Below are 72089 nucleotides of genomic sequence, written 5' to 3' on the forward strand. Positions count from 1 at the left end.
CACACAAAAAATCACCCCAATCCAATACCATCCATGCCATAAATGATGTTTAAATTCAAAACACCCACCGAAAGACTTGGTCCATGCACCACTGACTACCCCTGGGCATAATGGATGAAAGCAAGGCATACTGGGTGCAGCAGGCCTATGGCACAAAGCACACTGCCTGGCTTCAAAATTGCCCCTTGACCCCCACCCAAATGGCCAGGCCCTGCCTAGACCAGGCCTCAAAATGGCCCCCACCCACAAGGCCAGGCCCCAACAACACCACAAAAAAGTGAAAAACACACAAAAAAACACCCCGATCCAATGCCATCCATGCCATAAATTATGTTTAAATCCAAAACACCCCACAGAAAGACTTGGTCCATGCACCACTGACTACCCCTGGTCATAATAGATGTGGAGAAGTGTGGCTCACTGGTTAGAGCAGGCAGACACTGAAGCAGAGGTCAGACCCGGGACCAGGGTTTAATTCCCGACGCGGCAGGGTCTTGAGCTCAAATGTCCATGGACTCGATAATTCTCGCTTCGGTGCCTGACCTAATCATGGGTTCACACTCTGCAACTCTGGGCATTAAGCTTGATTAATCTCCACAACAGCCCCCCCGCGGCGGGATGCCTGGCTTTCACCTTGGGGATGCCCTGTAGGGGCTATCTCACAGGGAAAAGCCAGGACGGGTTCCCAAGGCAAGCGCGGAGATACCCCTTTGGGGGTCGATTCAGGCGCTATATAAGAAATATAATAATGATAATAATAATAATAATAGATGAAAGCAAGGCATACTGGGTGCAGCAGGCCTATGGCACAAAGCACACTGCTTGGCTTCAAAATGGCCCCTTGACCCCACCCACATGGCCAGGCCCAGCCTGGACCAGGCCTCAAATCGGTCGCCACTCACATTGCCAGGCCCCAACAACACCACAAAAAAGTGAAAAACACACAAAAAAACCCCAATCCATTGTAATCCATGCCCTAAATGATGTTTAAATTCAAGACACCCCACAGAAAGATTTGGTCCATGCACCACTGACCACCCCTGGGCATAATGGATGAAAGCAAGGCATACTGGGTACAGCAGGCCTATGGCACAAAGCACACTGCCTGGCTTCAAAATGGACCCTTCCCTGACCCCCACCCACATGGCAAGACCCTGCCTGGAGGGACCAGGCCTCAAAATGGCCCCACCCACATGGCCAGACCCCAACACCCCAAAAAATAAAAAAAATACACAAAAAATCACCCCAATCCAATGCCATCCATGCCATAAATGATGTTTCAATTCAAAACACCCCACCGAAAGACTTGGTCCATGCACCACTGACTACCCCTGGGCATAATGGATGAAAGTAAGGCATACTGGGTGCAGCAGGCCTATGGCACAAAGCACACTGCGTGGCTTCAAAATGGCCCCTTGACCCCACCCACATAGCGAGACCCTGCCTGGACCAGGCCTCAAATCGGTCCCCAGCCACATGGCCAGGCCCCAACAACACCACAAAAAAAGTAAAAAACACACAAAAAAACACCCCAATCCAATGCAATCCATGCCCTAAATGATGTTTAAATTCAAGACACCCCACAGAAAGACTTGGTCCATGCATCACTGACTACCCCTGTGCATAATGGATGAAAGCAAGGCATACTGGGTCCAGCAGGCTTATGGTACAAAGCACACTGCCTGGCTTCAAAATGGACCCTTCCTTGACTCCCACCCACATGGCCAGGCCCTGCCTGGACCAGGCCTCAAAATGGCCCCAACCCACATGGCCAGGCCCCAACAACACCCCAAAAAAGCACAAAACACACAAAAATCACCACAATCCAATGCCATCCATGCCATAAATGATGTATACATTCAAGGCACCCCACAGAAAGACTTGGTCCATGCATCACTGACTACACCTGGACATAATGGATGAAAGCAAGGCATACTGGGTACAGCAGGCCTATGGCACAAAGCACACTGCCTGGCTTCAAAATGTCCCCTCGACCCCCACCGACATGGCCAGGCCCTGCCTCGACCAGGTTTCAACATGGCCCCCACCCACATGGCCAGGCCCCAACAACACCACAAAAAAAGCAAAAAACACATTAAAAAACACCCCGATCCAATGCCATCCATGCCATAAATTATGCTTAAATTCAAAACACCCCACAGAAAGACTTGGTCTATGCACCACTGACTGCCCCTGGGCATAATAGATAAAAGCAAGGCATACTGGGTGCAGCAGGCCTATGGCAGAAAGCACACTGAGTGGCTTCAAAATGGCCCCTTGACCCCACCCACATGGCCAGACCCTGCCTGGACTAGGCCTCAAATCGGTCCCCAGCCACATGGCCAGGCCCCAACAACACCACAAAAAAGTGAAAAAGACACAAATAAACACCCCAATCCAATGCAATCCATGCCCTAAATGATGTTTAAATTCAAGACACCCCACAGAAAGACTTGGTCTATGCACCACTGACTACCCCTGGGCGTTAATGGAGGAAAGCAAGGCATACTGGGTACAGCAGGCCTATGGTACAAAGCACACTGCCTGGCTTCAAAATGGACCCTTCCTTGACCCCCACCCACATGGCCAGGCCCTGCCTGAACCAGGCCTCAAATTGCCCCCCACCCACATGGCCAGGCCCCAACAACACCCCAAAAAGCACAAAACACACAAAAATCACCACAATCCAATGCCATCCATGCCATAAATGATGTATAAATTTAAGACACCCCACAGAAAGACTTGGTCCATGCACCACACTAAGTACCCTTGGGCATAATTGATGAAAGCAGGCCAGACTGGGTGCAGGCCTATGGCACAAAGCACACTGCCTGGCTACAAAATGGCCCCTTGACCCCCACCCACATGGCCTGGCCCTACCTGGACCAGGCCTCAAAATGGCCCCCACCCATATGGCCAGGCCCCAACACCACCCCAAAAAATTGAAAAACACACAAAAATCACCACAATTAAGTGCCATCCATGCCCTACATGATGTTTAAATTCAGGAGACCCCACAGAAAGCCTTGGTCCATGCACCACACTGAGTACCCCTGGGCATAATTGATGAAAGCAGGCCAGACTGGGTGCAGGCCTATGGCACAAAGCACACTGCCTGGCTACAAAAGGGCCCCTTGACCCCCACCCACATGGCCAGGCCCTGCCTGGACCAGTCCTCAAAATGGTCCCCACCCACATGGCTAGGCCCCAACACCACCCCAAAAAATCAAAAAACACACACAAATTACCACAATCCAATTCCATTCATGCCCTACATGATGTTTAAATTCAAGAGACCCCACAGAAAGCCTTGGTCCATGCACCACTGAGTGCCCCTGGGCCTACTGGCTAGTGTGGCTTTACACGCAAACCAAAAACACAACAAAATCCACATATAACAGTGAGCTATTCAATTTCATGACATAAATGATATTTAAATTCAACAAAACTCACAGAAACAGTTGTATCATGCACCCATGACTAACCCTGGGCCTACTGGATACAGTGCCTACCCACAATATATATTTTTTAAAGTTGTAAATACGTTTAAAAATTGTAGTTGCAGCAACTGCAATGCCCCAAACAAACAACACCAACTTACTTGTAGAATCTCAAATCCAAAAGTGATCCAAACAAAAAGTCCTCAAATACAAATATCCAGCAGCAGCCGCAAAAAGTAATCCTTCCAGCTCCAGATCCAAATGAAAAGTGACCAGGACATGGACAAAGCACTGGGAGGAGCCTGCTGGACAGGAAAGGGAAGTGGGAGTCTCTGGGGCACTTCCTTCCTCCCACCCCCCCCAAAAACGGACACCTGCACAAAAAAGAGCAGCCAAATGTCAATCTGAGGAATTATTCTGATCCAAATCATCATTTTCAGAAGGTTTATGCTGCCTGCGGTAGATTTCTTGTGCAGAATTGCAATTTTTGCAAACTCGGGAAAGCGAGCTGTTTAAATTACCCGCCGGAAGTTAGCTGCACGTCGCATCTACATGTTCGCAATTGTTTACTCCCGTGATGCGTGATCGCGGGTCCTTATGACGTAGTCACGTTCTCAAACTCTCGCAGTGCAAAATGGCGGGCGGCTATGACATACTCGCGGGCTGAAAGCCGTGCACGATCATGCAGCAAGATCCAAAATAGCGTTGTGCAAGCAAACCGGGGAGGAAAAACAACTCAGCGAATTCAGAATCACGGTAAGTCAACGCCGCGCGCGCGATATTGTATTTTTGAAGCGCGACCAAGCAAAAAAATCCGCCAGCTTGCGAATTGCAGATTTTTGGTCAAATTTGCGCGATTCGCAGACCGCAAATTTGCCAAAAATCCACAAATTCCTTGAACGGAACGAATTTTCAGCCCATAGTTAGTTAAAGTGGCACCAATTGATGCCTTTGGTGAAATCCTATTTGAATCTCTAACACCCTGACCTCATAATTGCGCACTGTGGTGGCCATGACCTAGGCACTTTAACTGGGGTAGGTCTGGAAATGCTTATGGAGGACACCTTTGGAGAATTGATGTCAATTTTCCCCCAAACTGCCTTTGTCTATTCTAACATATGCAAAAGGCAGAAACGGAACTGGTCCAATCAATTTTTTCCACAAATTGAGAAAGCTAGGAAACATGTGAATAAATCTTTTTCTGCTTTTCTCCGAGACTATAGAATGGGATCCATATACCACAACTATCTGCGTTTCAATATGGAGGGCAGAGAGATGGTGTACATTTTACAGATGAAAATAACAGAGTCTTTCTCTTGAACTTTAGACTCTGCATCGGTACTTACTTGTAGGTACTAAAACCCCTCAATAAACACAAGGGCTCTTTTTAGAGCCACCTAACAAATAAACTTATAAGCTTGAAGTATATCTGAAAAATATTATTTGTTTTTTACTTGGAGTCGCGCACCCAACACAACACAGTCATGCAGCTAACACGTACAAGTCGTGCACCACAGGCACTGGAGTCGCGTACCCTACGGGTTAGACACCGTGCATCCAATGCGTGCACACCATGGGCCGCACTGAGCGCCGCACTGGGTGCGCGACTCCTAATTTTACGGTAAAAAATATTTGCCCCATCAGTAATTTTTATTATCCCTGGGAACCCCATCCCCGGGGCTTAGATAATACATTGGGGACTGTGGGGGGGGGGGGGGGCCAATGCCTCAAAAGTCCCAGCCGGCTCCCTGCGTCCTTTGGGAGCCGGCATTGCTTTTCCTCAGGGAGAGCAGCTACCATGCTGCTCCCCCTGAGGAAAAGCAATCTGCTTTCCTATTTGGAAGAGAGAGCAGGTTTCCTGCTCTCTCTTCCAAATAGAAAAGCAGTTTGCAAACAGCAGTGTCCCGGGGGTGGGCACCCCGGGACACTGCAGGAGCCGGCCCTCGGGGGTGGCGGTGCCCAGGGCCTAGACAAGGCTCCAGGAGGGGGGCTACATGGCCCCCCTCCCACACTTTAGAGAAGCCCCAGGGGGTTGCGGTACTCATGGCTAAGGGGGCCTCAGAGCCCCCTCAAAAAATGTTTTGAAGCCCCAGGGGTGGTGGTCGCCGGAGCGGGGGGGCCCCAAGCGCCCCCCACATATATTAAGTTACAGCCCCGGGGGTGGTGGTCCCTGGGTAATGTGTGGGAATGGGGACCCCCACACCATTTTTTTATAAATGACCCTGGGATTCGGCCCCCCCGGGGGCTAATACCCTTTAAAGTGCGGTAGCCCACGCTCTGCTTTTTGTGGCCCTGGGGGTCCTTGTGGGACCCCCTGAGCAGGCCTAGGGGTCAGGGTGTGTCTACCCTGCCCCCTTTTCACCTTTTCCACATATATTTCACTGACTTCTTCAGCCTCGCTTCTACTGAGGCATAAAATGGGTGCCAACAGTTTCTTGTTTTGAATGCTGACAACCACTTGACAGCCAATAAGCATTCAGCGTGTGATCAGGAGAGTGCGCTTATGGTGCGCTCATGGTACGCGTAGGGTGCGCGCAGGGTGCGCGGATCCACCGCGCCCATAGATATATATTTACTTTTAAATGTCATTTTCTCAGAAACTACTAAACAGATTTACACCAAATAAGCACAAGGCATGAGTCTGAACCAAGGACTACCTCTTTGCCAAATTTGTTGTAATTCCGTTCAGCAGTTCGGGCTGTAGACGCGGCTAAAGGTCCTATGGGAAATTGCATGGGGAAAATGTTTTTTGGAACCCCCTTTTTTCTCAGCCCCCGCTTGATGAATCATCGTGGAACTTTCAGGATAGGAGAAGACCGGAGCTGGGCAAACGTTTGGAAAATCTCACGCAGATTCTTCAATCGGTGCCAAAGTTATTCCAAATAGAATGTTGTGGATTTCCTATGGATAATAGGTCCTAACTATAACTACCTACTGGCGACCGCCAGTGTGTGTGTGTGTATATGTATGTTGGAAAGTGGATTATGCATCTACCACTGGCAGTAAGGCCACTAACAAGGTCTAGCGCTTAGACTAGGTAAATATTTCCAATACTCAAGCCTTGGTAGCTTGGCTGCAAGCAGGCAGGCTTAACTTAGAAGATAGGTATGTAAAGCACTTAAAAATGCCAATTCAGTAAATTATAAAGACACTACATACAATACAAATCCCACATCAGTGTTAAAAATAGGAAATATTTTAATTTTTCAAATAACACCAAAACAACAAAAATCCAATGTTGGGAACCAGAGGCATGACTTTTTAAAGATTAAAACCTTTCTAACACTTAGAAACCTATAGCACCACTCTGAAACATCTGGTCGTGCTTGAGCAGGACACATTCAAACTTTCCTGCTGGCCGCAATTGAGCCCTGTGTGGATACACTTACACTGAGTTGAAGACACAGGTAAAAACTTTACATTCAACTTAATAACTTTCTGGAGCTTTTTCAGCAGGGGTCTCACAATGCTCTTCACCAGTCTGGATTCAGTGAGTGTTCGCCAGCTTGACTTCCAGGCAGTTCCCAGTTGAATTCTAGAGGTCAAACCTCTGTTTCTCTTTATCAAGACGAACCTGGAATCCAGGCTGAGTCGCAGTTTAAGATGGAGGGCTTGGCTCTTGGGAATGAATCGGTAACCATATGGAGCTTATTTTTAAAGTTGCTCCAAATTTCTAGAATTTCTTCCTGAAGCTCCTCTTGAGGGTCCAAAGTGTCCAAAACACAATCCAAAGGTCTGAAAGCTCTAATATGGTCCTTGAATGTTTGGGACCACAATTCCCACAATGCACCCAAACAAAACCCTTAAAAGTCAAATGGACGCACTCCAGACAATAGGCTCATGGTGGTGATGATGCAGGGGAGCTATGTTAACCTGTAGCTGTGAAAGAGACCACTCTGTGTTCCTTTAGAAGCAAGGTACATCCACAGGGCTGTAGTTCCGGATATTACAGCATTCACAGTCAATCAGAATGCAGGCCCTGGTGGTGAAAATCAATGTTCCAGCATTGCAATCCTTCTTCTTCGCTTAGTTTCAAGCAGCAGGTCTGGGAGGCTCGGCACCTCTCACATGTGTATTCAGTGTTCTCTGGGGTCAAGCAGGAGAGCACTCCTGTCAAATGTGGTGCAAGGAAACACCCCAGAGCATGACCACTTCCTCCAAAGGGTGGCGGCATAATCCTCTCCCACATAGGATTATTACTCTAAAATTCAACATGGCTAAAATATCAGCACAGGAGTAATATCTAGTAACCCCAACCTCCAGTATGGCTCATTTCCATGACACTCCTCCCCTAAAATCTAAAGATTTCTTCCTTAAACCTGCTATCTGGCTGGGTCAGAGGGGATAGTGGTAGGCAGACCTGGCACTCCTTGCCTGCCCTATTCCTCCCTCAAAGCCTTTTGCTTCATGGCCTCTACCTATTTCTCTGGCATTTGTGTAGCAGAGCTCTCTTCAACAGATAGCCTCTCCCCTAGTGAGCCCTTATCATCTCCTGAAAACAGCAGCCAGGCTGATCCTGATAACTATGACCAATCTGGGAAGTTTGAAGGCTGAATTTTGGCCTATAGACATGAAGGTCTTATAACCTATTTTCTGTACATTGTGGGTTAAATCCAACAATGGCATATTGTTGGATTTATAAATGCCATTTTCCTGAGTCTTTGCATTTTATTTATTTAATTCATAGCAATAGTTATGTGTTCATAAACTATTGCAATGTTATCCTATGTGGCTTGGGAAATACAATAGGGAAAATTGAATGTGCAATTTCTCCAACACCAGGGCATATAAAACATATTTTCTAAGGGCCCTGATTCTAGTTAAATGACTCCCCACCCATGGGACATGTAGGGGAGACCTTGGGGTTCTGAATATGCTACGACGATGTAGATCAACACTCCACAGTGCTCCTAGCACAAAGTTGATTTTAGGAGGCACTATTCTACAATTGGGAAAGTGAAATGTGCAATTACTCTCTTACCATGGCATATGACACATCTTTTATAAGGGCCTTCCTTATAATTACATGAACCACCACTCCTGGGACACCTAAGGCAGACCCTGCGGGTACTTAATATGCCACAATATTGTACATTATCACCTTTTAAGTACCCCTACCACCAAAGTCGAATTTGCAGTGAATTTACAGTGCTGCAACAGAAGGCTGCTTTTAAAATTAGCCCTGGCATTCAGCAGTGCAAACATGCATGTGCAGAAAGGACTGCTGGCCTTTAAACTGCCTTGCCCTGTTATTTACTAGGGAGTTATAGGTAGTCTTAATGGATAGACTCCAGCTGTCTAAAATCAACCCTATAGTCCTCCGCTTGGTGGCCTAGTGAACTGGGCTTCACTCCTGTCCCCAAATCCAAGGTGGAAAAAACTAGGCTTCATGCTCTACTCCTCCCTATTCTTTGATCACCAGGTTTCTGCCACTGTTGCATATTTTTGCTATAAAATTCTCAATCAGAGGGGCCCACACTTTTTCTCCTCTGATAAATTCTACCTACCAAACAAACATCTCATGTCCTCTGGGATTGTGATGACTGTGTTCCTCAGGGACAACAGACTTCTGGTAGATTCTGGAACTCCATACCCTTAGATCTGATAATGGAACCATTGGAGGTCCGTTTCCAAAACAAATTAAAGACCTGGCTAGTCAGGCAAAACTGATTGGCATGGTAGACGTCAGGTAGGTTTTAATAAAGCTCAGAACAGTATAAACAGGCCTCTAATGGTTGGAAACCTAGTGCAGGGACACTCCATTTTGAGTAGCCAAGAGCTCTACAAACTCACTAACGTAACATAACAATCCCCCTGTCCTATTATCTTCTAGGGCCTTATAGGGTAGGTCATACCAATTGTGAGTGTACCCTAATATATAGTTGCTATTTTCACTTGTGTTTTCAGCATAGCAGTGGCCCTGGGCCAGGCTAGACAGAGGCCTGTAAGAGTCAGTTATCACCAGTACCAATCAGAAAAAATGGGCACACAGGATGACTCTGCACTTTGCAACAGTAGTATATAAATATAGAAATTGCGGTACAATGATTCCATAGTAGTTCGTGGCTCCGACAAGGGCGGAAATGTAGTAATCTGGCCACCCAAATGATATCAGGAAGAGGCATCTCGCCAACTATCAGACTGGGATTGTTACAGGATAAGTAATCGTCAAGTAACCAAGACGGTACAAAACCAGCTGTACACTAAGCTGTTAGCATGGAACTCTTAAATCATGATGAATTTAAATTCTTAAAAAATGACTACCCTGTTTTACCAATTATGTATTTATTACCTAAGGTACATAAAGATATTGTATGCCCAACAGGATGACCAATAATTTCAGCCAAGCAGGGCTTGTTGGAAAATATATCTGTGTATACAGACTCATTTTTACAGGAGCATGTGAGAGGCCTCCTATCATTCGTTCAGGATACTACAGACATTTTAAAACACATACAGGAGTTTGAGCGGTGCAGTAATTTTGTGCTTATTGCATTAGATGTATCCAATTTATATACATCAATTCGACATGAGGATGGCAGAAGAGATCTGAGCTACTATCTGGGTAGTATACCCATAGAGTTTTATACACACAAAAAGATGCTCATTAACCTAACAATATTTTGTTTGGAAAACAACTATTTCATGTTTGAACAAAATGTATACCATCAAGTGAGAGGCATAGCTATCGGGGCTAGTTTTTCCCCTAGCTATGCCTGCTTACACATGGAATGGTGGGAAAGAATGGTACTAACAACAGAAATTTCAGAGTACCTTGCAAACAATGTAGTGAAATGGGTCCACTATATTGATGACCTCATTGTGGTATGGCAAGGGGACAAAAATAGTGCAGACGAGTTCATATCTAAATTGAACATCAATGATCTTAACTTACATTTCACTCACGACATCAGTGATAGGTCCATCACATTCTTAGATCTGGAAGTATTTGTTGCAAATGGAAAGCTGAAAACTAGGCTACATCTAAAAGTGACTGCGGGCAACACAATACTCCACTTATCGAGTTTTCATCCGAAGCACACCATCTGCAGCATCCCCTACGGGGAGAAGTTGCGGATTCGGAGAATATGTAGTAGGGATGATGACCTAGAAATTGCCCAACAACAATGTAAGGACAGGTTTCATGAGAGGGGATATGCCAATCATATCATTCATGATGCCATAAAACGCACCAGGGCCAAGTCTCGCACTGATCTTCTAAAGAAACAGCCCAGAGGTAGTATACAAAATCTTCAGGCTATTACCAATACCAAGGAGTGTAGTAACAGCAGCAGTCCGAGGCTCATTCTCACATACAACACACAAAAGGATAGTCTATGTAGAATACTAAATAAAAGCTGGCATTTGATTCAGAGTGACCCCATTTTGGGTGAAAGTATACCACGCTGATCCATGTTACCTACAGAAGGGCTCCCAGCACCAGAGATCTGGCGGTTAACAACAGCCCACTATCAAAATCTAAGAGCAGTTGGCCAGCGAACCGCAAGTGTTTTTCTAAGTGTCAGACATGCATGGCTTGCAAACATGGATTCAATAAAACCTCATACATTTCTCCATTTAAAGACAGGCCATGCATCATTGACAAATGATTGACTTGCAGGTCCGAATATGCGGTCTATGTGCTGGAGTGCTCTTGTGGACTGCAGTATGTTGGTACCACAAAACTGCAGGTCCACAAGAGAGAGCTCCAGCACTTAAGGGCTATTACAAACTCAGATGAGTCCTATCCAGTTGCACAGCATTTTAAGGAGGTACACTCGAATGACCTGCAACAGTTAAAATATTTTGTGATAGACAATATTCCTTCCCCCAGACACGGGGGCAATAGGGAAGCAACTCTCAGGAGTCTGGTGACCAAGTATATCTTGGAACTGGATTATAAAAGTCCAAATGGATTGAACATGACCGATTACTTATATACATGGCTCTGACAATTTCAGCATAGAATAGATGACTGCGTAATGACTATCATGAATTTTCTCACACTTGTACATAGGTTGTTTTTAATGGATTACACAGTGGAAATCTAAATTGATCTGATGTGACCGATTCCCTTAGCTAATAGGGCCACCCTCTCCCATTTGTTGTTTCTGGGTTTCGGCTGCTTAGGATGAGCTGGATCAGTCATCTGAGGCAGGCCGAACATAAATTATTTGCACATGAACCAATGTTTCAGGTAATGTCCAATTGGGGATAATAAACTAGGTTGCACAAAGGCACTTGTGGATTACGTGCAGCAGCTGCACTATTTAATTGTAAAATGTGCACAGATTAATGCGTCCTTTGCACAGTACAGAGGGTATACAAACCGATATCGTATAACAATTTGGCATGATGGGATACGGATATCAGCGTTATTTGCACAGTTAAAGGCAGCATCTGCACAAGTACAGATAGTATTCAGAATTGGTACTATTTGGGTCATTTCATGATGATGAACTGGGGGAGGCCAATTTGGCAGAGTACAGACGGTATTTAAAACCAGTATAAATTCCCATGGTCATATAATGTTGCCCTGACAATCACGTTATTTGCACTGAGAAATGCATTATTTGCACAAGCATGGATGATAATCAGAACTGTTGTTAGATGTCTTGCATTACCTGGGACAGCCGAATTGTTTTAACATTGCACAGATGAATGCGTTATTTGCACAAGTCTCCTTAGTATTTGAAACTGATATCATTTATATCTGTGAATTAGCTTGTACTGTATAGGGCGTGATGTGCACATTACAAAACGGTATTTAACCGGTATGAAACTATGCGTGTAAAATAAGACAAACGTCAAATGCAAATATAACACTGTCATTGCTGTACGAAAACAGACGGATAGTCTGTTTTCAGTTTTTTTGTTTGCACTGTCACTTTAAATGTTGGAGGAAACACTAGTACGTCATGTGATCAAGGCCTCTAGGGGCTGAAACGCGTCATGGCGGAATAGCACATAATTGAATAAACTCACTTGCAAAAAGAAAAACTGGTGACCGTTCCATTTCTAATTCAGGAGTTATGGAGTTGTGAAGATTCAGTATCTGTGTGTATATATATATATATATATTACCTACTGGCGGTCGCCAGTAGGTAGTTATAGTTAGGATTTTTTTCAATGCAAAATCTCAAATTTCTATTTGGAATAACTTTGGCGCCGGTTGACGAATCTGCCTGAAAATTTCCTCAAATTTGTCTCGCGGAGCTCCGGTCCTTCCTTGAAAGTTTGGGGGGGATTCGTAAAGCGGGGGCCGAGATAAAAGGGGGGTCCCAAAACGTGTTTTCCCCATGTTAATTTCCATAGGGCGGTCGAACTCACTTTTAGCCCGAACGGCTGAATGGGTTTACACCAAACTTGGCTAAATTGTAGACTGGTAGCCCGATGTGCCTTTGCTATGTCTCAAGATATGTGCTCCAGTGGATTTTGAGTAATTTAGGTTCAAAAAAATATATATATCAATGGCAGCGCCCCGGTACGCTCAGCGGGGAGCACAGCGGGCGCGACACGCGAGGTGCGCACGGAAAGCTGATTGGCTCTCAGGTGTCTGTAAACATTCGAAACAGTCCGGACCGGCCGCCATCTTGTGTCTCGGTAGGATAGAGACACAAGAGGTGGAAAAAAAAGGGGGAAATGACCATAAGGGGGCAGGGTAGACCCCCCTGATCCCCTAGGTTTGATGTGGGGGCTATAAAGGGGCCCCACTGTGCAAATTAATATTATTTTTTTTTATTTGCGCGGGGGTACGCGCACCGGGGAGCGGACCGGGGAGCGCCCCATGGGGAAAGAAGAATGAGTTATTAAAAAATGTAGCCTTTTTTTAAAAAAAAATTGAGGTAGTTCTAAAAAGAACTGTTTTTTTTCTTCTTTTTGTTGTTTTATATTTTTTATTTGTTTTTGGAACATTTTGTACTTTTTTTGGCTTTTATGAACTTTTTAATATTTTTTTGGGAATTTTTATGGGGATAAACGAAAAAACAGGGAATTGAAAATGGCTCAACCCAAGCAGAAAAAAAAATAAGAAAAAATGAGGGTTTTTTGGGGCATTTGTGATTGTCCCCAGCAAGGACGATGAGCTTTATGCTCAGTTCACCATAGGAGATGGTCTTACCACAATGTATACATGTTATACGGAAATCCGCAAACCGTGGCTGAATGCAAGGGATCGTTTCCCTTGCCTCTGGTCCCGTTGGAGTGGGTTGATTTCTTTGGGAGGTGGAGTTTGAAGATTGGGGAAGGTTACTGGCCAGTTCCCTCATCTCTGCAGCAGAATAGTTGGATGCCTGCGCTGCATGTGGCGAATCATGGTGTTGTTTCCAAAAGAGTATTTCTTATTAGGGTTTCACCTGGAAAGTTCCACGCCACAGATTGGGTAAGTCACCTCCTCCTCCTCCTCCTCTTGTTGACCACCAATGTAATCTTGTGGTGGTCCTCTTGGTGGTTGTGGTGGTGGTGGTGGTGCAGATGCTCCAGCTGCTGCTGCTATTGAAGCCATTTCAAAGTACAAAATATACCTGAAAGATTGCAAAAGAGGTCTTCCTAAGTCAAAGGACAAAGTCAGAATAAGGAAAAAAGGTGGGGTCTTTCATCATTTGGGAAAAAAAAAGGCCTGAACCAATGAGAAGTGTTATTTTCAGGTCACAAGACCAGGGATTTCATCATTATGAAACCAAAACTGTTCTGCACCAATAAAAAGTGTTATTTTCAGGTCACATGACCGACGCGCTTACGCGGCATGCCCCCGGGCGCGTCGCGTAAGCGCGTCACATGTTTACGTTGCGCGATCGTATTAGCTCGAGTGCTTCCGTGTGCGCTTACGCCGTGCGTATCACGTGGACGCAGCTACGCGATACGTCACGATGATGTTTTCGTTAGCGGCAATAGCGCTAACGGGACGCTCTCCAGAGCGCACCCTGGGGCGCTTAAAAAGACTACGCTTTCCGGGGCGCTCACCGGGGAGCGCCCCGGGAGCGCTCCAGGGTAAAAAATAAATAAATAAATAAATATACATTAAAAAAATTGTTTTAAATACAAATAAAATATAGGATTCTTTCTTTTTCAAAAATATTACATTTTATAGCTATAGACATTTGCTATTAACAAAATTTTGAAATTCAAAGAAAAAATATAGGGTTGGGGCCTTATATATAGTTAGGAATTAGCATTTAAAAAACCTATGAAATTCACTGAAAAAACCATAGGTTTCACACCAGTTATAGTTAGGAATTAGCATTTAAAAAACCTATTAAATTCACTGAAAAAACCATAGGTTTCACACCAGTTATAGTTAGCTGGAAATTTTACTGACATAAAACCATTGAACTTCCACGTTATAGTTAGTTGGACTCACTATAACTTGCGCGTGTAATGCACTGCTGATGACGTCACATATTACATCACTCATGACATGGTCAGTGACATCACTCATGACATCACTGATGACACCATCCTTGTGACAGAGTCACTGTAACCCTTGAAACACATATTCAAAAATAGAAACTAAAATTTTCAAAAAAAAGGAGATACCCATACCAGTTACAACAACCAATTCAGTAATTCCACCATTTATATACATATCCACTAATTCACCAACAGTTCTATGTAGTCACTCATACATATACTCACTCATCATATGTAGTGATACACCTATACATCCTGTAACACATCGACAGTCATCCAAAAGTTGCTCACACACATACTCACACATGCAAATAAACTACTGAACATCCATTTATTTGCATATACAGCTATACACACACTACCACCTTACTACTAAGGAAACTTACACATACTTACTCTCTTAAACAATCACTTATCGAAACACATACTTATTTAAACAGGAACTCTTACAATCTCTCACTCTCACATATACTCACTTATATACATCAATACTCACATATACTAGATTAAAACATATGTAGTTACTGATAAAGACACTAGTGAGACAGTCATTCACTCACTAACACACACATATACACACTCATCCATCCATACAGTCCTGCACATAAGCTGTCTTCCAAACACATACAAACAGTGAGTCAGTCATTGATGCATCTATGTGCTAAGTAATACCCCCACCAAACCATACAGACACTCATACTGATACTAAAAAAAACATCTAATAACCCTTATACACACACATGTAGCTACTCACCAAACCATGCAGCCACTTATACACAAAGTGAAACACTGATACAAACATTTAAATATTTAAACAATATTTGCTAATATATGTATTCACTAAAATACACTTAATAAACCAGTTAACCAATCAATTAAAAAAAAAAACATCCATTAAGACACTTATTTAAACATTTATTCTTCCATTGACCTTTACATATATATATATATATATAAAACATATTTATTTTTCAGAAAGGCACACATTCACTGGATGGTGTCATCAGTGATGTCATGAGTGATGTCACTGACCATGTCATGAGTGATGTAATATGTGACGTCATCAGCAGTGCATTACACGTGCAAGTTATAGTGAGTCCAACTAACTATAACGTGGAATTTCAATGGTTTTATGTCAGTAAAATTTCCAGCTAACTATAACTGGTGTGTGAATATATATATATATATATCTATCATGGCACTAATTGAGAGGAAAGACTGCTTCAGCCTAAGCTATGTAGTGTGTCTTTTATGTCAATTTATCACGTGGTTGTGAAAAAATGCCCGGGAAAAACTTTTTGTACTTAAGCCATTGTGAACTTACTGACTAACGATCTGTGAACAAGGGCGGACGCCCGAAACGCGTAAGATCTGGTGGCCTTGAGCGCTTATTAAATCGTTTTTAGCCCATTACGAACGTTGGAGTGGCGTGGCTTTCTTTCCCTTCATTGCTGTGGCGGCTGCTGCGCTGGCTTGGTGAGAGAGCCTCATTTGTGCATTCTACATCGGAAGGAGGTTGCTTCCGAAGCCGCTTCACTCCCCGCAAGATTGGCTGCAGCTGTTCAACCAAACGTGCTGTCTTCTTCCAAGGAAAATATCAAGCTGCAACCCCCGATCTGGCTCTGGATTTCACTTCGCCAAGTGTCCGCGGTAACGGACCTGCATGGTTGTCGTTCAACGCGTGATTGACCCCGGCGGTGAGTGATTGTGAGCTAACAGACGGAGGGGAGGAGTTCTCGGGCTTGGGCGGTCAGTGATCGGTAACTAACTACGTTCGACACTGAACTGCATCAAACTGTTCTTTTGCGCAATTTCAAGGCACCGCAATCATGTCAGCCGAAACTTTGAAGGACAGGGAAGCGGCGGCAGACATTCTGTATTCAAATCTCCCGACTATAACTAGCAAACAAAAGGGAGCCAACAAACCTACGACGACTCCTATTGAAAATTCAGATGAAGAGAAAATCAGGACGGCCATGAAACGCTTAGAGAAATGTATGCGGCAGGAACTCACTAAGTGGTGGGAACACAAATCGCTCACCAAGTATCTGGAGGAGGGGCGGGTGCCCCGTGGCCTTCGCATCCTCCTGGCTCCGAGTTATGAAAATCCCAATCCGGAGATGCTAAAGGAATGGGGGCAAATCAACCTTGACTCTTCCAGGAAACTAATACAATTACTTGTCAAATACGCCATAATTGATAGAGATGCCATAATGAAGGAAATAGAATCTATCAATGAATTTCTTGCCACGTTTGAATCCAATGATCTGATTGAAAAATTACGCAAAGAGATCGATGAGCGTCTTAAACAGCAAGAAGAAAAGATCAAAAATCGTAAAATCTACAAATTTGCCCGTGACAAGGAGGACTACGCCCAGGGGCGAATATTTACATTCGCAAAGAAATATGAAAATGCTAAGAAAACGAGATTGGCGCAACAGGCATCTAAAAAGCCTGCAACCTCCGCTGAAAACCCAGCAGCGGCGTCCACCTCAGCTGGCATGGGCACAACGCTGGAAAATAGCGACAACGAATCTCTTACCAGCAGCTCATCATGGGAGAGCAGGAGCGAGCAATCAGATACAACTGAAATGGCGATTTTAAATCTTGGGGAGGAGGTTGATTTTTTATGCTCGGACCGACTGCAAACATTGAGACCCAGGAATCGGAAACAGCAGCCCCAGAACAAAGCAACAAAACAAGGCGCAACAAACGCCGAAGAGAACGCCGCAAAAAACAAAAAATCTCCAAAAAAGCAAAAGAGGCAGTATTGGCGAAAAAAGAAACAGTAAAGAACACGATCATCAATCTTTCCACCGTCGTACTAACTGAGGCTGAAAAACAGCTCTTGAGTTTGGGACTTAGTTATTGTCCTGTATCAGACTTCAGCTATACAAAGACACGTGTGGATATTTTTCTTTACATTCGTAAACTCAAACTTATGAAATTTTTCAACATTAAGGATGGCAATAAGAACAACCCTTCCAAACAGTCTGGATCTGCAGCAAGTTCTCTTGATGTCCCGGCTGGAGACACAAGAGCCTTTCTAACACTGCATCAACTGGCAATGAACGACGTACCGGCTGCTGAGGTGATGGCAACCCAAGATGAACTCCATGCAGCACAAATATCACAGGTAGGAATGAATTTAAGTCCATTCAAACCCAAGTCTACCTTCATTCCAGTTATGCCCCGTGACTCAATAGACACATTTCATGATATGGTCATTGAGGATCTTAAACAACTGTACCATAAAGTAAAACATAAGAAAAGATACAGAAGCAACCAAGAACAAGCTTATACTACATTGGTTAAAAAGCTTAGCAAAGATCAGAGCATTATAGTGACTATGGCTGATAAAGGTGGCAATGTGGTCATCTGGCCACAGAAAGACTATCTTGCCGAAGCCTTGCGACAACTCAATAACGGAACTTGCTATAACAAATCCAACATGAAATCATATATTGAATCTAAAGAAAGCCTCAAAAAAGTTTTGTTCAAATGGAAGAGGGAAAACATGCTCTCCAAAGAGGAATTTGACTTTCTTAATGTTGAGAACCCTGTACTACCCAAACTATACTTATTGCCTAAAGTGCATAAAATGGTGAGCCCTGTCCCTGGGAGGCCAATTATCTCTGCAATCTCCAGTGTGGCTGAGCACATTGGGGAATACATTGATTATTTCCTTCAAAATTTGGTGCAAACACTGCCATCCTATATTAAAGACACCGGTCATTTCCTAAACAGAATTAAAAATGTTCCTTGGAGTGATGATCTATTACTAATCACCCTTGATATAGAATCACTCTATACCAGCATCAACCATCAGGCCGGGCTTAGAGCACTTGAACATTTTTTGGGAACCAGGTCTATTAATTGTTACAATCATAACAAGATGTTAATAGAATTGACAAATTGGTGCTTGCATCACAATTTCTTCATGTTTGGCAAGGAAATATATCTACAACAGAGAGGAGTGGCTATGGGTGCCTGCTTCTCCCCCAGCTATGCGTGTTTACACGTTGGCTGGTGGGAGGAGCGGGTACTCAATGTCACTTATCGTGAAATCATGGCTAACAATATACTGCATTGGATGCGTTTCATCGATGATGTTTTTATTATTTGGAGGGGGGATCGGATTGATGCAGAAAAGTTTGTACAATCAATTAACATCAATGATGAGAACTTGCATTTCACATCACACATTGACGAATTAGAGGCAGAGTTTCTTGATGTTAGGATCTTTGTGAAAAATTCTAAACTATGCACCAAACTGCATCGCAAGAGTACTGCTGGCAACAGCACACTTCATGCCAGCAGCTCCCACCCCCGTCATGTTATTGACAATATCCCCTTTGGAGAACTGTTGAGGCTTAAACGAATCTGCAGCACCGATGAGGACTATCAACTCTGTGCTGCTGAAGCCCTTGACAGATTCAGGGAAAGGGGATACAAAGAATCGGTTCTGAAACAATCCATTGCCAAAGCCAATTGTAGACCCAGGGAGTCTCTTCTATCCAGCTCAGAGTCCAGCTCTGATGCAACTTCAGAATCAAATAGTAGTCCACCCAGATTGATTCTGACTTTCAATAGACAGGAACGCAAAATATGGTCTATCATTAACCAAAGATGGCCAGCCTTAAAAACTGATTTGGTACTGGCCCCCAGAATAGCGGATAGACCTAATATCACTTACAGGAAAGGATTAAGCATGAGGACCCAACTCAGTCGTGATTTTCCAGAACTGACTAAACAAGACAATTGGATGGCTAGGCCTGGCTTCATCCGTTGTTCCAGTTGTAGAGCATGTAAATTTGGGGTAAACACCACCAAATACTCCACACCCTTCAAACCTGACCCTGTGGAAATCAAGGGGAAACATAACTGCAAAACTGATTTTGCAGTATACGTTCTGACATGCACCTGTGGCCTCAGATATGTAGGCAGTACCGGTAAACAGGTGCATGTCAGAATTCTACAACATCTTCGAGCCATCGTGAACAACGACAGCACATACCCTGTGGCCCGTCATTTTAAAGCCATCCACCAGAATAATCTTGACTGTTTAACATACTTTGTCATAGCCTCTGTACCCAAGCCCATCAGGGGGGGAGACAGGGACCTCATGCTTAGGAGATTGGAATCTCAGTTCATTCTTGAACTGGACAGTCGTTTCCCAAATGGTCTTAACACTACGGAAGACCTTCATGTGTTCCTATAATGTCCTTTTGTTGGCCAGTTTATACTTATTTTTAGCTAGTCTGCCAGTACCTATCTTTCTTAGTTCTTTCATAGTTTTCGTTTAGAACCACATTCACTGAATCATTTTTATTGATCATGGTTTACATGTCGAACAGCGATAAGGAGTTTTTACTCCTATCCACATTCGTACATCAACACATTAAAAAAGACACCAAAAAAATCTTTTTATAAAAAAATTAATTTTCCCTTTACTATATTCCCTTTTTTGGGGGGCACACCCACTTCCAATCCTTTCCATCACTTTTATTTAGACACAGACTAAGGGGGCATGATTATAGGCAGTCATCAAACTCTTTCGTATTGCACGATTCAAATCTAGTGACCATGTTATGTGTAACCAATGACAATCAATACATTGAGCATTTATGCTGATATTACATCGGATAAACTTATTATCCGACAAATTTGAGACTGCACTGAGGTCACATATTGGCATTAGATTTTAATGAGTTTACATTATTTTCTTTCTGTACACAGTATGCCATTTATGTATCAATGACCAGCTGTCAACATTATACAATTGCGATATTTGCACAGTGTCTCAAATCACATGTTTTTTTTTTTTTATAAAAATGCATATATATTTTTATAGACTACAACATATTTATTCTTTTAATTATAAGATGAATTGTATTTTGATTGTGATTTCAATAACGCATTTACGCTGTTATTTTATTGATGTATATATCTATCATGGCACTAATTGAGAGGAAAGACTGCTTCAGCCTAAGCTATGTAGTGTGTCTTTTATGTCAATTTATCACGTGGTTGTGAAAAAATGCCCGGGAAAAACTTTTTGTACTTAAGCCATTGTGAACTTACTGACTAACGATCTGTGAACAAGGGCGGACGCCCGAAACGCGTAAGATCTGGTGGCCTTGAGCGCTTATTAAATCGTTTTTAGCCCATTACGAACGTTGGAGTGGCGTGGCTTTCTTTCCCTTCATTGCTGTGGCGGCTGCTGCGCTGGCTTGGTGAGAGAGCCTCATTTGTGCATATATATATATATATATATATATATATATATATATATATATATATATATATATATGCAGAAGATCCTGCGAGTGCGTATTTATTCCTGAGAAGGAGGTGTATTCATATATATATATATAAATATATATATATATATATATATATGAATACACCTCCTTCTCAGGAATAAATACGCACTCGCAGGATCTTCTGTTCTTAAGTTTTAATCATTCGCAATTTCCAGCATCATATAAATACCGACGCATTTCGCCACCAAACTGGCGGCTTGTTCACGGTGGATATTTACTATTACACAAAATCCTCCATTAAGATGTGATCTACAAAACACGTGATTTCTCATGTCACTTCCTGTTGCTAATTGCTAAGAACTATGGGGTTTGTAGTTCAACTGTTACATTCTGTACCCAAAAAACATGTATAAATGTTTACAATTTATGGCAATCGGCATATTTTGTTAGAAGTTCATTACTTATTTCAATAAATGTTAGATTTCTGTATGGCGGACCCACGATGTTTACATTTTTACTGTAGTTGATTTGTACTTTTGATTTATCAAACTTTATCGATGCTTTTTTGTGATTTGGTGTAAATCATTCTGATTTGCCCAAGGAGCTTTTGTCTCTTGAGATAATTTGCTCCCACAGGGGTCAATCTCCCAAAAAAGCGAGCTCTCTAACTGGCTGCCTGCAAAATAAGAATGATTTTGCTGACAGGCAATACAGGACTCATTACAGGGCCCCATAGTCGCTGTGAGGGGATCCACAGATTTTCAGGCGAATGCAGCAAAATACAAAAAAACAAAAGAGCACCCTCCCATTCGTTTAATAATTTGAAGAAGGAGCTTGAGTGGGCCCCTCTTCCTAAGCCCATTTTGGGACCTGGTGACCCAATAATACAGGGCCAAAGATTTGGTAAAATGGGGAAAAAAGAGGCATGGTCTCTATCCCTGAGCCTTTCAAGACCCCAAAGACCCCATCCCTTGTAGATTTTTATTTTTTTTAGGGAGGGGGCAGATGGCCCCCTTTCTGAGCCCTCCAAATGACCCAGAGACCCAATCTCAAAGGAACGCTCTGTTAAAAACCCATTGTAGATTCCAGGGACCCCATCCCCCCAGGACTGAATTTAGGTTGTAAGGGTGGAGCCCCATCACTGTCTCCCGGATCAGTTACTGTGTCCCAGGAAGCCCAACTCACAACATGGGCAGGGAAACGTGTTTGCACCTGCCTGGCAGTAGATTTTTTAAATCTCCAGCCAAACAGGAGCAAACATGCCTTCACTGCATGGGCGTCCGCAGGGGAGGGCAAGGAGGGGCGCTTGCCCTCCCTGGAGCGACCCTCCTTGCTCCCCCTGCGGACGCCCATGAAAACCATGACTTCAAGACGGGGTTCTCACTCTCTTTCCTCTCCTTTCTTTTCTTTGCTTCCCTGTGAAATGGATCCTAAAAAGAAAGACGCTTTTGCTGGAAATGTCGTATTTTTCTGACATTTTAATTCCAAAGTGCCGCATTGGGAATAAAAGGCTATAAATATGAAAAATAGATAAATAACTAAATAAAGTAAGACAGAGTGGTAGCAATCTGGCCAAACTGATTTTATTCACACTGGAATACATTAGCGCCACTTTTACAGAGTTTGCCAGTGATCTGCTATTTTTGTTTTCTTGTCTTTGTTTTCCCTGGACTTGGCACTAGTGCACCAATCCTGGATGTACTGCAATGTGTGGATTGGAAAACAAAATGTGTGCTGCGGCTCTGCGTCCAGGTATGTGGTCTTTTTACCATACTGCTTACATTGTGCGTAATTTAAATTGAGCCGCATCCAGGTGTTTATAGCGGGCAACAATTGGGTCGTAGTTGAAGACAGTGGGAGTTTTTCTCAGTGGGGCAGTACGGTGTTCAGTGGGGGAGAGGATGTGGCACTATGGTCAGAGCTGCTGAATTTGGAACTGGGAACCAGGTTCAGACTTAATAACCAGTCCACCAGACCACTCTCCTGCGAGAGCACAATCACATGCTAGACCTTAGAAGGCTCCGCAAGCCCTTAGAAGTCCTGGTGTCTTCACACCAGCAGGTGGACCCTAGCATGACAAGTGTAGGTTAACCTTCAAGGCTTGTCCACCACTATCCATACTGAAGTTCACCTCCAGTCTTATGGGCAGGCCTATGAAGCAGCACACCCTAGAACAACAGTCAATGAGGTGACAGGGCCCTAGAGAAGGGCTAGCTCAAGGGTGGTGCAACCAGTGTGACCACACCGGGTCTTGACTTTAGGTGGAGGCATCATGTTTGCAAGTATATTATGGTTTTAAAAATGCTTGCTGCCTCCTTCCTGGCCTCCAGCAATTTTCAGCAACAATAAAAATGTCATGATGATGACTCTGGTGACAGGGCCCTAGAGAAGGGCCAGCTCAAGGGCGGTGCAACCAGTGTGACCGCACCGGGTCTTGACTTTAGGTGGAGGCATCATGTTTGCAAGTATATTATGGTTTTAAAAATGCTTGCTGCCTCCTTCCTGGCCTCCAGCAATTTTCAGCAACAATAAAAATGTCATGATGATGACTCTGGTGGTTAATGTTCTTCCTAGAGAGAGATCAGAATTTTGTCCAGTGGAAGTTTTGACTCATGGAAAGGTAGCTCAGAGGGTTAATGTATCGGCTGCAAAGAACATGCGCCATGCAGATCACAAAGTGCACATAATGTAAATAGGGCAGTGGGCTACTGCTTTTGTCAGAGAGATCCTTTTGTTACTTGCAGTTTATAAGTTAAAATCCTAACTTAGAACAGTGAGCTATTAACTGTCATCTAAGAGCTGCATACAAACTGCAAGGTATAAATTAGAGCGTTATGTCCTCCCCCCCCCCAGTCTTTGATTATCCTAATGTCCCAAAAAGTGTTATTTTGGACAGAAATCAATTCTGATTATTAAGGAGAACCCCCAACCATGGTATTGCATTTTAAATTCCGGGTATTGCGTTTCTCCAGACTAATCACCATAAAACTATACGGGCTACTAGTATGGTTGTCATGTGACTCTAACACCTTGTAGTCCTTGATCTTATGTAACATTTTCTATACAGTATTTTACACACATATTGATTGTCTCTGTGTAATGTGTGTGATGTAAAGTGCTCTGACCCCCTACAATGGTATGAGTGGCGCTGTAAATCAATTTAAATGCATCTGAGAGAGAGTGGTTATGGAGACTTGGGGGGCACAGTTAAAGGGTGGTAGTGAGGGAATCCATGGCAGAGGTGGTCATTGGGGGGCACTAACAAACGTTAATGCACAGGACTCCACCAGTGTTATGGCTGGCCCTGCCCTTGAGGCCAGTCTGCCTCACCCATAGGTACTTCCATTGACCTTGTTTCAGCAGTAGTAGCTGCAACTCACCAGGGATTGGCAATGCAGGATTTGCACGCACAGCAAACTAAGTTCGCAAACCTCACAGTCTCCCTGCTTCATTCACAAGCACTTTTAACATGTGGTGCCTGCAGTGGGGCCGCTGGAATTAATTATGCAGCAAAGGATGACAACATTATGCCGTAGTGTTGACTAAATTATGCATTAAAAAAAGGCTGCAGCATAATGCAGTATATTTTCAGATATTTTGATATTTTGACGTGTGTACACATGCTAACAGTCTCTGGAAAGATTTTGCCTTATTAGTACCAGTGTAACATACCAACGCAGCAGAGAGAAAGGTGACCAGTCAACTTTTGCATTAGGCCATCCACTCCGCAGCAACACAAGTCGCTTTTTATATTAACTTTTGATATGTTTGAGCTACAAACAATTTATTAGTTTAAATGGTCAGATCATGAAGCAGATCTTGCATTATGAGGCAAATATGGCAGAGCCATAATTTTAGAGAAAACATTTGCAAACTAGGATATTTTGCCATTCATCTTTGAACTGCTGTTGTGGAAAAAGGGAGAAGTGCTGATGACAGAAACTCCATGGCTCGGAGACAAATGGCTTGTGTTTCCACACTTTATCGTATTTGGTACATTCTGTGATTAGAAGCATTTCCCACTTTGTGAATATATTTTAATGTCAATAACTCATTATAACCTTAAATATTCATGTGTATCCATTGGTTGATTAAACTGGGCAATGAAATGCCAAACAAATACTAAAAATTGGGATGTCTGCGCATTCTGGCCACACATCTGGCTCCACCCACAGATCCAATCTTTGGGTTATTCCCGCCCACTTTGACCACTGTGTGAGACTCAGCATCCCTGGACCTGTGATTTACCGCCGCTGCGGGCGCCGCATGTGCCACACATCAGCGGTGCCGGGCTTCCACATAAGGGAGCTGGCCATTATTGTATCCCTAAACTTGCGCACGTTGTCAGTTTGACATTGACTACACGTAGAGGGACTCTAAGTTTCTTTTCAAAAATATAGCCAACATTTGGACCTATACATTTTATTTTGTATAAATTAATTGAATGTGTGCAAAATTTAGCAATGCCCGGGGAATTCTAGTAAAGGGAGTACCCATTGCCAAATCACTAGCGTGTGTGATTGCTGTATTATTTATTACTAACTTTGACATTGTGCTTTAACTTTGGATAAAAGTTATCATGAATTCTAGCACCAAGAAGCCAATATTGGTAAATATGTTTGCTACAAATAATCCCTAACATACAATGTGCATACAGTATATTTAATCTGGTGCTTTAATCATAGGCTGTTTTAAAGTATTCTGATAAAAATCGAATCGTGCTGAAGACAGCCTTGATTGGTGTTGGATCGAGGACCCGGAAGTCTGCACACTTAGCAGACAGAGATAAAGCAGCTTGTCAGAACGTTTAGCGTTTTCCCTACAGGCGGTGTTTGTTGGCCTGTGGCAGGGTCAGTCACACGTCCTGGATTCCTGGCATTTAATTGAGTCTATCCCAGTTCTGCACCCCAGTGTTTCTTGTGCCCCACCTGGCACACATCATGTCGGAGGATGGTGATGACGTTAACATTTTGCCCCCCCTGGAAAAATGTCTGCGGTCGCCTATGCTTCACTGCGTGCAGTAGTGTGGGAAGGGAAGGCAAATCTTCTCCCAAACGGTGTGAGATTCAAACATGCTCCCACTGACTAGGAGAATTCTGTTCTGTTTCCCTGCATGCGCTCTTGCTGGCGGAGAAGCACAATAGATATTGCTGCCACATGGACGAAGCATGTATTCTTAAGTTTCCGTTCCACCCACATATGTGTTACACTCATATGTATGTATCTCTCCCAGCTCGGTGCTGGGCAGATGCTGTGAACAACCGGAGAATGATTCCAACCTTCCAGTCTATTCACAATAATTACTAACAGTTATTTGCTTGTAATGGCCATGGAGTACTGAGAAATGGCACTGTAACTGCTTGAACCCCTATAAAGACACTTAAAAGAAAATAGAGGGTTAGACCCTTAAAAGAAAACAGAGGGTTAGAGCAATACTGACTCGCCTGGCTGAGGCTCCCCTCATGGCCCCTAGCTGCTGTGATATGGGAGCCCCAGTTGTGCACTGGGTCACCCACCTGTGGCCCTGGCAAATGGGGTACACATGGCCTTCCTCCTTTTTTTATGGATTTTGGCCCTGGAGAATGGTGTGTCTGTGGCCTAATAAGGATCGTGGAGACGGACCATTTCTCTTTTTTCATTGGTTTTGGCTGTGGGGGATGGTGCCTTACAAGGCTCTGTGTGTGAGGCTGGTTGTATCTGGGTGGGGCTGGTTGGAGGGCCTGGTTGAAGGCCAGGCCTTGCAGCCAAATCCCCACCTCGCATGGCCAAACGCCATGCGTAGGGAGGGGTTAGCTTTATGAATGGCAACAAAATATTAGTTTATGCTAAAAAAAACTAGAAAAGGTGCTGTCATTTGAGATGTCATCAGTGATGTCATAAAAGATGTCATAGAACATGAAATGGTGATGTAATATGTGAGGTCATCAACAGTGCATGGTTAAAGACACAAGCTAAAGTTAGCTCTATAACTGGTGAATTTTTATGGTGTTTTTAGTTCCAAAAGTTATTTTGACACTGGCATATTCACCTAACTATAGAATTGCTAGTTTTTTTAATGTAAAGTAAAATGTAATATCAATTTCTAACTATAACATCACTTTAACCTTTGTTTATTCTAATGAATATATATTTATTAATATATACAATATGTATGTAGATGGATAGATAGATTGATAGATAGATAGATATTTTCACTAAAAAAAACAAAGTAGCAGTGTAAAAATGGTTAGCTATGGTAATAACATTCAAATGTATGTGTTTACGTTTTCTGCATTTCTTTCTAGAAAAACAAACTGGACAGAGGTTTGTTTAGACCCTTTGGCACTCTAGACAGTCAATATGCCAACCTGAGATAGAAAACCTGGTAGACTGCAACCCCCTCCCTACCAATTGAGCTTAAGTGAGGTTTAAGTAGAGTGGGTTTGAGATAACCACCAGCCGTGATAGATGGGCATACTTAAGAACATCTGTAAACCAGGAATATACGTTCAAGATTTATTAGAAACAAAATGCAATCCTTGGCAGATAAGCTGGGTGTAGGCTGGATGTGCCTTCCACATAGCCTTTATCAAAAAAAGGTGATTACAGCTCTGTATGGCCCTCAGGCTCTAACCTCGGTACTAAGTACCTTTCTATGTCATTAAACTCTGTGCTAGTTTATGTAGTGTGACTGAACATTGTTGAACATTTTCAGAATAATCAATTAGTAATATAGCTCTTACAGCCTTTCGCATCTCTATATCCTATGAAACCTTACTTATTGTGTTATAGCAATACGTGAGAAGTCACAGTATCAATTTCTAAGAAGCCCTGTTCATTATTCAAATACAATCCCTGCAAAGAAAATTCAAACTGTACAGTAAAATATGAATATATTCAAACAGGCTGAATTATCACATTGCAAAGAACAAAATGAATAAATGTGCATTTATATTGGAAATATGCACCTGAATAAATGAGCATATGCAAATCAAACGTTCGGTACCTAAAAGAGAAAATATATGATAATTATAATAATTATTTAAAAAAAAAAACACTCAGAATTCCCTTAAAAAATACAGTTATAGTGCAGTTATGGTTAAAACTTAAAATTGGAAAAACACTGAAATTCGCAAAATGTGGTTAGAATCACAATTCGTAACTTACACAACCGCTTTGTAAACCACACCTCTTCCACCATATGGAGAACTTATAACATCCCCATTAATGTTACACATGCAATTACATATATTACATATAATTTTAGATTCGAGACGTATGCAACTCTACCATACTTCACCAAAGGCCATACACGGAGGGGGTTGGGAATAGAAGGCCACATGCATCAATGTAATGTTTTGCGATTCCTTATTTGCGAAAAATAGGGAATCGCAAATAAGGAATCGCAAAACGGGATGCATCAATTTATGCGCATAATTGTTGCGATTTGGTAAACATCGCAATTTTTACCGAATCGCAAAAATTATGCGAATTCTAATTTGCGATTTCGCAATTCCCATTGATTCCTATGGGCCAAAGGCCCATAGGAATCAATGGGAATTGCGAATTCGCAAATTGCAATTCGCAAAATGTTAATGCATTCCATGGGTGCAGGGGGGGGGGTCCAAAGGACCCCCCCTGCACCCCTGAAATGTATTTTAAAATGGATGTTTCACACACACATGTCCTAAGGACATGTGTGTCTGTAACATGACAGTGTATAAAATGCTAATTTGAGCATTTTAAACATTTTTTGCAAATTACCACGAGGTTCACCCTTGTGGTAATTTGCCCCCCATAATTGCGAATTCGCATTTTTTAAAACAATCATGCATTGCTTTTAAGGAATCACAAATTTGCGATTCCTTAAAAGCAATCGCATTTTTGGAAATCGCTAAAAATAGCGATTTTTCCAAAAATGCTTGATGCATAGTAAAAAGGTATTTAGGAATCGCAAACGGCCGATTTTACCGAATCGCACCGTTTGCGATTCCTAAATAGCTTGATGCATGTGTCCCAGAGTGTATTATTAAACAAAAATAGGAATTCACTGGAAAGAAACGGTTAAAAGGAGCGTTATGGCTCTGGCTCAAATGCAAACCATTCAAATTCTCCGGTTATGAAATGGAATGCACACACCACATGCTGTAACCTGCAACAACCGGTATGCACAAAACACCCATTTGCAAATTACACACAAAATATTGTAATCAAGAAACAGTTTGACATGGTGGGTACCATAGTTGATGCCTTTATAAGTGGTCGTTTTATAGTCTTCCTAATAGAAAGACCCTACGTGTGTCTGCTCTGACAACCAGCAACCTTGATAGGGGCCTCTTGCTGCCCAGGCATTAAGAAAAATGTGTTCTGATTCTAGAGTCAGCAACCGTGGATTGGAAGTGGGAAAATTCACTTCGTTTTTTTATGAGTGTAAATATGCAGTTTTTATGCAAATGAAGCACATTACGTGAATTACTCTTGGCAGCCATTTAGCTGAAAATTATACATGAGGTTTACCTTCATTTACAAAAATTAAGCTGCATAGCTCCTCAACGTTTTTTTCTTTATAATTTCTAAAGACACTCAGTGAACGCTGCATTCGCAGCACATAGAGCTCTGACACAAAGCCATCTCTACTGGCACCCATGCCTTTCCGGCAGGTCTGAAACTTGAAATGTCATCCCCATATCTATCAGAACTTCCCCAACCCTGTTCCTACTTAGGAAAGAGCTGTAGACGCACCTCTTTAAAGAACACTCATTTACGATGAGGTACTAGTGCACTGTCGCTCGAAGAAGCCATCTACAAGTCCAATCATATGCCAACTGTCTTTGCCTTTGACCTTCTACAGTGCGCTGCTGTCTTTAGCCTACATGTGTGCTACTTAAACTCCACATGTATGCTGTATACTAAAATTACGTGAGTCTCATGTAATCCAATAATCTTGAACTTTGCAGACATATTTTTATGCCCATGCATTACATGAGTGACCTGAACTAAGCAAGAATCAAGGTTTTTGATAGATGACAGCACGAGCTACGATGCTCGCACCCCTGGCATGTAATACACGTACATGTGAAATAAAGCTTGATTCTTGCAGTATATTTCTTCAAGGGAAAAGTTCAAGTTTGGTCACGTTTTGCACCCTGCTGTTGTGAATCTTTAATTTGTCACGCAAATACTGATTTTCCCTAGAATATTGAATCCACTGACAATCCCCAAAATGCAAGAACGTTGGGGCATATTATCAAGGGGGTTTATCTCCGCTTTTTTGGCTTTAAAAGCCAAGAAAGCGGAGATAAAATTATCTCCCTATTACCAAGCTGTCGCTAACACCAGTTTGTGACAGCTAACAGGAGATAGCGACCATCTTGGGCCCCGCTTTGCATGTCAGTGATATTTATCACTAATGACATGCAAAGTGGGCGTGCCAAGATGTTAGCTACTGGAAACAGTCCCTAACATCGCTATCTCCTATTACCAACTTTTGGAGATATTCGCGCTAAGCGCGAATATCTCCAAAAACTAACACCTGCCCTGAGCAGTTCTTAGCCATGTTATCCAATGGGAGGTGGATAACATGGCTAAGAGCATTTGCTCGATAATGCATGAATATCGCGGACTTTTCAGCGATATTCATGCATTGCGGCCGTTTTTTATCGCATTTGCGATAAACCTTGCTAATAGCAAGGTTTATCTGCGATAAAAATCGCCGATGTGCGGCGATAATTTTTGTCTCTAAACAAGTTAGAGACAAAAATTATCGCTAGTTGTTGGTAATATGCCCCGTTGTCTTTTTGTGCTCTTTCCCATATTGATAAACAAAAAAGTGGAACTATGAATGCTAAAAAATAATCGTGTATATTAACTGCAGGAAAAATGTTTGTATCTAAATGATAAAATTATTTTTTATTGTGGCATTTGAATACCGATGAGGAATATTTCAGTGAGATTCTGTTTCCAGCTCCACGTTCAAAGTAATTGGTTAACATTCTTGAGGGAAATAACGGGTTCAGATGATTATTACAAGGAGCAATTGTCAGCGGAGGGCAGCGGAGACTTTATCTTGATTACTACAACCATATGGAATACAAAATACTGGCAGGCACTAAAATACGCACGTGTAAACAAAGCCATTAAATTAGAAAGCAGTTACATGACGCATATCAGCCATTGCTCGAAAATAAGCTACAATATACTGCCAAATAAACAGCCAGCCAATAAAATTCTAAATAAAAGAAGTAGCCGGTGACACGCGCAGGCAGACACACACTAGAATTGTGACAGAACACACACTAGAATTGTGCACTCAGTTAACAAAATAAAAATCCATATGGCCGGGATGCCCGTCACCCCCTCCCAACACAATCCCCAATGATGGGAGACGGACGCAGTTCTGAACTTTTGGAAGGCGGGAGGGAGTTACCCTCCCGGCCGTATTTATTAAAATATGAACCAAAATTAAAACATTAAATAAAAGTTTCATATCATGTACAATTTTCATTTATTACATTTCGATGAAGACATGTTCATTGGCTAACCTTAACAAATCTCTAGTACAAAGGTTTTCCTAGCCGAGTCTAACATCCTGCAAATGCATACTTTCTAAATTAAAATTGTACATCCTAGCATTACGGGCCAACTGCAAGGTCGCAACCGGTGTCAGATCCCTACTACCAAAACTCTCGCCCTCACGGTGTGAGAGGCGCATGGGCAGAGGACTGTACCCTCTGTGCCAACTCCAATTTCCCTTGTCTTGTTGGGGGCCCCACATTTAAACTCGACGCCATCTTAAAGGTCGTCCGAGGACCCGTGTGAGGTGTCTGTAAGAAGGCAGCGTGGACTCCCCCTCCCACCCCACACTGTCTATCACATCTGCCGTCGCGGATATCCAGGCCCCGGGAAATTCGTAGGAGGGGCATATAGCCGCCTCCTCCCCTGGAAGGGGTCTATGGCCGTCTTCCCCTAGGCGACCCATACTTAGTGGGTGCCGCCTCCTCCCCGTGGGAGGGGCCAATGGCCGCCTCCCCCCAGGCGCTCCCATCCATAGTGGGTGGCGCCCCCCTCTAGGGACCTTGAAATTACTGCTCACCGATCATGACCTTACCGCCCGACCAAAAAATAAATACGACATTGATTACCTACTAAGGGAAAAAACATCATCTTGTCTACTTGCATGTTTGTCTATGCTACAAGAAAAACAGTACCTTCAGACAGAAATCATATCATTAAACTAGACCGTCATACATCGCAACACCTGAGGGAAGAAGATGTTTATCAAAGAAAAAAGACTTTATTGCAGAAACAAAAAACATTGACATAAGGGGCTGGTGGGTGGGTCAAAATTGCTCCTTGTTCCGTCGAGGGCTCACGTGCAACGAGTGGGTGCAGCTTCCAAGCACAGGAACAAGAGGATGCTTCTTTGGATTCCCGCTCTCTTTATTCCTCGTCGGGAGGGCGTGAACCCTCCGCTGGTACGCCTACTGGGCGTGGCCATCGGTGTAGGTGTCTAGGACAACCCCTCTTGGGCGGGAAAAGGTGCGCCCCGGCTACGCCGCTTTGGGCATACCAGCCGTGACACGTCCCCCGCCCAAAATGGTTTCCCGGGAGGATCTGGGCCCCCAACCATACGTTCGGGGGGACCGTGTGGTCGCCCCTTTCCATATGGCCGGGATGCCCGTCACCCCCTCCCAACACAATCCCCAATGATGGGAGACAGACGCAGTTCTGAACTTTTGGAAGGCGGGAGAGGGTTACCCTCACGGCCGTATTTATTAAAATATGAAACAAAATTAAAACATTAAATAAAAGTTTCATATCATGTACAATTTTCATTTATTACATTTCGATGAAGACATGTTCATTGGCTAACCTTAACAAATCTCTAGTACAAAGGTTTTCCTAGCCGAGTCTAACATCCTGCAAATGCATACTTTCTAAATTAAAATTGTACATCCTAGCATTACGGGCCAACGGCAAGGTCGCAACCGGTGTCAGATCCCTACTACCAGAACTCTCGCCCTCACGGTGTGAGAGGCGCATGCGCAGAGGACTGTACCCTCTGTGCCAACTCCAATTTCCCTTGTCTTGTTCGGGGCCCCCCATTTAAACTCGACGCCATCTTAAAGGTCGTCCGAGGACCCGTGTGAGGTGTCTGTAAGAAGGCAGCGTGGACTCCCCCTCCAACCCCACACTGTCTATCACATCCGCCGTCGCGGATATCCGGGCCCCGGGAAATTCGTAGGAGGGGCATATAGCCACCTCCTCCCCTGGAAGGGGTCTATGGCCGTCTTCCCCTAGGCGACCCATACTTAGTGGGTGCCACCTCCTCCCCATGGGAGGGGCCAATGGCCGCCTCCCCCAGGCGCTCCCATCCATAGTGGGTGGCGCCCCCCTCTAGGGACCTTGAAATTACTGCTCACCGATCATGACCTTACCGCCACAGGCCGGATAGTTGACCGGCTATCCGGCCCCCCCACAAACTCCTCCTAAAGGTCATGCTTTCTTAAACCCCTTAGCCATGCTTTGAAGTCTCCTATGAGTAAGACATTCCCCTCCCGGGACAAGTGAACCCCATCCTCGAGATACATGTGATCACCCCGAATACACCCATGCGGAATACTGTGCAACTGCGCTGAGCGAAACAACCTACCAATTTTGTTGTTGACCTTCTTTACCGAATGGTTCAGTGCTGACACCGAAAGGCCCCCCCGCCACACTTTCCTGGGAATCATGTGGGACCATGCAATCGTGCACCCCGGGATCCTTTTCGCCAGCCAGCTAACGGTAGACAAAACTCGCTCGAGTAATACTCGCCTACCGAGTGTCACCATGTCGTTGCCCCCCAGGTGTACTATGATTACAGATGGCGGTGACCTCTGCCGCCCTAAGAGTCCCTCGATAAAAGATTCGAACTGGTCAATACAGAGCCCGCCCCTTCCGTGGAAGGTCACTCTGTACCCGTATTCCCGAGCTGCGTGAGTCACGTCACCTGCTTTGAATACGTCCCCGGCCCGCCTCACGTATGAGTGGCCCACGACCCACACCACTCTCTCCTCAGCCGGTGATCTCTGACCGCTGGTCCCCAGGAGCCGGGTCGACTGCAAATTCCGCCCCGCATAACATGCTCGCGAAACTGTAAATCAAACAGAAGACAAGAAGCGTGAGTGCATGTAACTTGACTTCACAACATGTGCAACCGCACATACCTTTTGAAACAATTCGAGGACCATCGTCCCAACAGTTTCACCTCTTCGGCACTCTGACCCCTGGCTGTAGCCTCAGTAGCAGCCCCTATCCTGAAGGAGTGGGTCCCAAAATCGCCCGGGTCCAAGCCCGCCGCTGCGATTGCCAATGTTAGCACCCTCTGACACTGAAACGTCGTTAGTGGGGTGGCATTGATGTGTCTCAGCAGACTCCCACCCCATGTATCCGCCCTCAGCGCCAGATATTCCTCAATGCACTTTACCGGGCACATGGGGGACCCTTGCATGCGCTGGACCACCACACTGTCTCCCATAGCTGTCTGGTCAGTCTTGGACTTAGCTATTGTAACCACCATTGAATCACCCCTAACCAGGATGTGATTCCTACACAGACCTCCCTCCACATCGTTCTTATTCTTTGCTACCAGTTCGCTCACCCGCATAGCCCCATGGAATGCTAATGCAAAAGCGGCCCGGAACAGAACTGCCTCGAATTGGGAGGAACATGTCGTGGGTAGTATCCCCATGAGCAAGGACAACCTCTCTAACCCAATCGGGTGCCTCTCGTCTACTCTCCGACCCTCAAGGCGCTGCCAGCCACGAAGGGCTTTCTTCGCCAAAAAGGAAGATGTCGGGTCCTTGACGCCATGCATCTGCGCCATGAATGAAATGGCCGCCCGGTGCCTATTGGCCGTTGCCACTGATCGGCCTTCCCTATGTAATGCTACCAGAAACCTCAGGAAGCAATCCTCCTGACCCCATGTCTGATCCCCTGCCGGACCCAAAAATGCACAATAGGAACGAAACGCTCCTTCGTATGCCTTCCTTGTCCTGGGGGCTAAGCTTGCTGCCACGAGGTCTTGTAATCCGGGGCACCGAGTAGCCAGAGTACTTCGGGGAATGGTGCCGCCGCTAGGTCCGCAGTAGGTAGATAGCCCCTGAACGCCTGCATATGTGAACGAGAGAGTGCATCAGCAGCATGATTCAGTACCCCCGGCACATGCTTTGCCCTGAATTGTACATTTAGTCTCATGCAAATTAGTACAATTTCTTTCAGCAATCTCAATATCCACTTGCAGCGTGCTGCCTGATTATTTATACATTCAACAACAGTCATATTGTCAGACCAAAATACCACAGAGCGATTTCTGAACTCGTCCGGCCATGCCCTCAGAGCCACAAATATAGGGAATAGCTCGAGGAAACCAATGTTACTTGTGAGACCGCTGGTGTGCCACCATGTCGGCCATGTTTGCGCCGACCATCGATTGCCGAAAATGGCGCCAAATCCCACGCTCCCGGCCGAGTCAGTCCACAAACCTAGCTCGTCCGAAGACGCTGGCGGCTTGTTCCACACTACTCGACCGTTGAAGTCCGCCAGGAATGACAACCAAATACGCATGTCCTGGTGAACCTCTGCAGACAGTCTCGTGCGGTGGTGTCCTTCTTTGAGACCGACCATAGCCTGTGCAATAGAGCGTGAAAAGGGGCGGGCCATTGGTATCACCCTCAGGGCAAAGTTAAGCTGACCCACTGCCTGTTGTAACTGATGCAGAGTCACTTTCTCCTTACTAAGGCACAGTTCCAGGGAAGCCCTAAATTTCGCTATTTTTTCTACCGGCAAACGGAAACATCCCTCCACAGAATCGAGCTCAATTCCCAGAAACTCGAGTGAAGTAGATGGTCCCACCGTCTTACCTGGTGCCATTGGCACCCCGAATTCCCTCATGAGGATACAAAACCCCTGTAGAGCCTGCGCACATGTTGTGTCGCCGGCTGCCCCCAAGAACAGAAAATCATCTAAGTAATGCATAACATGGCTATGCCCAGTGGCCTCAGTGAACGCCCACTCCAAAAAACAGCTGAATTTCTCAAAATAGGCACAAGAGATGGAGCAACCCATTGGCATGCATCTATCCATGTAGTAACGTCCTTGAAACACAAAGCCTAACAGACGCTGGTCCTGTGGGTGTACCGGGAGCAACCGGAACGCCGACTCGATATCTGACTTCGCCATCAGCGCTCCGGGCCCCAGGCGATTCAACATGGTGACAGCATCATCGAAGGATGCGTACCACACCGAACAAACTCCTGGGTCAATCGCCTCGTTCACCGAGAGACCCTTCGGTGCTGACAAGTTATGGATCATCCTAAACTCCCCTGGGTCTTTTTTGGGGACTACTCCCAACGGGGAACAGACAAAATTTGCCACTGGAGGGTGCTGATATGGGCCCGCCACCCGGCCTAGTAAGACATCTTTTTCAATTTTCTTCTCTACCACCGCCGGATTATGCCGGGCCGATAATTGGTTTCTACAAAGTGATTCCCCACGAAAATCCCCCGCCGGGATGCGGAAACCATATAAGAATCCGTTCCTCAGCACCCCAGCGGAGACATGATCAGGGTATTTGTTTAGCCAGGGGGTTATTGCCATTATATCAACGGGGGTAGGTAACGGTACACGGTGACCCTCCTCAGTCTTGTTTGGACCCTCCCTTACCTCCCGACCCGCCATTTTTGGATCTGCACGAACTTTCCGGGTGCGAGGAATTCCCACAACCCGCACATGCATGCCTGAACTTACATGCCCCTTGCGGTCTGGATCAGTTGCCTCTATTAAAGCTCCAACAGACCCCCCGCTTTCCCCCATTCCCACCGGGCCTTGGTTGGTGATCGCCACCGGAGCCTGCTCGAAAGGGCACCACGGGCTGTTGGCGGGAAAACCCCGACCCATTCCCGCCTGGCGAGGACGCCTTCGTCGCGCCCGGCAGGAGCTGCTTCTGCCAAGAAATCGAGTCGAGACAATCCCACGTCAGAGATGAATCGTACTCCTTGGCCTTGCGGAACTTCGTGTCGTACCCCATCCATTCATTCCCCTCATACGTTTCGTAAAAATCCATTATTCGTGCCTGATAGCAAGACAATTCAGGCAAAACCTCAGGCTTACGTTCCCCAATAATTGCAGTAAACATCGCAAAGGCCTTGGCCCAATTTGTTATTGTCTCATCCACCCTGAATCCCGCCATCTTGGCTCGCCAGACACTCGGGTGCCACAAATCCTTCTGCGTTTTAGCATACTCCATCTCTTGATGGTCAGTTAACAGAGAAAACATATTAACATACTTGACAGCCCAAATTAACTCTTTCGTGGCCAACGGGATATGTTGAACCACTTTCCCCCGTCTTGAGGGCAATGAGCCCCCCCGCAATTGGCAATGCCTGCTTACCCGGTAAGGTTGACGTTCCCGCTGTTTTTTCCACGCCAGCTGCCGGTCCTTCCGAGGTTACCTGTGGGGGGAGAAGAGGGAGATTCGCCTTTGCGGCATCTCGCGACTGCCGCAACTGCTGCATTAGTAACCTGGCCTCTGCGGCCGTGTCTCCAGGTGCCGTAGCACCCCCTGTTTTCTTGCCGAGCCATGCGGCCAACTGGGCGGCCAATTCAGGCGGCATGTCCTCCTCGCTAGCGGGCGTAATCACAACCGGTATCGGCTGACCCGCGTCTGGGAGTATCGGGGCCTCGACCGGAATGGCAGGGCTCACCGGGGGTACCTCGGGGACGGGGACCTCCCCCCCTGGGGCCCTATTCCTGACCCGCTTCCCCCTACCCTCCGGGGCAACACCTGGCAATGCCGGGCCTATTACCTTCTTTGGTTTACCCGGATTGCTCATCGCAGCCATCTGCTTCTTCATGGTCGCCATATCTCGTCCAACGGTTTGTTCCATCTTCGTCATTCTACTACTTTCTCGATCATAGGGAGCAGAGGGTAATGCTGGGAAAATTTCTATCTCCATCCCTGTCTGTGCAATGTGGGGTCCCGCAAGGGTCGGCGCTCAGTCCCACCCTTTTTAACATCTATGTGACCCCCCTTTCCAGACTTATTAGATCTTTTGGGATGGAGGTAGTTTCCTACGCGGATGACACCCAGATCCTCGTGTCTCTCTCCCAGTCAATTGAGCTGACCGCCTCCAGATTTAGATCTTGTATGGAGGCCGTCGGCCAGTGGATGATTTACAATTCACTGAAATTGAATGGGAAGAAGACCGAGGTGATGGTGTTCGGCGGAAGGGAAGATATTTGGTCCACGGAGTGGTGGCCTGACTCGCTCGGTCTTTGCCCTAAGCCTACTTCTTCGGCTAAAAATCTCGGGGTGATGATTGACCCTACCCTGGACATGCGCCAACAAGTCAATAGGACAGTATCGACCTGTTGGGGTATAATCTATGTTCTTAGGAAAATTAGGAACTACCTCTCCCAGCAGGCAAGAAGGCAACTTGCTGTCGCCCTTTTGGGATCGCGTCTGGACTACTGTAATGCGCTGTATGCTGGACTGAATAAGAGTCAGATGCAGCGCTTGCAGGTAGTCCAGAATGCGGCAGCCAGATTTGTCCTCGATCTTCCCCGTCGCTCTTCGGCCGCGCTGGCCAGGAAGCAGCTGCACTGGCTTCCGATAAAGGAGCGGATCGTTTTTAAGTCCATGTGTATGGTCTATAAGGCCTTGGCTCAAAGCAGCCCCACAGGGATTAGAGCCATCTTGACCTATTACAATCCTGGCAGGAACCTCCGCTCCTCCAATCATTCTCTCCTCCACATCCCTCGCATTCGGAAAGCCAGATGGGGTGGTAGGGCATTCTCCCTCTTGGCTCCTAAATGGTGGAACGATCTTCCATTAGAACTTAGGTCCCTCCCTTCCCTCCAAACTTTCAGAGCTGCCCTTAAAACACGCCTCTTTGTCCAAGCGTACATGTAAGTGCATGAGTGCCCGCTTTCTGATCTTTTTGTTAGGCGCCTTGACACCTTCGGGTTTTAGTTTGCGCGTTACAAGATGCTCAATAAATAAAATAAATAAATAAATAACCAACATCCGGAGCATCTGGTCAGTCTCGGATTCTTTCCTGCCTTTTGCCAGGCATTCCTTTCGAGTATTCACTCTAAGACGATTGGAAACGGTCCCAGGTCTTTAAGCCTTGAAGTCGCTGAAAGAGAAACACAAGAATTATAAATTCTCAAAATTGCTCCTTGTTACGTCGAGGGCTCACGTGCAACGAGTGGGTGCAGCTTCCAAGCACAGGAACAAGAGGATGCTTCTTTGGATTCCCGCTCTCTTTATTCCTCGTCGGGAGGGCGTGAACCCTCCGCTGGTACGCCTACTGGGCGTGGCCATCGGTGTAGGTGTCTAGGACAACCCCTCTTGGGCGGGAAAAGGCGCGCCCCGGCTACGCCGCTTTGGGCATACCAGCCGTGACACGCCCCCCGCCCAAAATGGTTTCCCGGGAGGATCTGGGCCCCCAACCATACGTTCGGGGCGACCGAGTGGTCGCCCCTTTCCATTCCTCTTTCCCCATCCACAGTCGCTCACTTTGACAATCCGTTTATGCACATGCGCTCATGCAGTCAATAGTTCAATCAATCATTCAGAGCGTTTATAAAGTGCGCTACTCACCCTTGAGGGTCTCAATGCGCTGGAGGTGTGCAGCTCTAGGTCAGCAGAAAAGCCCAATCTTGAAGCTTTTCCTGAAGGTGTGCAGGGTGAGGGAGCATCTGATGTTGCCTGGGAGTTCCAGACTTTGCCTGTGACGTAGATGAAGGCTCATTCCCCGGCTGTGGTTCTGCAAATGCGTGGGATCGTTGCTAGGGCGAGGTCGGCGGAGCAGAGGTTTCTTTTGGGTGCGTGGAAAGTGATGCTTTCTTTGGGGTATTTGGGCCCGATTTTGTGGTGGAATTTGTAGGTGTGGATGAGTAGCTTGAAGGTTACTCTCTGGCCACTGGAGGCCTTGCAGGTGTTGGGTCATGTGCTCATGTCGTGGGGTGCCGAGGACAAGTCTGGCTGCAATGTTTTGGATGGTCTGGAGTTTCTGTAGCAGGGATTTGTTGATTCTCGTATAGAGGGCATTTCCGTAGTCCAATCTGCTGGTAATGGGTGCGTGGGTGCGGTTTTTCTGACTTCGGTGGGAACCACTTGAAGGTCTGGCGGAGGATGCGGAGGGAGTTGAAATAGGAGGAGGTGACAGCATTGAACTGGCGAGTCATGGTGAGGGAGGAGTTTAAGATGATGCATGGTTCATTGGGGTGGGTGGGTTTCCGAGGGCCACCAGGTGCTATCACACGTGGTGGGGGAGTGTCCAAGGACAAGGAACTCTCTCTTATCCATGTTCATTTTTAGGCAGCTGTTGCTCACCCAGGCTGCTACATCTTTCATTCCTTCTTAGAAGCTGAGTCTGGTGTCTTCGGAGTTCTTCATGAGGGAGAGGATGAGCTAAGTGTCGTTGGCGTAGGACACTGCTGAGCCCATGTTGTCGGACGATGGTGGTGAGGGGGACCATGTAGATGTTGAAGAGTGTGGGGCTTAGCAATGATCCTTAGGGTACTCCGCAGTTGATCTCTGTGGGTTCTGAGAAGAAGGGTGGGAGTCTGATCCATTGGGTTCTGCCGGTGTCAAAGGAGCAGATCCAGTCGAGGGCAAGTCCTTGTATTCCAGCGTCGTGAAGTCTTGTTGTAAGAGTGCGTTGCCGAAGACAGCAAAGAGGTCTAGCAGGATGAGAGCTGCTTTGTGTCCCTGGTTTAGTAGCATGCCGATGTCATCGGTGGTGGCGAGGAGGAGGTCCCGGTGCTGTTGTTGTTGCGGAATCTGGACTGGGAGAAGTCAACTATGGTGTTCTCTTCGATGAAGGTGGTCAGTTGTGCGTTGACGAATTTCTCAGTAGCTGCAAAGGGAAGGAGAGAGATGGCCGGTAGTTTTTCGGGTCTGTCGGTCGTCGAGGGTCTCTTGAAGAGGGGTTTGACCTCCACACGCTTCCAGTCATTGGGGAAGATGCTGGCTTTGAAGGTGTGTTGATGGTGTGGCGTAGTTCGGGTGCGATGGAGGCTCTCTGGAAGATGTGAGGCAGTCAGGGGTCTGTGAGGGCTCCTGAGTGGATGCTTTTCATGGTCGCCGTGGTGTCTTCAATGGTGACCGGTGTCCAGGTAGTGATGGTGGGCTGGCTGCCATTGCTGGAGGGGAGGGTGGTTTCTGGGGTCTTTGCACTGAAGTTGTCATAGAGGACCTTGATCTTTAGGTGGAAGTAGGAGCTGAGTTTGTTGCAGATGTCCTGGGATGGTGTGCTGTCTGTGGGTTCACTGGGAGGGTTTGGTGAACTCCTGGATGATGTTGAAGAGTTCTTGTGAGTATCTGGCTCTGGTGATGAGTTTGTCCCTGATGAAGGTCCTCTTGGTGGCTCCTATGAGTTGGTGGTATTCTGTCATAGGGTGCTTGTAGGTGGATTGGTCTACAGTTGTTTTGCTGTTTCTCTATTGTTTCTTGAGCCGTCTGTATGAGCGTCTCGCTTCCTGGAGGTCGGTGGTGAACCAGACGGCCTTCAGAGGGCATTGTCTGTCAGGCGGTGGAGGGGGCAAGCTTGTCTGCGCAGCTGAAGATCCAGTGGTGTAGTTCCATGGCTGCAGAGTTGGCATCGGTCGTGGATGAGGGTAGAATTGAGGTCCTCTTCTATGACCTTGTTCCAGTTCCTTCTCGGTGGGTGCAGGCAAGCTTGTGTGCGGTAGTGGTGCTGAAGGAGAAGTGTAAGCAATGGTGGTCTGTCCAGAGGGACTGCGAGGTATGGCTGAAGTGGATGTTAGTCCCTCCTGTGAAGATGGATTCAAGGATGTGTCCGGCTTTGTGGGTGGGAGTGGAGATGAGCTGTTCAGTCCGAGGTTCGCGAGGCTGTCCAAGAGGGATGTGGAGTCCGGGTCGCTGTGGGTGTCAAGGTGCAAGTTCAGATCTCCGATGAGTATGTATTCTGAGTAGGCGAAGACGTGAGGTCCGATGAGGTCTGCAATGGTAGTGGTGAAAGGAGCGCAGGGCCCCGGGGGTCTGTAGGCAAGGGTGCTATGGATGGAAGTTTGGGGTTGGTCTGGATCTGGAAGTGGAGGTGTTTGGTGTTGGAGAGGAGGTCGCTCGTGCTGGAGGTGGAGAGTCAAAGGGAGCTCCTGTGTGCGTTAGCGAGTCCTCCTCCTGGGCGGTGGAGGGCGGTATTTCCTCTGGATTTTGTAGCCATCTGGGATGGCAGTGGTGATGTCGGGTGTAGAGGCTGTGTTAGTCCAGGTTTACGTGAATAAGGCAATGTCTGGCGAGTGGGTGTTGAGGAGTTCCCAGAATTTCTATGGCGTGTATGTGCAGAGGATGCATTTCAGGGTTTTATTGGTGCGGGCATCTGGCATGGGTGTGGAGGTCGAAGGGGTGCTGTGGATGGTAAAGGAATGTTCGCAGTGTCGGCAGGAGAATTTGCTGTGGGTGGTGTTTGGCGATGACAGCTAGTAGTTGCTGTTTCTTCCGGGGCTGAGTGCGAGGAGGGAAGCCGGGTTGTAGCGGTGGAGAGCCGGGGATCCAGGGTCCCTGGCGCTGGTCGACGTTGGGTCACTAACGGGCACAGATTGGCTTGCCTTTGGCGCGCCTGCTGAACGGCCACACATCAGCCATCATTAAGTAGGAAAGGGGGAGGACATCACAGCTGGGAGGCCGGAACGGGGAATCAGCAGGGGGAAGGGGCCGCTGGGGCAGCAGCGGTGGGAAGGGAAAACGGGCAGGAAAGCAGTCTGATACAGTACAATTACAAAAAAGGCAGAAACAACTACAATAAATAGAATTAGAATAAAGGTATAAACTAAATGAAAAAACGAACAGAAAATGGGCACAATACAGTGGAAGCAGTGGAAGAGCAAGGCTCTCCCACTGGACCACTAGGGATGAGGCGCACGCAGGAGCCTACGGTCGGAGGAGGGCCTCGAACCCCTCACAATACTGAGCACGGTACAGCACGGGCAGCGGTACTTACCAGGAGTTGTAGATCTATCAACCACTCCGCAATGCTGCCAAGAAGACTGGATCCATCTTTGTAGGGCACTTTAGGCTTGCCTCAAGTAAACAGAGTTCTTACCCTGGTACAAATGCTCCCTGGTGCACATTCTCACATACTGTGACCACAGGCCTAGCCTACTCACCCCACCTGCAACCTGAGTGGTATAAGAAGGGCAAAAAGGTTTGGATACCCTTTGAGAGGATGTAGATTAAGCTTGAAGATCCTCCGGAGAATCCTAAAAGCTCAGCTAGCAAGTGCATTCTTATTTTCTTGAGCTAAGGCTCTTATTAGAATCCTTAGTCAAGTCTGATAGCTATGGATGTTGTTTGCTGATTCAAAGTCCAGCTGCCTATCCCCTGACCTGAAGGCTGCCTAGGATCAGTTTGGTCTACATTTGAAATTCTCTGACTGTACCATCTCAAAAACAATGATTAAGGAAAGCGTATAAACAAAATGCTAAAAGCTGATACATCATGTAGATGATTATTGTCGACTACTTTAAAATGAACACCTGCAAATAATGCTATAAAATCTATCCAAAATGGTTGCCTGGACTCAGACAATTCATTATTGTTCCCTACAGGGCAATTGCTCAAATGATTCCTCACATAATAATTTCCTATGCTGATGTCTGGTTCTCAAAGACTCCAATTAGATTAGGAGACACGTGAAATCTGTCTGACAAGTTAACTTCACTGTGGCGATCTTCACAAATATCTTTAAAACGTGGGTAAATAACCAGCACATATCTCTGTAACGTTTGTAATATTTTTTTTCTTTAAGAAATTCCATATCAATTTGTGTTGATGCTTTGCAGTAGAAAGCCCATTACTGAGGCAAATAATGTATACAATTCTGGAGGCAGCCCATCTAGGCCAGCTGCTTTACATTAGATATTCAATACTGAGGCGATATTGTATAATTTAAAGTTTTTTGGGAATGAGCATTATTCATCTCCTCATCTTATTTAACTATTACCTGAGTCATTGTACATCGGAGTAGTACCCTTTTGAACAAACCTTTAGCAATGTCTTTGTTATGGCTTTCGAGATTTTTAGTTTTAGAGTGTCTGAATTGTTTCTATTGCTTGACTTCTTTCATCGCTAATCTTTGAAGTGCTAAAGCCCTTCCATTTTCATATATGTTTGCTTTCTTCGCAGTTTATTGAGTGTAACTTACTGATTTTATTTTACTTTACATTCTCTGTGCGATATGTTTCTAACGCAATTTTTCACACCAACACCTATCAGACTAATATGTATAACATTTTTCAGATTGCAGATTGGATAGCTCTACCTCTATCTAATAAAGCTATTTGACATTTACTTGATTCCCTTTATAGCATGCAGGATCATGTTGCCTCTAATAAGTAGATCAAAGGCTTCCCAGTACATTACACTGTTGGGAAGACATTCATCTGTGGGCCTGTCAGAAGGACTTCCTTGAAAGAACATCTTGTAGCTTGGGGGCCCAATCAAAGAGCACGATAACTGCAAGTGAGCTGTGATTTTACAGAAAAGATATTGTCGAAGTCAACCTAGTAAATTATCTTTAGTCATGAAATAAGTTCAATACACAAATGATCTCTATGGAGATGGGAGTAAAATGAACATTTGCTTTGCTGTTTGCAGGTTCAGAATATGCTAGATAACCCACTCGAATGTTTTCTCCATGTTAGTGTCTGTTTTTCTACATTTAATTATTCCCTGAATTACGAGAACTTTCCAAATAATAGTACTCCGACACACAATGTTTTCATTTTTGTATGTTGCATTTATTGTTGGAATGTGGAGTATTTCCTAATACAATATAAGCTGTATTGTATACCCATAATTTCCAAATATTTTTTGCAAATCAAAGCAACTAATTTGCTTTTCAGATTTTGGGACTTTAAAAAGACACTAAATTTACAAAAGATCCTAACCATTTGAACAGTGCCAAAATCCATTATCCAGTGCTGAGACGTTTTACATCTAGAAGTCCTTGTCACTTTTCGGTGCCTGCGGTAGGCCTATGTGGAGGTTTACAATTTACCTTTCCAAAACGTTAATCTGAGAATCAGTCTATCCGTCAAACCAGTCTGGGGTAAGGAAGTAGTCTGGTCACTACTTTTGTTTATGAGGCAGAACTTTAGCGAAAAATTGTAGCAAATCCATCATGCCATGGAGACCTGGTCTAACTGTTTTCATGTGTGTGAGTCCTGCAACTAGAGCACCAAAGTGGAGCTTCAGTTCCAGAAACAAATAAATAATGTCTCTAAAGCTATAGGGATTTTCGAAGATTTTAAAAGATTTCTTGGTGGGGCAGTCATGGCTTAAAAATGTCAACCTTGCGCAGAAGTGAAACAATCAGAAACAACATTTGACAGGCTGTCCTATATTGGGAAGGACCTCCAGCACCATTTTCAACACTGTCCAGTCCAGTCCACTGTGTAAATGTTCCCAATGCTGCAAATGCCGGTCAGCTCTCCATACTGCTAATGGGCCCTCGCTGCCGCTTAGTGCAAGTGTTGGACGTTTTTTGAATGGGTTTTAATCTCATTCCATACTGGGCCCCTGTGCATGCAAACGTGTATGTATTTGCACACAGACAGACATCTTTAAGTGGGTTTCCAAACCATTCACAGATGTTTGCCATTGAGTGAGTATGCATGGGCATGAATGGGTTAGCCACCTTTGAAAGCTATTGAAAAGCGTTACTTCAAAATATAATTTTTTTTTTAAGAAGGCTGCATGTATGTGCTCATACATGCAAACACCAGCTGACATTTTGAAACTGTTCTGTAATAAAGACTTACAAAAACATTTTAAAGGCAAGCAATGGCAAGGACAATTCGTTGGCAGCCAGAACTACTAGATTATTTTAGCAGATCCATTTTCTTACCCTCCTCTTAATAAGAAGAGAGGACCCGATTTACAAGCCCCTTGCGCCACAGAAGCGTCACTTTTTGTGAGGCATCGGTGGGTTGTTTTAACGCGAAATTTACAAGGTGACGCATCTATGGAGATGATTCACGTAAAAGGAAATACGACGGATTGGAGCTGCGCGAGTATCGGCTGCGCTGCGCAAGTATTAAATAATGCAAGGTAGGCGTTCCTACTCAAAAAACAATGCATTTCCAAAGCAGGCATATCTACAACTATTCCCAGCGTGTAAAAATATTGTTGTAAAAAATATTGTTTTTAAAAAAGTTTAAAAGTAATATAAAATTAAATAAGTAATACATATAATTAAAATAAACATAGTTAAAAATATATTTTAAAATATAAGTAATACATATAATGTAAAAAAATTAAACATATACATATAAAATATAATATAAATATTTACTTAATAATATTTACAAGTAATTACTCTAATAACTTATAAATTGTTAGAAAACATTTTATAAATTATAAATACATATATACACATACAACAACAATATAAATAAAATCATCAAAACTATATATAAAAAATTAAAAAAAATAATTTTAAGTAAATTAGACACTACATTAACTAAAAGAATAAATATTGGATAGCGTAGGGGTAAAAATTACTGTTCCAACTCCAGAGGGTGCAACAGTCGGGAAAGTGTTGGATACCGTAGGGGTAAAAATTACTATTCCAACTCCAGAGGGTGCAACACTAGGGAAAGTGTTGGATAGCATAGGGGTCTAAACAACTTACTGATAATTAAAATAATAATTTGTTTGTAAAAAATAACAATGTAATTATTAAATTACAACAAATTAATGAACAATACCAATAAATATGTATTTAAAAATAATTGCCAATTAATAATTAATTAACAATTTAAATAAATACAATTAAATAATAATTAAAACATTCTTAACACATAATAAAATAAAATAATGAAATAAAAAATAAAAAATGCAATTCCAAAAAAGCAATAATTATTAAAAAACATTTAGCAATTAATAATTAATTAACTATAAATTATTGATAAATACCAAAACATTATAAAAAGCTAATTTAATTACCAATTAATAATTAATGAACAATTATATAAAGAAATAAAATAATTATAAACATATAATACCAATTATTAATTGATTAACAATAGTATAATCATCAATACTCAACACTATTTTGTTCACTTAATTACAAAACAATTACTTCCCACCCTATTACCCTATAACCTCAAAACACACTTCAATAATACATTAGTGCACTTAATATAATTACCAATAAATCAATTAATAAAAAGTAATTACCAATTGATACAAAATAATTACAAATTATTAAGTAATTAACATTAAAATATTTATCAATACCAATAAATAAAAATGACATATTTACTTAATTACATTTAAATTACTTCCCACCCTATTCCCCTATAAACCCACAACCCGCTACAGAAGTAAAACACAAAATGTATTTAAAAATATTTAATAATTCCTAAAAAATATTTAATCATTTACTATAATTAAATTACTTCCCACCCTATTCCCCTATAAACCCACAACCTGCTACGGTACAAAAACGTATTATTTACTTAAATAAATTATTACTAACTTCTAAAAATGTAATACATATATTTTAAAACTCGTGCAATAGTTAATAAAAATTATGAAAACAAACATATAAAATAAATACATAACACTAATAGTAATATCGATATTAGTAACATCAATATGTTTGCTATCGATATTGCTAACTTCTATATTAACAAAAACTATATTTGTTACTGTCAGGTCGATATTCTGGTCGTCGATATTCTTGATTTCGATATTCTGTCCCTCCAAAATTTTGAACTCCATATTATTGTCTGTTGAAATAAAAAAGTAGATATTTAGACTATTTACCCTATTGAATGAATGATGCAAATTTGAAAATACGTTAGCAAGCCTATGCCTCATAAACCTACAAGCAGGATATGACGCAAGTACCACATAAATTGAATAGGAGTGCAGCGGAGCAGTTTTACAGCAGACCAGGCAACATGGACCCCCTAATCCTGCAGCTGGTAGTTGCACCAAGAAGACGACAACCACCCAAGACCAAATCCCACAACGTCATCCTCCACCATCACCACAAAGGCAGCGCAGGAGAAGGCAGCACATCTACTGTCAAAGGACCACTCTCATTGGACTCCGTGATGAACAAGTCATCAAAATGTACAACCTCTGGAAAGCGTCTATTGTGACCCTGCTGCGTCAGATCACACCACGAGTACAGACTCCAACTGAAAGGGTCAGCAACATCACACTGCAGACAAGGCTACTGGCAGTGTTACACATGTTGGTCGCTGGATCTTTTCAAGCGTCAGCAGCACGAGTGGCAGGGGTCTCACAGGCATCTTTCTCTACCTTCCTCTCTTCTATCTTGGATGCCATCTTTCAGCTCACACCACAGCACATCCATTTTCCCAACACACCCTAGCAACAGACGGACAATAAAAAAGGCTTCTATGCCATTGCTGGCTTTCCACATGTACTTGGTGCAATGGATTGCATGCATGTTCAACTAGTACCACCTGCAGCAACTTCACACTTATACCGCAACTGGACGCACACACACTCCATCAAAGTCCAGGCCATTGTGGACTATCGGGGACTCTACATCAATGTACTTGCAAAATATCCTGGGAGTGTACAAGATTCATATATATTCAGAAACAGCATCATCAATCACCTTTCCAAAATGGACAATATGGCAATGGGTTCCTCGTAGGTAAGCATCAATCAATGTACTTATATAACTATACTCTGCAAAAATAGCTGGCCCTCTGGCACAATATATGCCCTTGTGTCAGAATGATGCACTAAGTGAATGTGAAAATGCCAAACCACATATACACTATAACCACATAACATACAGTACAAAGCCTTATACATATATAGCAGCATAACCTAAAGTGCCAAGGGATACCAGATAGGAATGCATGCAAATATCCTACATAAAGTTGTGAAGACCAATAAGTCACACTGTCAACATATGCACACATGTCATCTATTTCAAATTAACTATTAAAAGGTGAAATGCATTGTAAAGGATGCATGGAAATAGCTAACCAGCTAAATTGAATATGTACGTGCATTAAGGTGTACATAAGTGTACAAATATATGAAACACAGGATGCATATATTGGTGAACCATGTGACAAAGGTTCCTATGTAGGGCTATGTAAACCAAATGTGTGATAGCGCAGGGGCAAAGACATTAAACGAAAACATTTATAAAATGTGTAGGACCGCTATGCCATGCAACTGAATCACATTTGAACAGAAAAACGATTTGACGCACTCACATATTGAAATGTGCATTTGATGTGCTATGCACAATCTGGGAAAGTGTGCATCCAACCAAATCATTACACACCTATCACTCACACATTGCAACACCACACACCTTTCAGTTAAATAAAACATGCACGGCAAAGCATCATCCCTTGTCATGCACATCAATTGATAGACAGCAAGTCAAGTGACAGGTGGCACAAACAATGGGAAACTGAATGTTGGCCTAAGGGCTAGAACCTGGGGAACTGGGTTCGAGTCTCGGCAATGACTCTGAACATCCTGTGATTCTGGGCAAATCACTTAATCTCCCTGTCCCTAACAAAATAAGAATGTGCCCTCATTTAATGCAACTGGTGCTATGTAAAGCACTCTGATACCCGATTCAGGTCAAGTTCGCACTATATAAAACTCTGTAAAAGAAATAAATAATAGTTAAACACAACATGTAATCGTCACCAAAGGCAATCACTATTACACTTTTACAAACATAACATACAACACATGCCATGTATACTGAATTCACACAAAAGTTAACACATTTTTCTTACTTTCCACTAACAGCTGATCAAGGATATGGCCTTCAGAAATGGTTGTTAACACCATTTGGAAATCCACTGACTGATCCGTTAAAGGCATCCATTCATGGCCATTGCCGAACTAGAAACATCATAGAAAGAAGCTTTGAAATGCTCAAGTCGAGGTTTTGTTGCCTAGATTTATAAGGCAGAAGGCTACTCTATTCACCAGAAACTGTTTGCAGGATGATAATGAAATGTTCAATAGTCCATAACATATGTGTCAAAACAAATGTGCCCTGGGATGAAGAGGAACAGCCTCCTGAACAAATGGATGATGGCGAAGATGAAGCTGAAGCAAAAGGACGAGACATCCTCCACACTGCTAAAGGGATAAGACGTTGCACACACATTGTCACACAATTCTTCACATGATGTAGCAAATCTACATTTGTAACAATATGTACTAATGTCGCAATAAGAAAAACATCACAGCAACACCATTGTGTCTATTTGGTTTACAGGTCATATGATACAAATACATATGGGCAGATTTACACGAAACTGCGGTTGAATGCCAGTGAAAGCACTTTGACTGTGACAAGTTGTGGCACTTTCTGAGCACAGGAATGCTACATAATCACAATGATATGTTGCATTCCTTGTACTACCCTGCAATTGCGCACAAACAGTTGCCATGCGCTAGTGCAAGCACCCTTGCAACATGGTCTGTAAAAATTTTTTTTTAAAAAGGATGGCATAGCTGCAGAAAGTGGCACCTCCCATCATTCATAAAAACACAGGGGGGTTATTTACAAGCCCCTTGTGCAGCCGGTGGGTCACCTTTCCCCATGGTGAAAGTGACGCACCGGCGGCGTAAGGTGCTTGTAAAAAAGCTGCCCAACATTTTGCAACAGAAATGCATAAGATGTGTGATGCGTGAATCATCACCTATTTGAATAGTGTAAACAAATGTGTCACAAACAAATTTACATCTCATTGTGGCTTGAGACATCAACGCAGGTGTTGTGTACCAACTGAATGCTGAGATGCATGTATTAATGCACATGAATGTTTAAATGCAAAAGTGGACTTGTTTGTTGAATGCTAAATCATCACCAACACCCATGTCTACCCACAACATGAAAAGCTTGTGTGAGAGGTGGTATTTGACACAAGCATATGTGAAGACAAACATGGTGCCTCAAAGTGACATTGTAACAAATGTCCTGCAGGAAGTGCAGATGAGGCGTGATGCAATGTAATGCACCTGCTTTGAAAGTCCACTGTAAAAGTACAACAAACAAACTAATCAATTTTCACAAAACTATGTACACATGTCCCATGATGTACGGGAATGTTGGTAAGAGAAAATAACACAACTCATCCTAAAATCATGCAACATCTCAAAAAGGAATACAAACATGTAAATAACGTGACACATCCCTTGAACAAGTTCGTTGCTTGTACACGTTGTCTTATGCCATGTTTTATAAATAAAGGGCGTAGGAACCGTTGTCTCACTTTTAGACATGTGAAGCAATCAAGAAGTATATGTAACATTTCACACTTGGCTCCCAAGCCACATTTACATATGCCATCTGGGTAAAACATTTCTGCCTTAACTCTCCCCTCCATTTGCCAAGGGATGATGCCAATTCGAATTTTTAGTATCTCCCACCTAAGGGCGTAATTTGGCAAGGTTTCTAGGTATGGGTATGATCGGCAGTTGCTGCCTGAGTCTCGGTGTTGCCGGTGTGAATATAATGTGTCTTCCGCCACGTGTGTCTTCCTCCTTTTCGCACTGTATGTTTCAGCAGTAAAGGTGCAACTCGTTGAACCCTTCTGGTCACACTGAAGGTTATTTTGGGAAGAACTCTACCTCCGGCAGAGTTAAGCATTCCGCAGTAGAGCAAATTTAACAAAAAATATGCCCAGCACCCGAGGGCGTGTCACCTGTACAGGTAAACATCCTGGGTCAGTCCGAAATGTAAAAACTCTAAGTTGGGCGAATCTGGGTTATCTGACTGCCTATTCGTGGGTGTATAGCCCTCTACTCTGCCATTGTTGGCCTGTTGTAGCTGATGTCTTCTTCTGTCATTGTATGTATTTACTGCTCCAGGGTGAGTGAATTCCCTGCCCCTGTAGCTTACCTCTCCCTTTGCTTTATGTGACCCATTGTAAATCCCTGTCAATGCTGGGTTGTCTTACAATATTTTTAGTACGAGCGGTGATCCTGAGAAATGCGGGTGAGGTCTCCAACTTTCTTCCTCCACGTTCGCTAAAATTGATTTAAAGGGCCACATCACATTTGCCTTATTTCGTATCCCTCACATCTTCATGTGCTCGGGCTCCTCTCCTCTTGGCCTGTCTTCCTTCCTAAAGCGACACTCTGCAATTAGCTGGTCCACGCGGAGAGGGCGTGCGGTCAGTGTCACTCTGTCTTCAGATCCTAATTGGACAGTGATGAATGGGAGCACATTAGCCATTCTTTAGCGTCACGCCAGGAATAAGAAATTAGAAGGCCTCTCTTCCTGGGAAAGCCAGAGCTTGTACTAAATTTACCATGGGCTGGAGCCTGCACCCGATTTCCTGGGCAAGTTTATCTAGGGCTACTGGAGGAATGAACCCGGGAAATTGCTCTCTCGAGTGCAAGATTGGTTCACAAAACAATGTATTATCTAAGGATGAAAATGTACTCTTTTAGACAACATGAACTATAAGCCACTGGACTTATGTGGAAAAGGAAAACCAAATTATGCGGTGTGGCTAATTGAATTACTGCCGGCAGAAATTGAGTTGCATTATTTCGCTGTTTTGTCTTTTTAACACAAATTAGTGCTGTCTTGGCAAAGATTTCACCTGATTAGTACTAGTTTAACACTTGAATACAGTATTTAGATTTAGCAATTGAAAGCTAACTAGATGAACTATGCAATGTGTCTGCCATTGTGTGGCACCACATGTATTTTTTTAATGGTGACCCATTTGAGTTAGAAAAACATTTATGTTGAAATTTGCATGTTATGAAGCAGATGGTCGATTACATCGTAAGTGTGTTATATCATGTCTATTAATTTATTTCTGTAAACTTTCCCCAACGCATTCCACAGAACACAACAACTCCTTCGAAAGTTATACCCGTGGACCCTAACAGTACTTAATCTCCTGTAGTTTCTCTACTGCCACCAAGCCATCTGCATGAACTCACATAAGTCCACACTAATGCTCACAACTAACTCTTCTTAATTTCAATTTGCCACACACTGGAGGAAATGTATTGAGAAAGTGGTAGTAAGCATAATACATTTTGCAGCAATGGAGCAGCTGCAGAATCGCTTGATTCCAGTGGCCCTGACTAAAAGCACCTCTTTTCATATCTAAAATCATATTTAAAATCATTTCCCCCGAGATACATAGCAACATTTTTTATGACCTATAACCTTGTTCTTCCCATTCCTCCGCTTTTCTCCCCTTGCAGTAACATTAAACAAAATAAAAATAAAATACAAAAATGAAATAAAGTGGTTCCTACCATGCATTCTGGAGACACATCCTCCCTGCTCCGGTGTTCCTCATCTCCTGACTTTCTTTTCCTCCTGTTGTCACGTTCAGCTGTTAATCAGCATCAGAGCAGTGCCAGGCTTGGAAGGAGTAGCCTCTCTTGGTGGTTCTGATGACACTGGAGGCCTCTGCTTGCTCTCAATCCAGCAGTCCAAGACCGCTGGGTTGAGCGGTTTATAGTGCACATGTCAGGCTGGCTGTCACAAGATGGCCGACCAAAGGTTCACTGGTGCACAGGCAGCCCACCACTGCTGCCACTCAGCAGGCCCCACCCTGCCCTGACCCTCGGTTCAGGACGGATTGACGGAAAATAAAATGGTAATGAATTAACTTAATTTTACCATTTTATTTTTCTTCTCTGGGGCATTTCTAGCGGCAATTAGGAGGAGTGATGCTTCTCCGCTCAAATGGAGGAGCCACCCCTACACGTACATCCCAGTTAGGAACAAGTGAACTTTCCCATAGTGTGGAAGTTTGTGGCATCAGTCGAGGTGTAGATCAGACAGATCAGCCTCATCTTACACTCATGCAGTACAGGGGAACTTGTCACTAAGGGCTTAATTATGAGTCTAGCGGTCCACGGACCATGAGACTCATGGGGGCACAGCAGTGGCGGTCTCCCGACCACCCTATTACAATAAGGGCTGTCAGACTACCATTGCCCTGCCACAGCCACCAGGAAACTAGCAATCCCTATAGGTCTTGCGAGGGTCAGGAGGCAGTAAAATGCTTGGAAGGACTGCTGCTGTCCCGCCAAGTCTATTACAAATTTCCTCTCCACTTTTGTTTTCATGATGGTTCCACTGCCATGGCAACCGTGGCAGAGAAGAAATAAGAAGGGTCCCGCAGGGTCCCCTTTTGCCTCTGCGCCATGTGGATCCACACAGGGGGGCACAACAAGTGCCCTCCTGTGTGAATGTACACCAGTTCCTGCACGGCATAGACTTTACAGCCCATGCCATGCAGGAACTGGTCTTGGTATTCTCATTGAGGTGCCCATTGTCGGGACACTGCAGTGGGAACGTCAAACCGAAAGCCTGCCAGACGCGAGTTACACTCTCAATCTGGTTGGCGGCCTGCCCAAGGCTTTGGTGGTGCGGCAGCGGGACGGACCCAGCACCGTACCGCCAAAGTCTTAATCAGGCCCTTAATGTTATCACTTATCTAAGAACCTGGATTTGTTGTAGTACTTCTACTTTATTCTGGCCAACTTTCTTGAATAACTAATCAATATAGTTTCGAAAAGTGCAGATCAGCCTCCATTGTTCCTTGGCTGGAACATAGCTACTGATATTGTAGCAGGTACCGTTGCACCAGGGCCCAGACATGTGAGGGGCCAATTTTGTCCCAGTTAATGTATGTTTTTATACCAACAAATGAGACATTGGGGACCAAATATCCTTGCGTGACACCCTTGCTACGCCACTGTTCACTGGAGCACTGTTCATCAGTAGCCTATACATTTAGATCAGACATACAACCAAGGAGTACATTTGAGGCCTGATTATTAGTTAAGGTGCTGCATGAGCACGTGGTAAGACACCATCATGCTCGCTCACTGACGAGACTTGCTGTCACCTTCCCCCCAGATTATGACATAAAAGTGATCTGGCAGGTCGATGACATAGTGGTCCTGCTGCAGTGCCTTGTTCAAATTCGGCAGTGCCTTTGAAAAAGAAACTACAACGGGATCGCACAACAAGTTTTTTGCATGGCATGGGCTTGAAAGTCCTTGCTGTGCAGGAACTGTTGTGCATGCCCACGGGGACCACATGGTATGCCCCCTCTGTGCATCCATATGCCAAGGAGGCAGGGGGGCCCTGTCGGGCGCCCTCTGTTTCCTCACCGCCAAAGTGTAAATGGAGGAGGAACCTCCATGATCCGGCTGGGTGGACAGGAAACTCATAATATACTTGGTGGAACCACGGCGGTCGCATCAAGCATATTGCAGGCTCTGAGTGCCGAAACATCATTAGGTAATCGTGATTTCCCTGGTGGTGTCTGCATTCCGACTGCCCAACTCATAATGGGGCGGTGGAACTGCCGGTGCAGCTGTGGCTTGACCGCCACAGCTGAGCCCGCGAGTCTTGAGTACATGAAACTCCTTGAAAAATATGAAGGTGTAACATGTACGTTAAACAGATGGTTCATCCACAGTATTTAGGGTCAGGTGGACCAATATCTTTCCATCAACAGAGCTTCCACTGGCTCCTTCGATGGAAAGCGCCTCTAATAAACTATTCACTTTATTTAGGGTGGACAGTTCGATGTATTTATTTTTCGATCCTTCACTGCCATGTAAAGCCTAGTGGAGAGGAACATAAAAATACCAAATAATGACACCCACCTCAATAAAATAAATGAATATTGATGCTGTGTTGCATGGGTTTCCTACAAATATCTAAGACGACCTATAATTTTTCTGATTTTCACAAGTGTATTATCGTTTGTATTATCGTATCACCTGGTTGGGCAATGCGGTGGAAACACATGTGCTGCTTAAAACCACTTCAAAAAACAGGGAGGTGCCCTCGACCCCGTGGTTCTCAGAAGCCTTAAGAAGGCAAAAGCAGGTTTGTAGGAACCATGAAAGAAATTGGCGAAAGACCTATGATAGTGAAAGTAAATCTAAATACAAAGATGCACTAGCTGTCTATAAAAAAATGATTCAGGATATATTATTTTGAGGAACAAATTGAAAATTCTAAAAACTCAACAAGACAACTGTATGAGGTGGTAAAATCTTTGGCTGGGAAATCTGCAGACCTGGGTCCTCCTCTTTCGTAGGAATTTTGTGATGCACTGGCAAACTTTTTCTTCTCTAAAGTAAACGATATTTACTCTGCGTTTTCAGTAATGGCAACTTCGACTAAACCAGAATTTACTTCATCATGCAAACCCCTTGACTGTTCACTTTCCCAATTTAAAGAGATAAAGGAGGAGCAAACAGCTAATATCATCAGGCTTATATAAACGGGCTCAGCCCTAGAACCCTGCCCCCCAAAAATCTTTACCCCAGTCATTGATTTAATTAGTGAAGTCACAACATGAGTTTGTAATAAGATGTTTAAATCAGGGGTCTTTCCAGACAAGTTAAAGAATACCCTACTGAAACCTCTCCTTAAAAAATCTGGTCTAGAAAAAACTACCCTGAAAAACTACAGACCTATTGCTAGCTTGCCGTTCTTAGCTAAAGTAGCTGAGAAAGCAATGAACAAGCAATTGTCGGAATATATTGAACAATACACCTTACTTGAAGACTCTCAATTTGGGTTTCGTAAGATGCATGGGACCGATACTGCACTTATCAAGGCCGCTGATGATATTAGGACCATCAGGGACCAAGGGGGGACAGCGGTACTGGTCCTGTTGGATTTATCTGTGGCCTTCGACACGGTCAATCATTCCATCCTGATTGACCGTGTCGAAGAACTGGGCATCCATTCTATGGCTAGGGCCCGGCTTGCCTCTTTTCTGTCAGGCAGAATGCAGGCAGTAACACTGGGATCCGTTAAATCTGTGGATCTTGCTCTACCATGTGGTGTTCCTCAAGGCTCATCCCTAAGTCCAACACTTTTTAATTTCTATGTGTCGGACTTAGCTAGGGTTATTAAAAGCTACCGGATGAGCCTTACCACATATGCCAATGACACCCAGTTGGTGCTTGCCATCAAGAACAATGGAGAAGAGGTGGCGGCTCGGTTTCAGGAAGGCATGTTGGCAATCAAGGAGTGGATGGCAGGAAACTGTTTAAGACCGAGGTAATTATCTTCGGAAAGTTATCTCCTCCCCCCCGTCAGAAACAACGGGGGGAGGATTGGCAATGGTTTTCAAAAATGACCTTGAGTGCACTTTAATTGAACAAAAAATCACGGATAGTGAGTGCGGAAGATTCACCATCAAATTAGATACCACCAATACTATCACGGGATTACTAATATACAGACCTCCTGGAGCAGCAACATCCTTCTGTAGCCAACTTATTGAACTGGCTACTCAGTTAGCCGTTAGACATAAAAATATTATCATACTTGGCGACCTTAACATCCATCTAGAGGATAGCCACTCCAAAGAAGCGCAACTCCTTCTGAATGCTTTTAATGCGATCGATCTTAAGCTTCTATCCATTTTGCCCACGCATCAACAAGGGCATCTATTAGATCCGATATTCACGAACTGGGAAGGCGTTAAAACTTCACCACCTGTTCCACTAATATGGTCTGACCATAGTATGGTGCCATTCAGAATAGCTAAAAACAATATCACCAAGTTACATGCGAAAAAGCCTCCTTACAGACGCCGTAACTTTAAAAAGTGCACCCCTGAATTGCTGCTGCAGGAACTTACCGAACATCCCCTGGCAACAGGCGATTCCCTACAGGAGGTATGGGATAACTTTGAATCATGGCTAACTAAAGCGTTAGACAAGATTGCTCCTTGTAGGACCAAGCCCCCTGCTCGACAAACTAAAAATGCCCCCTGGTTCTCTGAAAAATTGAAAAAGGCTAAAGCACAATGCAAATCCATTGAACGAATGTGGAGGAAAAACTACACCCCAGAACTCAAAGAAAATTATAGAACCGAGCTGAAAAAATATCAAAAATTGGTACGATTAGAGAAGAGTCTCTATTACAAAAGCAGAATTGTAGAAGCCAAAAACCCTACCAAAGAATTATTCGGTATCTACAGAGAAATCACCATACCATCCCGCCTGGATACTAAAGATACCTACTCCACAGAGATATGCGACCAAATAGCCGACTTCTTTGTGGAAAAGGTGGAAAAAATTCATGCCACGTTTTCCAGCAGTACCAGGTCAGATAATAATAAGGTAGAGACTCTAGACGCCTGCCCCCACAAACCCCAGTTTACCAATTTCAGGACCCCCAATAAACAGGAACTGATGAAAATTATAAACACTATTTGTTCAGGCTCCCCTATGGATGCCTGCCCAGTACAAAGCGGTCATGGAAAGCTTATTACTGGATCATATAAGCAACATGATCACAACTTCATTCCGGGAAGGCAATGTCCTGAGAAACTGGAAATCTGCCCAGGTAATACCACTAAAAAGAAACCGAACATTCCAATCACTCAGCTTCAAAATCTGCGGCCAATTTCTCTTCTCCCTTTCTGTGCTAAGATCATAGAAAAGGTGGCTAATCTCCAACTCATGGAGTTTTTGGAGAAAGAATCACTCCTCCACCCTTCCCAATCAGGGTTTAGATCAGGCCACTCAACGGAATCAGCCGTTCTGTTTTCCACCGAACAGATTCGGAAATTGGTGGATGAGGGAGAGACAGCAGCGCTGGTCCTATTGGACCTAAGTGCAGCATTTGATACCGTGCTGCACTCTACGCTGCTGTCTCGGCTCTCAGACATGGGAGTAAAAGACTCTGCTCTCACCTGGTTCCAATCATACCTCACTGACAGAACTTTCCAACTTCATTGCCCACCCTTTAAGTCATCACCTCGCAGTGTTAGCCATGGGGTTCCACAGGGCTCTAGTCTGAGCCCTACCTTATTTAACATCTACATGGAACCCCTGGCACACATTGCGGAGGAATTTGGGGTGGGCATTGTCAGCTATGCTGACAACACCCAGTTGGTGTTCAAAATAATGCCAGACAGTAGAGACTTAGCCTCCAACTTCTCTAACTGTATGCTAAGGATAGCGACATGGATGAACGCCAACTGCCTCTGTTTAAATGGAGATAAAACAGAGGTACTGATTGTAGGGAAGGATCCTTCTGTCTGGTCACATGCCTGGTGGCCTAGCGAATTGGGAGAACTACCTGTGCCTGTAGAGAAGGTGAAGAATCTTGGAGTCATGCTTGACGCCGATCTCTCAGGCAGAGCCCAGGTAAACAAAGTGACAAGCAAATGCTACAGCACCCTAACAGTACTGCGTAAAGTACTTGACCTTCTTCCGATCGAAGCGAGAAAGACCATAGTCCATGCCCTAATATCCCCCCATCTGGACTATGGTAATGTTCTCCTACTTGATCTCAATCAAAAGAGTCTGCACCAGTTACAATGCATACAGAATTCTGCAGCGCGACTTGTGCTCGGTCTCCCTCGGAGAGCCTCGACAAAAAATGCGCTTGCCAAGCTTCATTGGCTCCCTGTCAAAGAGAGAATTATATTTAAAACTCTCTGCTACGCACATCGCATTGCCCAAAACAAAGGCCCTAGCTATCTAAGAGGCCTCATCACCATCCATAGGCCGATCAAAGATCTTAGATCAGCGGGCATGATGCTATTTAAAATCCCCCGCATCACCAAAGCTAAAATGGGAGGAAAATCCTTCCGCTATTTAGCCACCAAGCTCTGGAATGCCTTGCCAATTCAGCTGCGGATGGAGCCATCTGAAACAAGGTTCAGAGCCAGACTCAAAACTCATCTATTTCCCAAAAATTAACCCCGTTCGCCCGACTCTTGGTCCTTCTTGATGGTTTGCATTTGCAGTCAGCGCGGGGACACACAGTTTTGTGCAGCCAGGCGCTTAATAAATGCTTATTATTATTATTATTATTCTTTGTAGTCTTCCGTTTGGTGGCCCGTCACTTGGAGCCTTACCAACCCCCGTTCATAAGGTTAGAAATTTAGGAATAATCTTCGACGAAAAGCTGAATTTTACTAATCATGCCAATCAGATAGCATCTTCTGCCTTCCATAAACTCAGACTCCTCAGGAAAATCTTACCATTTCTTCCAGATAATGCGAGGAAAACGGGGGTAAGCTCCTTGGTATTATCATCATTGGATTACTGCAATGGATTATTTGCGAATGCTCAATCTAGGGTGGTGGCCAAATTACAACTTATTCAAAACGCAGCAGCAAGGCTACTGTCTGGCACTCCCAAATTTAAATCCGTCAAGCAAGTAATCAGGAGCTACCACTGGCTAACTGTAAGAAATCGGATCAAATTTAAAACCTTATGCCTTACTTTTAAAGCATTACATGGTCTTGGCCCTGTGTTTCTCAAACAGAAGCTTATCCTCTATCAACCCAATAGATCACTTAGATCTGAACGTTTGAACCAACTGACAGTGTCATGGACCAGAACTGTCACCTGGGGCGATAGATGTTTCACAAACACCGCCGCCAAACTCTGGAATACCCGTCCGATGGTGATAAGATCTACTTCATCATTGTTTCAGTTTAGAAAGTTGCTCAAAACTTGGTTGTTTGACCAATGACCTTTCTACTCATTGTACCACTTTGAAGCCTGATAATGTTCTCACTGAGACAATAAGCTGAGTTACAGCGCCAAGACACCTACGGGTATAAGTCGCGCTTTACAAATCGCAAAAATAAATAAATAAATAAATACATTTTATATGCAACTGAAGAGTTCTGTGATAATGGGCCCAATGATGTGTAATAGTAGCTGATTTGAGATAAAGTGCACTAGATGTCCATGAGGGCATTCATTCTATAGTCTCTGATGAATCACCCAAGAGTCCTCCTTTATTTGCTGCCCACTGGCTACTGAAGACTTGTCAACTTGCCTTGGTAGGTTGGGTTTGGGTACGTTTCACTGACTCAGCTTCACTGCGTCATACTGACACCCACCTGCTATACCTCTAGATAAGAGTGGAACTACTGTAAAGTGAACCTGCTGCATTTAATACTCTTTTCCCTCCTTTGTTGTGTACCACCAGTCCATCTGCACTTCTTTTAAAAATTTGCAGCACTGTCTCCTAAGCTGCTTATATCATGAAAGTGATAAATGTGAGTACCAATTTACATGGCAACAAAATTTAAATAAAGTTGTGAAAAAATGCAATAGATTCAATAATGTGCTCACGAAATCAACCATCACCCTTGAACCTCAATAGTTTTCTTCAGTTCTGCCATCGTTCACTGTGAAAACATAACTATGTGTTAAAATAGTTTTAACTATATGTTCCCCTGTTGTTTTTATGTTTACATAAAATATTTTTATACCATTGGTGAACAAATATCCTTGCATGCCACCCTTGCTATGCCACTGTTCACTGGAGCACTGTTCAGCAGTAGCCTATATATTTAGATCACATATACAACAAAGGGGTAGATTAAGGGCCTGATTATGAGTTCTGGTGCTGCGCGAGCCGGTGGTAAGACACCATCACGCTCGCTCACCACCGAGACTTGCTACCGCTTGCCCGCCAGATTATTACTTAAAAATGGTCTTTCCAGTGGGCGGCATGGTGGCCCTGCAGCAGTGCCTCGTTCAAAGATGCTAGTGCTTTTGAAATAGGAGCTGCGATGGGACCGTGGAACAAGTTTTCTGCATGGATTGGACTTGAAGGTCCTTGCTGTGCAGGAACTGTTGTGCATGCCCATGGGTGCCACCTGTTATGCCCCCTGAGTGCATCCACATGCCAAAGAGGCACAGTGTACCCTGTTGGGCCCCCACTGTTTCCTCACCGCCACTGTATAAATGGAGGAGGAACCTCCATGACACCGCTGGGTGGACAGGACACTCGTAATATACTTGGCGGAACCATGGTGGTCCCGTCAATCATATTGCAGCCTCTGACTGCTGCAACATCACCAGGGAATAGTGATTCCCAGGTGGTATCTTCATTGAGACTCCCAACTCATATTCGGACGGTTGGACTACCGGTGCAGCTGTGGCTGGACCGCCGCCTCCAAGCCTGTGAGTCTGGTGGTACTTGGCCCACTAGACTCATAATCAGGCTTTCAGAGTCTTGAGCACACAAAACTCCATGAAAACCATGAAGGTGTAACATGTACCCCAAACAGATGGTCCATCTACAGTATTTAGGGTCAGGAGAACCCACAGCTTTCCATCAACAGAGCTCCCATTGGCTTCATTGATGGAAAACATCCTCTATTACACTACCCACCTTATTTAGGGTGAACAGTGTGATGACTTTTTTTGCACTCCTTCACTGCCATGTAAAGCCTAGAGGAGAGCAAAGTAAAAAAAACGAATATTGACACCCACCCCAATAAAATATATTATTATTACTGCTGTGTTGCATGGGTTTATTAAAAATATCTAAGAACTTCTCTGGTTTTCATAAATGTATTCTCTTTTTATATGCAACGGAAGAGTGGCTACTGTGATTATGGGCACAATGGTGTGCAATTGTAGCGGGTGTAAGATACAGTGCACTAGACGTCCATAAGGACATTCATTCAATAGTCTCTGATGAATCACCTGGAGTCCTCCTTTATTTGTTGCCCACTGGCTACTGAATACTTGTCTACTTGCCTTGGTAGGTTGAGTTTGGGTACTTTTCACTGATTTAGCTTCACTGAACCATGCTGACACCAAACTGCTACAACTCTAGATAAGAGTGGATCTACTGTACGGTGGAACCCGCTTGCATCTAACACTCTTTTCCCTCCTTCGTTGCGTACCACCAGTCCATCTGCTCATCTTTTAAAATTTAGCAACACTCCTGAGCTGTTTATATCATGAAAGTGATAAATGTGAGTACCAATTTGCATGGCAACAAAATTAAAATAAAGTTGTGAAAAAAAAGCAATAGATTCACTATTGTGCTCCCAAACTCCACCATCACTCTTCAACTCCAATAATATTCCACAGTTCTGCCATCGTTCACTGTGAAAACATAACTATGTATTAATATTGCTTTAACGTTAATGTTCCCATGTTGTATTTATGTTTACCTGAAATTCAAATTAGTCTCAATAAGCATGCTAAGTTTCATGACTCTAGTAGGCGTCAAAGCCATATTGTTCGAAGTAGTACATTTCACTCTTCCTGCATCTTGTAGTAAAGCAGAGCCTTACTTTTAATGTTGTCAACCAGAAGCTAAATTTAAGGATAAGAATACATTCTGTAATTTTTTCAGGTATTTGTCATTAAGGACCTGATTCGAAGTTTGATGGAAGGGTTACTCTATCACAAAGGCAACGGATATCCCATCTGCTTTATTACAAGTCCATTATATTCTGAGGCACTTGTAATATGGAAGACAGGGTATCAGTGACGTTTGTGAGAGAGGACTAGTTTGCCAAACTCTAAGGGGCATATTTTCAAGAAACTGATACGTCAGTTACCCTGCCCAGCCTTCGATGCCCTTGCGCCACATTGGATGCGCCGTATTTACAATACAGCGCGCCATGATGCAAGGTTTGAAAGATGCGTCAGAAATTCTGATGCATCTGTTGGCCCACAAGTCATGAATTGCTGGAGTCTTGTCGCAAGCACAACGCAACTCCAGCAATGATTTGCCTCATTGTAATGCGTCCATGGAATGTGGTTTTGACGCAGTGGCATCCTAGAAGTGGCGCAGTGAAAACTTGTAGATTACCCCTGCATTGGGTCCTTAATTTAAAAAGTGTCTTTCATTTTGTATGTGAGATTATACTGCCACCTACTCAGTAGAAAAGCTTTGCTGAAGCAACAAGTTCTGAAACGTGTTCATGCGCCATAGGATAATAAGACAAAATAAGGACATTTTAATCTCAACCTAAAAAAATATTGTGTTGGAAAATACTGTGTTAAAGAGATATCATCAGCAAAAATATTGTTGACAAGAATATCGCATTATAGATAAGTAATATTGATATTAAAAATATAGAAAGTGTAAATAGCAATGAAAACAATATCTAAACTCGGGGGAATTCTGCTGCAATTCTGACGTGGTCAAGGAGCCCGACGAGATGTCGGTGGGGCAAATAATCCACAAATGTCAGTGGTGCCTGTTCAGGCACGGCAGTTGGGATTATGATGTCTGTTAGCCACAGGTTTTCCATGTCTGCCTTTTCAACATGGAAAGGCTGTTGGAAAGTGACTTTGGGGGCTCCTAGCAGGGCTCCCGTCTCTCTGCAGCCTCTGTTATGAGGCCTGGGGGGCACCTGTGGTGCTCCACCAAAGATCCATGCATTGTGTTGTGGGCAGTGCATGGGGCCTGCCACATGGTGCAATGATGTTTTAAAAGTGTATTTTTATTTTTGCAGCTTTTGCTGCAGCACACAGCACAAGCTGCAATAGGAAAAATGCACTTTCCGACTGCCGTGAAGGAGGCTGCATTATAATAGTTGAAGCCAGGCTACCGACTCCTTGTCAGGGGTTGCCTTTTCGGCTACAATGTGGGTCGGACGCTCACCCGACCGTCATCGTAATCAGGGCCTATGTTGTTAATATCAATGTTAAAAATATCGTTGTTAATAATATCGTTTTTAAAAAATCATTTTTATATATTTTACAATATATTTTAGTTGCATATGCTATAAACTGCTTGTAGTAATATTGTTAATGTTGTTTCATATAGTTCGTAAATTTTCAGTAATTTGTTCAATATAATTTAATAGTTTATAGCGGTTAAAAGGTTAAATTAATATTAATGATGTAATTGATAATTATTACTGTTGATTGTAAAAAAAAAATCTACGTAGAGTTTTAGGTGCTGATTGTGGGTTTTGTAGGGGTATAAGTTGAAAAGTAGATTAATTATTATTAATTAATAATATTTTTTTAGTAAATTTTAATATTTAATTTATAATATTTGTTTTCAATGTACTATTCTTTTTTTATTATGTTATATTTAGGTGTGTGTTGTGAGTTTTCTAGGAAAAGTAATTCATAATATATATTTTTTATTACTATGAAATATTTAATTGATAATCATTTATATATAAATTGTATAATTCATTTGTTAAGATATATTTTGATGTGAGTTGGTGTGTAGGGTTATGGGGTGCAAAGTAAATTACTTATAATGTATTCATAATTATTTATATGTATATTTCATTACTTTAGTAATAATTTACTGTGTAAATTGTACAATATATTAAAAAAAATGGGGGTGTGCATTATTATTTTTGTATGCATAAAGGGTGTGTAGGAAATTTAGTATAATAATTAATAATTAATGTAAATTTATAATAATTATTTAATTGAAAAATGAATTATGTACATTGTGTAATTAAGGTATTGCTTAAGTTATACAGTTGTGGTGAGCTGTTCCATTTGTAGGGATAAAGTGAGGAAAGTTAATTAAATACAATCAATGTATTATTAGGGAAATACTTTTCTTAATTCTTTAATTGATAATTATGTAAATTATGAAACACATTTCTTTACATTTATATATTAGGTGGAGGTTGATGTTTTTATATGGATCAAGGGTGGAAAGTTAAATAAAATTAATTATTTTAATATTAGGTAATTATTATTAATATTTTAATTATGAATTAATTATGTAAAATGTGTAATTATTATCATTTAAATAAATAAATGTAAGATTTGTGTTGTATAGGGTAGAAATGTTATTTAAGTAATAATAACATTTAAAAAAGTGAATTATCTTATTCAATTATGTTATTTATTATTGTATGTGTTAATTTTGTTGTGCTTTTTAATTGTAATCAATATAATATTTTTGGGTTGTTATTATTTTGAGACTATAGGGCCCGATTAGGATAAGGAAACGGGGGGACCGCCACCGCCAGCCCGTCAGTGGCAAAAATATTCTCTGCCCATGGGTGGCAGTCGTAAAGACCGTCAGCCACAGATCCGACAGGTTCATGGAGGCCATTGGACTGTCCAAGGTGGAGTAATAACTACAATGGTGGTGGTGCCTACCAGGCACTGCTGTAGGCATTACGATGTTCCTTTTTGCTGGCCCTTTCATGGCGGTGATCCTGCCATGGAAAGACAGATTTAAAAGGACTTCGGGGGCGACTGGTGGGACCCTCTTTGGCCCTGGCCCTAAGCTGTGGGTTTTGGGGCATGTATGGTGCCCCCCTACATATCCCTACACTATATTTCATTACTTTAGTAATAATTTACTGTGTAAATTGTACAATATATTAAAAAAAATGGGGGTGTGCATTATTATTTTTGTATGCATAAAGGGTGTGTAGGAAATTTAGTATAATAATTAATAATTAATGTAAATTTATAATAATTATTTAATTGAAAAATGAATTATGTACATTGTGTAATTAAGGTATTGCTTAAGTTATACAGTTGGGGTGAGCTGTTCCATTTGTAGGGATAAAGTGAGGAAAGTTAATTAAATACAATGAATGTATTATTAGGGAAATACTTTTCTTAATTCTTTAATTGATAATTATGTAAATTATGAAACACATTTCTTTACATTTATATATTAGGTGGAGGTTGATGTTTTTATATGGATCAAGGGTGGAAAGTTAAATAAAATTAATTATTTTAATATTAGGTAATTATTATTGATATTTTAATTATGAATTAATTATGTATAATGTGTAATTATTATCATTTAAATAAATAAATGTAAGATTTGTGTTGTATAGGTAGAAATGTTATTTAAGTAATAATAACATTTAAAAAAGTGAATTATCTTATTCAATTATGTTATTTATTATTGTATGTGTTAATTTTGTTGTGCTTTTTAATTGTAATCAATATAATATTTTTGGGTTGTTAATATTTTGAGACTATAGGGCCCGATTAGGATAAGGAAACGGGGGGACCGCCACCACCAGCCCGTCAGTGGCAAAAATGTTCTCTGCCCATGGGTGGCAGTCGTAAAGACCGTCAGCCACTGATCCGACAGGTTCATGGAGGCCATTGGACTGTCCAAGGTGGAGTAATAACTACAATGGTGGTGGTGCCTACCAGGCACTGCTGTAGGCATTACGATGTTCCTTTTTGCTGGCCCTTTCATGGCGGTGATCCTGCCATGGAAAGACAGATTTAAAAGGACTTCGGGGGCGACTGGTGGGACCCTCTTTGGCCCTGGCCCTAAGCTGTGGGTTTTGGGGCATGTATGGTGCCCCCCTACATATCCCTACACTACGTGGTAGGCATTGCATGGTGCCTGCCACATAGTGCAGGGATATGTAAGGTGTTCCACTTTCGCATTACAGTGTTTTCTGCAGCCAGCAGCACCCGCCGCAATGCAAAGCACAGGCATTGCGACCACCGTGGTAGTAATTGCATTGTAATGTCTTTGTCAGGACTGCCGACAGCCTGTAGGGTGGTTTTGATTCTTGATAGGGTGGCGGGCAGATGTAAGTCTGAACGCCATCCTAATCGTAATCGGGCACATAGTTTGGGATTTTAATTCCATACATTTTTGTAATACATGATATGTATTACAAATTGTAATAAGTATGCAATTTGTATACTTAAAAAAATATGTATAGACTTTTTATATTTAAATAGTTATTTATTTGTTAAATTTAGTATAGTTTTGCAAATATTGTATTTTCTTGATGTGAATTAGTCTGTTTTTATCTTGCACAAAGTTCAGTGGGAGTGTTACATTTTACACCTTTGCAATCCAACACTTTCTGTAGTCTTGCACTGATTGGGGTGTGAATAGTAACTTTGACCCCTCCAAAAATCCAACACTTTCCCTACTGTTGCACTAACTGGAGTAGGAATAACAGGTTTTACCCCTATGCAATCCAACACTTTTCCTACTGTTGCAATGACTGAATTGGGAGTAGCAAATTGTACCCCTTCCGTAATCCAACACTTTCCTTACTGTTGCAATGACTGGAGTGGAAATACTACATTTTACACCCCCGCAATCCAACACTTTCCCAATTGTTGCAGCGACTGGAGTGTGAATAGTACATTTTTACCCCTCTGCTATCCAACATTTTCCCTACTGTTGCACTGGGCTGGAGTGTGAATAGTAAATGTGACTCCTCCTGAGTCAACGCTTTTCCTACAGTTGCTGATATTGGAGTGAGAATAGTATCTGTATTACCTGTAGAAGTTCATTGTTATGTTTATATTGTTTACATCAATATTATTTTTTTTTCTGTACAAAAAAAGTTTTATATTTATAATTTTTATTATGTAATGGTCTAAAATTGCAAGCATTTTCGCAGTGCATTACATACTCCATCTGACCTTTTAAGATGAGAGCTCTGGTCAGATGAAATGACAATTGTCTTCTGATTGTTAATTAGCAGTTCATCTTGCTAATTTTGAATGAAACAGGAGAGGTGTTTGGGATTCCCGACATATGATTTTAAGCGATGATGCTCAATCTGCTGGAATTCAACTCCACAGACACAAAAAAGGAAAGTGCTGGACTGGACTCCACATGATGACCCTAGGCACCAGAGGTGAAGGAGAATATTCTGGAGTGGAGCACAGCCCAGCAGTGGATCTAGTGAATTGGCTGAAAAAGCGTGAGCACGATTAAACCACCAATTTTGGTAAAATCTAGATGTGCTTACCAAATATTAGCTTGCCTGCTTTGCAAGACCTGTATCGCCTTATAGTTGTCAATATATTGTTAAAAAAGGTGTGCACAAATATCATCTTGGTAAGAGGCAACAGAAAAAATAAGTTGGTTGGGCAGGAAGGATTGGGAGGAATCCAGAAACAGACAGAAAATGTGAATCCATGGTTTGGAGTGAGCAGGCTCTGGAAATACTGCTGTACCGGGGAAAATCATATCAAGCGCTTTGGAGTATGATCCAGTAAAGGCCTACATAGTGGGGATGGATCAATTTAACACAACACAAAGTCTATACAGGACCCCACCTGGACATTAATCAATATTAATCAAAAAAGAACACAACATGCACATTAATGCGTTTGAGTATTAATCACATACTTCTTATCACAATTATGTTTTTCAAGTTTTGACATTCTTGTCTTTCCGAGCACGAACAACACAAATGCATAAACCAATAAACACAGGTTACAAAACATAATTCAAACAACAAGATTTAAAGGTCCAGAACTTATTGATGTCCATGAGCTATAAATGATAAATCAAAATGTGCACTCTCAGATTTCAATGTACACCCCTATTGCAACATGAGGTTTTAACTGGCTTTTTTGGGGTATAATTCCTTCTACGCATAAACAGTCCAGTTTCGTTCCATTTTTGGTTCAGAGTTTTACATTGATTGCATAACCCAATTATATTGTTGAAAGCAGAAAAGGTTCTCCTTCTTCTTCCTCAAGAAAACACGTTTTGACCTAAAGAAAAACTTGGGGTAGGTAAACATTTCTAAGAGGTCATCATCAGGGCACAATCTCACTCATTCTTTCTGGGTATAAAAAGAAAAACAAAATGACATTTGTTTACAGATATATGTAAGTTGCATTGATGTTAGGCATACTGTTACACTGTTCCATACAATCCATTGAGGTGATATAATAACATACACCCATTCATGATGAAGAATTTCAGGATTTTTAAATCAGGAGTCGAACCTGTATTTGGAATTAACTCCCCTTTCTGTGTAGCAGGGAAAATAGGCAGGAACATTGGGACCTGAACTACAGACTCTTGAAGAATGAATGTAAGTGCGACTCTCCAAACTAGCCGGTACATCTCCTTCAAGAGCCCATCCTAGTGTTGATGGAACATTTCCAAATGCAAGGGAATCTTTGGGTGTTCTGTTTTTTGTCTCCTTTCCTCCCTTACTCCCTCCCTCCATGGACTGAGCTGCAGGCACAAGTTCAGCAGGCCCATTCCTTGCTACCAATATGCAAGTGAAAAATAAGTAGAGAGTGATTAGGAAAAAGTTGAAACTTAGTGAGTCTCCACATTCTATGTCCAACAATATGGTGAAGACATTTGAAAAGAGTGGGAAGGACTCATTAATGAGGATGGCAAGAAGTCCTTTCCTGATCATGGTAATTTTGACATAAGAGGATTAGCAAACTGATCTCACAAATAAAATAAATCCTGAGCAATGACCATTTTCCCTCCAATTGACACAGAAGTGCAATCATGAATTCCAGGTCTGTGGTATTAAAAATTCCCAGGCGAAACTAGTGTACCAAATCAGTCACCTTAGTGACAGAGTTAGGACTTGTGCTTAAATAGCCTCACCTCTTCCTTATCTTTTCCCCTAGATCACTAAACCACGGGAAAAAGACAAAGATCGCTAGACATCCCAATAGAGGAGGATCTGCTGGATATACATACCAAAATGAAGTAGCATCTGCAGGACAACCGGTGACTCGATCAGAAAGAGGTAACACACAAATGATAGTACCAACAGTAAAGCAGCCAGTAGAGGTATGCAAAGGACTCTATTCTGTAGCATGTAGACTGTTGAGAATGTACCCCCTCTATTACTCAAGCAAGTTTAAGGCATACCGCAGAACTTTGGTTAGAATGTGTTTCCCTTCTCCCCACTGAAGTGAGGTTGATGATAAGGGACCTTCTTCTCTTCTTCTTCTACTCTTCTTCCCTTGAGCGACTACTCCTTGATTTGGGGTAGAATTATGGCCCACATCCCTTGGACGCCCTCCGATTTGATGAGTATAAAGAAACAAATCTCAAATTTCAAAGAAAAACCAGACTCCATCCCAGAAAGAACTGCAGAATGGGTTTGAACAGATCAAATGGTATATCTGAATGGTTGCACCTGGTAATGATGGAGAGTTGAGTGCAGCAAAGCATGTTTTGTTAAATGCACTCACGGATGTGTGTCTGATGACAAGTGATTAGACTAAGATTTCAAACTGAAAACAAAGAAGGGTGATGCATGCATGGGTGGATACTCCATTAAGGCTGTGGGGCTGCGCCCCCCTGATATTCTTTCCCGTTCCTGTGAAAATATTAAATACATCGATTTATTTAGAGATAAAATTATATCTCTAAGCAAATCAGTGTATTTTAGTCTAGGCTGTCTGTCCCAGGCTGCCTGCCCCGCCTCCCTCTGAAGCAGGAGACGAAAGCCAGACAGTAAATGTAATTCCTGTACTGTGACGCACAATGCAGGGCTTGCTATTCTGAAGCCCTTTATAATTAACCATTGCTATTGTAGTCTATAGCAGTACTTTCTACAGGCCAGTGACACTGTCAGCATCATTGTTTGGGGCGTTGGAATCTCCCTCCCTTGGTGAGTGCAGCCGTCCGTCATGCAGAGGCATAGATCCCACCCTTTTCCATTCATCGCAGGTAGGCCTGAATGCAAGCATGTGTGTTTTGGTGCCTTGTCCTCGGAAATGGTCAGTGGACAAACACCCTTGTATCACAAGGACACACCTTTGTTTGCCGTCATTATCTAGTGAGATCTACCATGACAGTGAGGATTTGTATTTCACTAGCTGGACTGTAGTGTGTACTTCTACGGGTAGGAGCTCCTGCAGCTGAAATACTGTTCATCGATTATAGTGCTGACTAATCAGGATACTGCTGATTTGAAATTGTTTACATGATAAGACAGTCATGCCGATATATTTACATACCTGAGGAGCAAACGGCTTGTGAGCAGACTGGACTACGGAAACGAACTCCACACTGGAATCAACAAATCCCTACTACACAAACTCCAGACCTTCCATAACACCGCAGCCAGACTCATCCTCGGCGTGACCTCCACTGGGTCCCCGTCAAGAATAGAGTAACTTTCAAGCTACCCACCCACTCCTTCAAATCCCTCCACAACATACGTACTCAAAAGAAACCTCCGCTCTGCCGACCTCACCCTAGCAGAGACCTTGGGTATATCTGGAGAAACAGAGCAAGTGGGAGAGCCTTCTCCTACCCCGCAGCCAAGGCCTGGAACGAACTCCCAGTCAACATCAGACGCTCCCCTACTGTGCACACCTTCAGGAAGAGCCCAAAGACCAGGCTTTTTGACTGACCCAGAGGCCCCCATGCCTTGAGATCCTCGCGGGTGAGTAGAATGCTTTAGAAGCCCCTGTTTGATTGATTAATCG

Source organism: Lissotriton vulgaris, chromosome 2_2 (assembly GCF_964263255.1).
Source record: "Lissotriton vulgaris chromosome 2_2, aLisVul1.2, whole genome shotgun sequence".
NCBI lineage: Eukaryota > Metazoa > Chordata > Amphibia > Caudata > Salamandridae > Lissotriton > Lissotriton vulgaris.